Raw genomic sequence first — 72,089 nt, 5'->3', positions numbered from 1 at the left:
AACCACCACCACCTCTACCACCAAAATACCAAGATTAACAATCACTGTTCATTGATATCACTTAATACTATTGACCCAAATTCACCAATAAAAAGACACAGGCTCACAAAATGGATGATAAAACAGAATCCACCCTTCCTCTAAACACATCAAACACAGCTTCATATCAAGATAGACATTATCTTAAGGTAAATGTTTGGAAAAGATATTCCAAATAAATGGACTAGAGTATCAAGCTTGTATAGCAATTTTAATATCTAATGAAACACCTTTCAAAAAACTAATCAAAAAATGGCAAAGGACATGATGTATTCAAAAAATCCAGCAATATAACATTTCAATACTTAACATCTATGCCCCCAACCTAAGAACACCCAAGTTATAAAAGAAACCCTTCTGCAGCTTGCATCACATCCTAGCCCTCATAAACTGATAGGGGAAAACTTCAATATGTCACTCTCACCAATGGACAGGTCCTCCTGACCTAACTGAACAGATAAATGCTCCAGCTAACTAACATCAAAAAACTAAATATACCCAAATGATGTTTATAGAACATCCTCCCAAACACAAAAGATTGTTCCCTCTTCTCAGCAACTCATATATTCTTCTCCAAAATTGATGATATACTTGAACAGTGGAAGTCTCAAAAGATATAAGAAACTTGCAATAACCTCCTGCATCCTATCAGACCACTAAGGTTTAAAGCATCACATCACCAATAACAAAAACAATAGAAAGCTTACAAACTCATAGAAATTGAACAATTCTCTACTGAATAAAAAATGGATCAAAACTGAACTAAAGAAAGAAATTAAAGAATTTCTAGAAGTCAATGAAATGAATACAAAGCATATCAAAACTCATAGTACACAATAGAAGTGTTGACCAGAAGACAGTTCATAGCACTAAGTACATTCAGAAAAAAAAATCAGAAAGATCTCTTAGTAGCAACTTAACAGCACACCTAAATACTCTAGAACAAAAAGAAGTAAATATAACTAAAAGTAGTACTGAACTGTGTCTTCACTGGTAAAACCAAATGTTTCCACAGGAAAAGAAAGGTGGATCCTATCAAAATTGATAATGATTAGATTTGAATAGTAGAGATCTCCTGAATAAACAGAGGTAAGTGTTCATCAGACAACGTGGTCATTCAGTCCAAACTAACTTAATAAAGACTAAAGTTTTCTTCTTAAATAAAAAAAGGATACTTTTGTTGTTTCATATTAAAAACAGTTAAGAGTTTTAAAATATTTTAAGTAAATTCTAAGGTATAAACTTGTTTGAGTTGGAATAATTTGGAGTGAATATAACATATTTGAGCAGCATGGTGATAGGCCATGCATTTAATTCCAGCAGAGACAAGCAGTTCTCTATTACTTAGTTGTTTTCTCTATTACTTAGTTGTTACAATGACAGGGTGTTGGTGGTTCATAGCCTTAATCCCAGCATTTGGGAGGTACATGCCTTTTACATACCACCTGGGAGGCAGAGACAGGCACATAGGATTTACACTGATTCCACTTAAAAGCTACTTGTAAAAGACAGGCTGAAAATCAAAGTAAATGTCCTTTGTTATCTAGAAATAAATACAGTTGAAGGTATATTTGTAAACTTTCAAAGATTTTTTAAACTTAGATTGAGAGATTATACTTTTTCTATTTCCCAAAACCATTTTTCCCTATAAAAGATATAACTGCCTGAAAAGGAACTATCCTCACCCCAGAATTAGGTATGGGGCAGGGTTTTGATGTAATCTTTTCAGGAGAATAAAAACATCCAAATAAAGAATATGGAGTCCACTGGAAACATGGAATTTCTAAAGAAAAAGGACAGATCACCAAAAGATTATGCCCAAAGAAAAGGAGTAAACTGGCCAAGTGGTATCACCCACCTTCATGTTGTCTCCTCTGCCTTCTACAGACATAAGTGCAAATTGTCGTTATATGCTTGTTAAAGGACAACACAAAATCTCTATCTCATATCAGAAAAGCCACCTGGTAAGAAACAGAGGAAAACAGAAAAATAAGTGACAATTCTATTGCCACTAATCTCATAATCTTCTGGCATGATGTGACTTCTATACTTAGCAAAAACTTCAACAGTCAAGAATGCACAGTATTTGTGAAAGAATGAGGGGATAAGAGAAAAAGCCAAAAGCATAAGCCTAAAATATAGCCAAGTTTACATGAAAAGGCCTAAAGAAACTCTAACATGAAAAAATGTGCACTGGATCAGAGATACCTTTGATTTTTTTTAATTTAATACAAATTAAATAAACACAGATTTCACAACTCCTACAAGACAAACTCAAAGTGACACCTAAACTGCTATATTTATGACCCTCCTTCTACTACTAATCTCCTTTCCAGAGAGTCCTTTTTTCTCTGGAAGTCTCTTGGAAAATGGAGACGATAATAAAGATGGGTTATGGCTTGCAGTCCCTCATGTTCCCTTGTGGATTCAAGCATAGCCCTGCCCTCACCAACACTCACACACAAAACAATGTTGGAGAATAATTTAATATCTGTTTCTTGCTGCTTGTATTATGTCACAAGATGTGGAATCTTCCCTTCCCACTTACCTAAATCCAGGCACACCTGAAACTGACAAAATTTTGCATCTCAGAAAATCCATTTGAACCCAGGAATTGAATTTCCTTGAATCACACCATTGTGCCCGGTGGTAGTTGAAAGGTAAAAAATATTTTTTTAAAAAAGTAAGCAATTATTGCTTAATGATGACCACCACCACTTTTTTTTTTACTAGTTTCAAAACTATTTGTAAAATTTGTTACACAAAACCATCTGTGGAATATAACATGAGGCATTGAGATTTTCAGTTTTCCAATCTATCTATCTAATGCACAGCAAAAGCAATGCCTGGGTGTGCACACTAGATAGTGATACTATAAGCACCACAACATTCTACTGCCTATCCACAGGGTCCCCTCCTCCTTGGACAGTCAACACTCAAGAAGGGTCAGAGGACAAGGATCTCTGCTGAAGTCACCACATGAAGAACAACAGAAACAGAATTTGAACCACAGCCCATCTTGGTCAAAGCAGATCAGGCTGTCATAGCTCAAAAGACCTGCTCTGCCTGGCCTGGGAACAATGACCCCTCACTCACCATGGCATGGGCTCTGGTCTCATTCACAGCTCCCTACAGCTACATCAGAGGACAATCCCAGAACAAACTCATAAGCTACCTCCCTTGTTCCTGACTGCTAGGCCCATGCAGACTCCCTCATTAGCTTGGACAATACAGCTGAGTCTCAGGAGAGTAATAACTCTTCTACCAGTGGATCAAAGATTAAATAATGCAGATATCAGAGGCATTCTAGCTTTGCCCCAACCCCTATGGGCACACAGAACCCTAGTGTTGTTATAAATTAAGAATGAAAAATGTCAATTGTTCAATTTTACCAAAACAAACCCAGGAGCCATATACTTGGGTGAAAACTTGCTAGTTCAGAAAGGCAGAGAAAGCACCCAGCTGACCATCCTACTCACCTCACCGCTAAGAGGGAAAAGCCCCAAAAGCTCACCAGTTCAGATGACAGTTCAGGGGGGATAGGCCAAAACAAACAAAAAACAAACAAAAACACCCAAGGCCAAAGGCTTTCTAGCTCAAATCTCAAAAAGCCCAAAAGCTACCAAGCTAAAACTCCTTCTACTTTTACACTCTGTCATAAATACATTTCAGCTGAAAGTTCCTCTTACTCTTTAATCCATGTCAGCTGGTTTCTTGCTTTGCTTCTTGACCTAGGGTTAACATTATTAAATCCTGTGCACAGAGAGCTTTTGAATTAAAGGTATATTCTAGGACTGACAGAACTACACCATAATCACCTGTTTATGATAAACAGAAAGTTCTTGGAATTAAGGTTTGTGTTAGGGCTCAACCACACCAAACAAAGCACAGGCTTTTACAGTTCACAGTCTAAGGGATCACACTGGGATCAAATATCCTGCAACACTCTCATCTTGGAAATGTTTTAAAATACAATCTTCCATTCTCCCAGGGCACCTGTTCATCTTCCAAGATACAGGTCATTTATGTTGCACATCCCATTACAAAATCAGTGTCCAGTGCAGTCATCTCTACCTCATAGTTGGGAAGTCCTTCAGCCAACCTTCAGTCAAAGCCAAACAGTAACAACCATTAAAGAAACAAATGACCATGAATTTGAAAACAAGAAGTAGTTAATGGGAGCTAAATGAAAATGACAAATAAAACAAAAAGCATGTAGCAGGTCCTAAGTATGTTGGAGTAGAAATTTTAATACAGATGGAGGAGAGAACATAGTCAGACACAGGAACATCTGGAACAGTCTAGAGTTGACATGACCTTGGGCCATGTGATAAGAGAGGATAGAGGGAAGTGGAGATCCAGAACAAAAGGTCAGGAGGGTAAATGATAAATGAAAAAGACCAGATAACCAAAATGGTTGGAATACATAAGGAAGGACAGCTGGGAGGAGTGCAGCTCAGCTCCTGGGCTAGAGACCTGGATATGATACCCATAACTTGTTACCGGTAAGGACTGAGGGATGCTGGGAGAACCTGACAGCCATGTCTGCTTTTTGTTATGTAGGCACCTTAACCATTCATCCAGCATTTGAGATGTAAGAGTAAAGAGGAATGAAAAGGTTAAAATGATTTCATTATAACCTTAAAATTATTTTTAAAAGTTGAAAATGGCCTTATGGTCCAATATTCTTCAAAGACTTCAAATAAGTATTACTCACAAATTTTTCTCAGGTTGTGCACTTTCAAATGGGGGGAGGGAAAACATGACTGTTAGTCACTACCACAGCAATTTATCCAGAACTTCTGTGTTGTTTGAACTCGTGCAACTATAGAAATTTGCTTTCCAGAAACAAGTTCAGCAACTAATCCATATTCTTGATTCCCTTTGTGTATGACTCCCCCAAATGTTCAGTTTTCACTTTTATTGACCATCTGAAATTGATTACCTGACTCATTGCCATCTTTCCTCCTCCCCCTCCCTTTCTGTGTTGTGACTACACCAGCTTCAAAGTAGGCCAGTGAACTCAATTCTTACACAGGTCCCTCTTTATTTGTAATTGCTCACCTCCAAAAAATATCAGAGTGCTCAGTGGACATTCATTCACTGGTCTCTTTTACTTCACACTCACCAGTCAGGGTCCCCCTAAAAAGAGCTGCAGGACTATGTTCTGGGCATTGGGCAGTAGGGGCAGCATTCAGTGCTCAAAGAAATTCTCAGTTACATAACATGTGAAAGTTTGATCTACAGGAGACATTGCTTTGAACAAAAACAAATATCAAACCACTAGAGAAAAAGGAATGAAATTCTCAATGACTGCAGATTATCAGAGAATATTAACCAATAAGAGATTAGAGCATCAACAAAATAAAATTTAATAATACCAACAACTGACTTTTTAAAAACCTTATTTATTTATTTATTATGTATACAATGTTCTGTGTGCATCTACACCTGCATGCCATTAGAGGGTACCAGATCTCATTATAGATGGTTGTGCCCCACCATATGGTTGCTGGGAATTAATCTCATGACCTCTGGAAGAGCAGCCAGTGCTCTTAAACTCAGAGTTGAAAAAAAAAACAAACCAACACATAGGCATACTTACTTTGAAAACGAACAGGCCATTCTGTGGTAGAGGGAAATCCATTAATAAGATACTGTTTGACCTTTCCCCTGTTAGCTGTTGAGACCTATAACCTGACAGACAAAGATTTAGCTAATAGACTTTGTCTCAAATTTGAAGTGACATAACAGTGTCAATGAGGACTGTACAAACAGGCAGAGGACAGTCCTTTAATTAGAAATTCAATATTCACTGGATCAAGCTACCTGACCCAAATTGTACACCCACCTATGTGGTCTCTTTTCATTCACATTAATAAATTAATAAATACATATTAGGAAATTACAAATAACAAAACCTCGCCTTGCCTCAATTTGGTGCTTCTTCATAATGCTACCCCTTCCGGCTGACTGACTTAAACTTTAACTTGATCAAGGAGGGAGTGGAGGTGTGTACTTTAGTCCCAGCACTTTGGAGGCAGAAATAGGTGGACTCCATGAGTTCCAGGCAGCCTGGTCTACAAAGTGAGTCCAGGATAGCCAGGACTACACAGAGAGACCCAGTGTCAAAAATAAATACAACAAAAATCATAAAACAACACCAACAACAAAACACTCTAGTCTGTGATCTAGCTATTTCCTATCCTGTTTTCCCCTGCAATGTACATAATAACTGTTCCACTTATTCTGGTCTGAACACAGAAGCTCCACATGGAAATCCTTTTCCTGTTATGAAATGGAGAGTTCATTAAATGATCCATATGAGTAATTTTAAAACTGTAATGTGGTACAGCTCTTTAACTAAAGAATTCAGGAAGTTTAATGATGAAGAAACATGGTCAATGCCTTGGGGAGAGACAAATTGGAATCAAGGTGACCTGAGTCAGAATAGTTTGTCTCAGAAACATTTTTCTATGAGGCTGAAGATGCAGCTGTTCTAGAATTAATATGCCTTTCCAAAAAGAAATGACTGTATACACAATTAAAAGATTAATAAAGAAAATCCCCTTTAATGACAGCATACTTTCAGCTCTGGATAATGCTCAAAAGGATCCAGGTGAGAACAGACTTTACATTCCACATATCCTGTCACCCTAAGTCACTTTCAGGTTCAGGTCCCAGGTTGTGTTTTGAACAATTTAAATATGGACTGAAGACTAAGTGGTCTAGCCACTAAGACAGTTGGAAGATTTGCACAGCAAAGATATTAACCAGAATTATTTTTTAAATAAAAACATCAGGTCACTCCTCAGTGAAAAGGTCCTAAATGGAATATCTCAAAGAATGAGAAAGATAGGAAAATTAGAAGGTCAAAAAGATAAAAGCTGCAGTAGGAGGTCTGTTATTTTTTACAACATCTCAAATCATTCAATTTTACTGATGAAGACCCTGGAGCCAGAGAGTGAGGCGAAAGCCTGCTAGCTCAGAGAAGCAGATAACCATGCCCTTGACATTCCCAGGCTGAGGTCCCAGAATTAATTCATTTTTCCTAGGCCTTCTAAAATAACCTCCTCATGACTGAATTTCCTCCTACTTCCAGGGCCTCTCTGTATCCTTCCTCCCAACTCCCACTTACCCTCTATATTTTTCCTTAATAATCCTATGTTCACTTCCTGTCACCTGGATTTTTGCTCTGCAACTTGGCCTACTGTTGACTTCACTTAATACTACTTACAATATTGAAACTGAAAGCTCTTGGATTAAGGCTCCACCACACTACAACTTCCAGCAATTAACACAATCTTTGGGTTCAGAGTGTGAGAAAATATTCTGCAGTCTTTTACAAGCTATGTCCCATGCCAAGTAATCTCATTAAGAAAAACAGCATCTTGTATATTTTCAGGTGAAAAATACAACGGGGGAAAAAAAGGAATAAAATGTCTTCTATGAAGTCAACACAAACTATCACACAATGGGTTAAATTCAGGAGGCATCTAATAGAACAATCCTGTACAAAGGGAGCACAGGGCATCTCAATAAATTTATTGACCAAGCCTATAGTGGCCTTGGGACTGTCTACTATAGCTCTATGTCTTGGGAAGAATGGGGTTGCCAGGTTCTAAAGCAATGCCTTCCCAAAGGCCTTGGACCCAGACCATTACCAGTTCTCACAAGTAATACTTTCTTTAGAGAAGTACCTCTGTTTTGCTCTCTATACATTGGGGCTAATGGAAAGCTCCCAAGTCCCTAGGCTGTTACTGGCTCTATCAAGCTTGTTGTTGGGTTTGGGAAGGAGCTATGCAATTTTCCATTCATAAGAACCTGTGGGAAATTCTTGCTTGATCAGGCTAACCCTCAACAGAACAGAGTTATTTTTTTCTTTTTCAAAGAATTGTCTCCCTGTGTATTCTTGTCCATGGGGCAGAATTATGTTTTTCTCAAGTAGAAAACTGGACCTTTATGGCACACCAGGCCTTAATGTTGGTTGTGACCCTGTAATGGCCCCTTGAGCAGATTGTTAGAGGCAAATCTTTTGATATGAAGATGGACCTCATGGCTGGTTTTAAATCAGTTTCCCTTTTGCTTTAGTTTAGAGCCATGTTTCTATATAATCCTGGTGAGGAAATGTGTATCCTAGAATCTTAATCACTAACAACCCTGGTAGCATACTACTTATCTGTGAAGTGTTTTACAGGCAGTCTTCCCTCAGCTAAATTCTAACTGATGCCACTAGTTTTTCAGCAAAGGTAAATCCTTTACATCATCAGTTCTACTCATCTATATTACAGCTTAATACTGGAGTGCTCTCTGACACAGGACATACCATTTACAACCCCAACAAAATCCAAATGGATCTTTTAAAATTGAGAGAACCAGACCTGACACCCCCAAAGGTCACCAGGAACTATGCCTAAAAAGGTCACCAGTCACCTAAAGATCACAAGACTAGTGACTCCACCCCAAGGTCACCAGGAACTAGGCCATGGGTCAGCAATTCCAGAAACAAGGTCATGAGATTCCCTACCCAAGGAACAACCTGAGGATAACCACACGAATGGGAAGGTATCTTATCTCAGGGTAGGGCATTTGTGCTGAGCATCCCACTAACCTTGTAGTAGAACCATTCCATGGCACAGAAATTACCCAACATTCCTGAGGCCTATAGATAGCTCACTTCAAAGGGGTGCATCTGCAAAGGGAGTTTAGCACCCAGTTTTCTGTGATCTCTTGATCTCAGAGGGGATGAATGTGACCCTATCTGTAAAGGGTGGTAGAGAAACAATTTTTCTGTGATCTCTGGATCTTTGGATAAGTACAAGGCAGCACAGATTTCCTAATGTCCAACTTTCAGATTTTCTACTGCATAAGTGGTGGGATCTGTTGTCTGCCTCTCTTTGTTTTTCTGCTGTGCAAGCAGTGGGATATGGATGTTTGTGTATTTTTGTTTGACTGTCTTGTCTGTTGTTGCCTGTTTTTTGTTACTGGGACTGATGAAGACATGGTACAGAATCCTTCTAACCCCCAAGACTTGATTCTTTCCCATTTCAGTGAGGCTTGAGCCATGCTCCACAGGCTGTGTTGACAGTGGCAAGGAAGTGCTAAAGAATAGATACAGTATGGGGAGCCCCAGGCTTGGCACCTTTGCAACTGTTCTCTGGTCTTTGGTCTGGAATAGCTTGGCTGCTGCTCTGGCCTCTGGTCTGGTAAAGATCAACAGGTATGTTGTTGCTCCAGTCTCTGGTCTGGTGGAACGATAGGCCGCCGTTCGAATCTCTGGTGTAGTTGGGTGGAGACTGATTTTGGGGTAGGCCACCACTAATGGAACAGGATAAAGGGCCCATAGAGAGACAGGCCACTCTTCTGAGTTTTGGTATTTTCTTCTTCTTCCATTCTCTTTGTGCGCATTGTACCAAGTACATTTTTTTTCTTGTGTTGTTCTTTTGTGGTTTTATTTGCTTGTGATGGTCTCAGTGGGCTGATGACCAAACAGCTGCGGTCCATGGTGACTTTGCCTGCCCCATGCTCCCAGTGCTACAAGCTGGGGCACCTCTGGTCGGCAATAGGAGCACACATTTTCATATGGTTGGCTGCAAATGCTCAGTTGCAGAGGGGTCTGTGTGCAGAAAATCCTGCTGGGCTGGAATTCATTGCCTCCTGCTTCCTCTCTGAGGAAAGTTGGTGACCTGAGCTTAGCTCTGTCTTGGAACAATGATTGCCAAATATGCTCTTAGCTGAAATATATTGTGGTCATTACTATTATTATTTGGTTAGGGTCCCCTGTAGCCCAGCCTGGCCTGAAACTAGACAGCTATACGATGACCATGAATTTCTGATCCTTCTGCTCTACCTCTTATCAACTGAGCTACATCCCTAATCCCTCAAACTTCTTTTTGAGCCATAGGTGACTTCAACTAAGAAGTGGACTGAATCCAAAAGGAGAAGTCTTGGTTCCCCTGATCTCCTGGGCCTGTGTCAGTATACTGGCACTGTGCCAAGAATACCCATCTGAGCACCTTGGCACATGACTTAATAGCCTGGCTGCACTTATGAGATTGTTGCTTGAGAACCAAGCCAATTTTTTTAGATGAGGTCTCAGTCTGGCAACTAGAAGAATTTTGTTAGAAAATCTTAGAAAGCACATGTATGATTGTGGTTTGCATGGGTGGGGAACCTCTGTCAGTGTGCTTCCCAAAGTGCTAAAGGACATAAGCTAATGTAGGAGGGAGGGATAGATGAGGAATTCACCATGTCTAGGTGTCTACCCCTCCCCCCCAAGAGAAATCACCAGTTGAAGAAAAAAATTAGCTAGAATGAATTTTCTGTTCAAGGTCTAGAAGTGAGGCAGCAGGGGGCTTTTGGGCAAGCTTTCACAGAACTGCATCCATTCAAGTGCAATGTTTGTAAATTCCCACTGAACAAGGAAGGAAGTGAAAGGGAAGGGAAGGGGGAAAGAGAAGGAACATGTTCAAACTCTCCCTGGCAAGAAAACAGAAAGGAAAAAAATTCCTGCTTAATGATGTTCTACCTTTTGTCTGTGTGTCCAAGAATTCTTAAGTCGTGTTTAAGTGTGCATCCTTTCATCTTATTTATACACACACACACACACACACACATATATATACTCTAAAAGCTTGCTGAATAATGATGTTTCAATGTCTTCCTCACATTTCAAATGAATTATTTTTGGGCCCTAAATCTAAACCTAATTCTTATCAATATTTAGAGGTTTTGCTTATTTTGAATGTGTGGTTTTCTTTTCTTAGTTAACAGTGTGTACACAGTCCCTTACACCAGGGTCATCATGCTTGGATCTCTAGAAAAGTAATGAAAAACAACAAACAGTACTAATAATGTTAGTGACTAAAATGAAAGTTACTGAGTGCGTTGTACAATGACCTCAGATGCTCTTTTCAGACAGGACATTTTATGATGAATATTTTTTTTTCATGAGGAATAAAATACCTGTTAAGCTTAGGGCTTTTTTGCAACATTCTCTTGAAAACAAGGTTTAAGATGCATCCTGAAATCATAACATCAAGTGATGTACAGAGAGGACATAATCACCTTTGCAGATATGATCTCCTAGGGATAAGTATGGCAGGATGCAAAGCCCAGGACATTTTCTGAGGATCTGACCTGTCATAAAACCTAATGAAAACATAGATTGTTCCCAGAAAATGAACATGTGTATAAAATCAACTACGTGTAAAGCAAGTACAGAGTGAGTGTCAGAAGAGGGACCAGGTTAAAAACTAATACCAAATAAGTAGCACTATTGCTGTATCTGTAATTTCTATCTTTTTTAGAAGGCAGAGACAGGAAGACTGATATCTCCTGTATTTAAGGCAGAGCGTCTATATGAACAAAAAGCAATGCTTTGCTTCTCGTGTTCCTTTTCTTTCTCTCCCTATTCCTCTTCCTTCTTTACCTTGTATATGTGAATCAAATGTTCTATCTCTGAGCAGTATTCCTAGCTTCTGTACAACAAAGGCAGATACAGGTAGTCTTTGTATATGATAAAGCCAGATGCTAAACCTCACTAAAGCTTTAAAGAAGTAACTTGTTATAGGATAAATGAAAGAGAACACAGAGAAGGCAACAGGCATAGAAGAGGCTATCTTATTAACATCAGTAACAGAAAAATATAAAAAGACTTCAGGAGAAGTTTATTACAGGCAACACAATGGCTGGCATTAACAAATAAAATGTTATATGCTCCCATCCTCTAGGTGGGAATTCTGTATTAATGTCAGATTATGAAGACTTTGTTCAAGGCATTTACTCTTTAGAAGGATATTTGTCCTTCCCCAGATAGTTACTGTTTGTGAATTAGGTACCCAATGCTATGCTAAGTCCTGAACACACAAAAATGATTCATGCAAACATTATTCTTTCTCTATAAGTCTAGATTCTGGTGGGGTAATCCACCATAAACAAACGCATAGACCATGCATAGAAATGTATACATCGCTATAAATTACACTGTGAAGACTAAAGAAAAGCAAGAGGGACCTAACACCCCAGACAGGATAAAGAACATATGTATTCAAAGGGCCTGAATCGAGAACATTTTAATTAAATAGGGGAAATGAAAGAAGGTGAATTTGTTTGGAATATACTAGGCAAGAAAAAAGGAATAATAATAATAATTATTATTATTATAATAAAGATTAAAGAGGAAGCCAGAGGGCCTGAAAAGATGGCTTAGTGAGGAAAATATTTTTGTGGGGCTGGAGAGATGGCTCAGAGGTTAAAAGCACTAGCTGTTCTTCCATAGGTCATGAGTTCAATTCCCAACAACCACATGGTGGCTCACAACAATCTATAATGAAATCTGGTGCCCTCTTATGGTGTCCAGGTATACATGCAAACACAATATTGCATTTGTAATAAATAATAAAACTTAAAACAAAACAAAATATTCTCTGCTTTTTTTGCAGACTTCTTAGCATGTCCATGGTGGTTGACAATTTCTGTAGCTCCTGTTTCAGGGAATTTGATGCCATATGACCAACTGGGATATAAAGCAGGCACAGGTGGTACACTTATATACATGCAAGTAAAATACTCTCATCACTCATCTACAGAAAAGATAAAAATAGCCCCCTCAAAAAAAAAAAAGGTCATTGGGCATAGTGGCACACACTGGATCTCTGTGAGTTCAAGGCCATCCTGGTCTACAGACCTACTCCAGTCCAGGCAAAGCTACACAGGAAATGCTGTCTTGAAAAGCAAAACAAACAACAACAAAACAATACAAAAACAAACAAATGAAAAGGATCATAAAGCAAGTGTGGTGACACATGCCTGTAAATGGAGCATCAGGAAAGTCAGGAATGAAGGTCAACCTGGACTATAAGAAACTGTGTCTCAAAAAAAAAAAAAAAAAAAAACAGCAGCAACAGCAATAAAACTGCACAAGAATCTGAGTGTCTGGGATGCTTTGGGACATTGAAATTTTTTTATCTTAATTCTTGGCTATATAGGAAGCTATTGAGGAGTGTAGCTGTTTGAATAAAAATGACCCCTCTAGACTCATATGTTTGAAAATCTGGTCCCCAGTTGGTGGAACTATTTTGGAAAAATTAGATTAGGAAGTGTGATCTTGTTGAAGAGGTGTGTCACTGTGGGTGGGCTTTGAGGTTTTTAATCTCACACCATTCTCAGTTAGCTCTTTGCCTCTTACTATAGATCAGGATGAAAGCTGTCAGCCACTGTTCTCTCTAGTTCTCTGCCTGCCATTCCTGTCTGCCACCATGGTCCCTTTCATGTTGGTCATGGACTGACCCTCTGAAACTCTAGGTACCCAACCAAATGTTTCTTCTATAAGCAGCCTTGGTCATGATATCTTAGCACAGTGATAGAAAAGTAGCTAAGTCAAGGGGTTTGAAAACAGGAGAGAAATGCTTGGAGGTACACTTATCTCAAAGATCCTTTTGTCCTGTAAAATTAATAGTAAAATTCAGGGCTCACAGCACCCCGACCCAGAATGCAGAACCTTCTCGGGTGGGGCGGGGGAGGGGCTTTCATGAGGACCAGCGCAAGCGCAGTGCGCGCCTCCATTGTCAAGCATGATGCAAGCGCCATTGCTAGGTCTACAGACGCTGAGCTCGTCCCGGGCCTGGTGGGCGACAGCGTCGAGGGCGGCGACGGGAACCCGCTTCCCGGTCGCGGTGGCAGCGGTCATGGCAGAGCTTCATTGTGGTAGGCTGAGACCAGGAGAAGCCAGGTAAGGGTGTGGGGCTGTTGATGCCTGGGCTCCGCCTCCACCCCTGGGCTCCGCCTCCGTCCTCTCCCGGGCTCCGCCTCCGCCCCCTGGGCTCCGCCTCCCTTCTCTCCCGGGCTCCGCCTCTGCCCCCGGGCTACGACCCCCGGCTGGGCTCCTCCTCCGCCTCTGCCTCTGGGCTCCGCCTCCGCCCCCAGCAGCCATCCAGTGGGCTAGGTGGTGCTGGGGCAGGCATAGTGGCTGGGAGTTGGGGAGGGGAGAGCGTTGGCTCCCAAGGTGGAGGAGCGGCAGGTCCACGGGTGTTGGCCATCGCGGAGCGGTTGTCCCTGGCTGGCTGTGGGCGTGTGTGAGGGACCCGCAGGATGGCAGTCGCGGGGTGAGGCTAGGGCTGTGCAGTTGGAGGCTGGCGGGCTGGGCAGGTCGGAGAGCCTGCCCAGGTTCTGCCAAGAGCTTCTGTGGAGGCTGCTGGTACCTGGGACCGCGCCCTCGGGCCACAGGAGTTGGGAGGGCGGGAGCACACTGTGTGGAGTTCCTAGGGCTACACTTGTGCCCTGCATCCTGAGGAAGAGTGATACTGGGGCCAGTCGTCCCGGAAAAGAAGTGCAGGGAGTCCAGTGTTGCCTCCTGCCTGGCCTGGGGCGGTGGGGTTGGGGAGTCTGGATATCCCAGTGGAATGAACACTTGCTGCTTGGAAAGGCCACAGGATCCTTGCACCTTGAAACATCTCTAGGACTATTGTTTCAGGACTTATGTGCCGGCATTACAGAATGAAGTGACTCTTCTTAAGTAAAGACAGCCAGCCTACCACTGCAGGTGCTCTCTCTCACTTAGCTTTCAAGTGATTTGATTGTTCTCTTTATTCCATCAGAGAATTCATCTTAAGGCACAGTTTGGTATATACATTGCTGTTTATACTTTGATGGACTTGCACAACCAGGAGTATACAGGATTCATGTGGGCTTATTTTCCTATTTGTATTTCTTTAGGTTGCTATGTATAGATAATCAGCATGTAAGAACAAGGTTACTGTAGAGCTGGGAAAGCTCTTTTATTTCAAGTGTATTCCAGTTTTACACTTGCAAGGAATTTTCGCTACCAGCCCAGCTGCCCCTTGTCTCAGGAGGTGCTTAGGTTGTATTTGCATGATTTTTTTTAATTTAATTTTATTTTTTTTATCAGTTACATTTTATTAACTCTGTATCCCAGCGGTGTCCCGCTTCCTCTTTCCCTCCCAGTCCCTCCCTCCCTCCCTCATCTCCACCGTGCCCCTTTCCAAGTCCACTGATAGGGGGGGACCTCCTCCCCATTCATCTGATCCTGTTTTATCAGGTATCTTCAGGACTGGCTGCAAAGCCCTCCTCTGTGGCCTAACAGGACTGCTCCTCCCTTCGGGGGTGGGGAGGCCAAAGAGCCAGTCATTGAGTTCCTGTTAGAAATAATCCTTGTTCCCCTCACTTTGGGAAACCAATTAGTTACTGAGCTACCACAGGCTACATCTGACCTGAAGTTCTAGGTTATATCCATACATGGTCCTTGGTTGAATGTCAGTCTCAGAAAAGACCCTGTGCCCAGATATATTTGATCCTTGTGGAGCTCCTATCCTTTCCCCATCAGACTAACTCCCCTTCTGTCTTATGATTCCCTGTACTCTGCCAAGGGTTTGGTCATGAGTCTTTGCTTTGAAAACACTGCTAGTTAGAGTCTTTCAGATGCACTCAGTAGACTCCTGTCATACGCTCAATGCACATCCCATCTGTCTTTCTAAACGAGGATTGATCATCTTACCCCATGTCTGCTCAATTGATTATCTTTTTTAGGTGTATAGATTTCATTATGTTTATCATATCTTATAGGTCTATATAAGTGAGTATATCCCATGTTTGTCTTTCTCCTTCTGGGATATTTCACTCAGAATGATCTTTTCTAGATCCCACCATTTGCCTGCAAATTTCATGATTTCCTCCTTTTTGATTGCTGAGTAGTATTCCTTTTATTATTATTATTTATTTATTTTTATCAGTTACATTTTATTAACTCTGTATCCCAGCCGTGTCCCGATCCCTCATTCCCTCCCAGTCCCTCCCTCCCTCCCTCCCTCATCTCCACCGTGCCCCTTTCCATTCCATTGTGTAAAAATGCCACAATTTCTGTATCCATTCCTCTGTTGATGGACATCTGGGTTGTTTCCAGGTTCTGGCTATTACAAATAAAGCTACTATAAACATGGTTGAGCAAGTATCCCTTTTGTGTACTTGAGCAAACTTTGGGTATATACCTTGCAGTGGTATAGCTGGGTCTTGAGGAAGCACTATTCCTAATTGTCTTAGAAAGCGCCAGACAGATTTCCAGAGTGGTTGTACCAGTTTACATTCCCACCAGCAGTGGAGGAGGGTTCCTCTTTCTCCACAACCTCTCCAGCATGTGTTGTCGCTTGAGTTTTTCATCTTGGCCATTCTGATGGGTGTAAGGTGATATCTCAGGGTTGTTTTGATTTGCATTTCCCTGATGACTAATGAGGTTGAGCATGTCTTTAAGTGTTTCTCTGCCATTCGATATTCCTCTGTTGAGAATTCTCTGTTTAGCTCTGTTCCCCATTTTTTAATTGGATTACTTGATTTGCTGCTTTTCAGCTTCTTTAGTTCTTTGTATATACTGGGTATTAGTCCTCTATCAAATAAAGGGTTAGTGAAGATTCTTTCCCAATCTGTAGGCAGTTGTTTTGTTTTGATGACGGAGTCCTTTGCTTTACAGAAACTTTTCAGTTTCATGAGGTCCCATTTATTGATTGTTGCTCTTAGAGCCTGTGCTGTTGGTGTTCTGTTCAGGAAGTTGTCTCCTGTGCCAATGAGTTCTAGGTTGTTCTCCACTTTTTCTTCTAACAGGTTTAGAGTATCTGGTTTTATGTTGAGGTCTTTGATCCACTTGGACTTTAGTTTTGTGCAGGGTGATAGATATACATCTATTTTCATTTTTCTGCATGTGGACATCCAGTTGGACCAGCACCATTTGTTGAAGATGCTGTCTTTTTTCCATTGAATGGTTTTGGCTTCTTTGTCAAAAATCGAGTATTCATAGGTGTGTGGGTTTATTTCTGGGTCTTCTATGCAGTTCCATTGATCCTCCTTTCTGTTTTTATGCCAACACCATGCAGTTTTTATTACTATTGCTCTGTAGTACAACTTGAGATCGGGGATGGAGATACCTCCAGATGATCTGTTGTTGTACAGGATTGTTTTGGAGATTCTGGATTTTTTGTTTCTCCATATGAAGCTGAGAATCTTTTTTTCAAGGACTGTAAAGAATTGAGTTGGTATTTTGATGGGAATTTCATTGAATCTGTAGATTGCTTTTGGCAGTATGTCCATATTCACAATGTTAATCCTACCAATCCATGAGCACGGGAGATCTTTCCATCTTTTGATATCTTCTTCAATTTCTTTCTTCACATACTTGAAGTTTTTCTCAAACAGGTATTTCATTTGCTTAGTTAGTGTCACCCCAAGGTATTTTGTGTTATTCGTGGCTATTGTGAAGGATGTTGTTTCCCTAATTTCTTTCTCAGTTTTTTTGTCTTTGGTATACAGGAGGGCTTCTGATTTTTTAGAGTTGATTTTGTATCCTGCCACTTTGCTGAAGGTGTTTATCAGCTGGAGGAGTTCTGTAGTTGAATTTTTGGGGTCGCTCATATATACTATCATATCATCTGCGAATAGTGACACTTTGACCTCCTCTTTTCCTATTTGTATTCCCTTGATCTCCTTTAGTTGTCTTATTGCTCTGGCTAGGACTTCAAGTACTATGTTGAAGAGGTATGGAGAGAGTGGGCAGCCTTGTCTTGTCCCTGATTTCAGTGGGATTGATTTAAGTTTCTCTCCATTGATTTTGATGTTGGCTATAGCTTGCTGTATATTGCCTTTACTATGTTTAGATATGTGCCTTGTATCCCTGATCTCTCCAAGACTTTAAACATGAATGGGTGTTGGACTTTGTCAAATGCTTTTTCAGCATCTAAGGAGATGATCATGTGGTTTTTCTCCTTCAGTTTGTTTATGTGGTGTATTTCATTGATGGATTTCCATATGTTGAACCACCCTTACATGCCTGGAATGAAGCCTACTTGGTCGTGATGGATGATATCTTTGATGTGTTCTTGGATTCTGTTTGTATTTCTTTTTTGAGTATTTTTGCATCAATGTTCATAAGAGAGATAGGTCTGAAGTTCTCTTTTTTGTTTGGTCTTTGTGTGGTTTAGGTATCAGGGTGACTGTCACTTCATAGAATGAGTTTGGTAATGTACCTTTTGTTTCTATTTTGTGAAATAGTTTGAGGAGAATTGGCGTTAGCACTTCTTTGAAGGTCTGGTAGAATTCCGCGCTGAAACCATCTGGCCCAGGTTTTTTTTCTGGAGGGGAGACTGTGAATGACTGCTTCAATTTCTTTGGGGGATATAGGGCTACTCAGTCTTTCTACCTGATCTTGACTTAATGCTGGAAGATGGAATCTATCAAGAAAATTGTCCATTTCATTTAGGTTTTCAAATTAATTTTGTGGCATATAGGCTTTTGTAGTATGACTAATGATTGTTTGAATTTTCTCAGTGTCTGTAGTTATGTCACCCTTTTCATCTCTGATTTTGTTGATTTGGATAGATTCTCTCTGCTTTTTAGTTAGTTTGGCTAAGGGTTTGTCTATGTTGTTGATTTTCTCAAAGAACCAGCTTTGTGTTTCATTGATTCTTTGAATAGTTTTATTTGTTTCTAATTGATTGATTTCAGCCCTGAGTTTGATTATTTCCAGCCATCTGCTCCTCTTGGGTGTATCTGCTCCTTTTTTTTTTTCTAGGGTTTTCAGTTGGGCCATTAAGTTGTTTGTATGTGATGTTATGAATTTCTTCTTGCAGGCACTTAGTGCTATTTTCCCCTGAGCACTGCTTTCAATGTGTCCCATAAATTTGGGTATGTTGTGCCTTCATTTTCATTGAATTCTAGGAAGTCTTTAATTTCTTTCTTTATTTTTTCCTTAACCCAGCTGTCATTGAGTAACAAGTTGTTCAGTTTCCATGTGCATGTCAGCTTTTTGTTATTTCTGTTGTTGAGGTCCAGCTTTAGTCCATGGTGGTTAGATAGAATACAAGGGATTATTTCAATCTTTTTGTATCTGTTGAGGCTTGCTTTATGACCAACTCTATGGTCTATTTTGGAGAAGGTTCCATGCGGTGCTGAAAAGAAGGTGTACTCTTTTGAGTTTGGGTGAAACGGTCTGTAGACGTATATTAGGTCCATATGATTTAGGCTCTCTGTAAGTGTTTTTATTTCCCTATTTGTTTTCTGTCTAGTTGATCTGTCCCATGGTGAGAGTGGAATGTTGAAGTCTCCCACTATTAGGGTATTAGAATCAATGTGTGATTTAAGCTTTAATATTGTTTCATTTATGAATGTAGGTGCTCTTGTATTTGGGGCATAGATATTCAAAATTGTGATGTCCTCTTGGTGGATTTTTCCTTTGATGAGAATATAATGGCCCTCCTTATCTTTTTTGATTAACGGGTTGAAAGTCTATTTTATTAGATATTAGGATGGCTACTCCAGCTTGTTTTCTAGAACCATTTGCTTGAAAGACATTTTTCCAGCCCTTTACTCTAAGGTAGTGTTTGTCTTTGTTGCATCGGTATGTTTTTTGGATGCAGCAGAATGATGGATCTTGTTTCTGCAACCATTCTGTTAGTCTGTGTCTTTTTATTGGGGAGTTGAGTCCGTTGATGTTGATAGAAACTAGTGACCAACAATTGTTACTTACTTTAGATGTGGGGTTGGTGGTGTCACTGAGTTTCATTGCTTGTATTCTTTTGTTTTTGTTGTTGTTGTTGTTGTTGTGTAGTTATCTATTTTCTCTGTTTCCTTAGATGTAGTTGTTTTCTTTGGTTTGGAGTTTTCCTTCTAGTAACTTTTGTAGAGCTGGGTTACTATGAAGATATTGTTTAAATTTGGTTTTGTCTTGGAATATTTTGAATTCTCCGTCTATGTTGATTGAAAGTTTTGATGGGTATAGTAGTGTGGGTTGGAATCTGTGGTACCTTAAGGACTGTATGATTTCTGTCCAGGCCCTTCTGGCTTTCATAGTTTCTGTTGAGAAATCTGGTGTGATTCTGATAGGTCTACCTTCATATGTTACTTGGCCTTTTTCCCTTGCTGCTTTTAGAATTTTTTCTTTGTTCTGTAGGTTCAGTGTTTTGACTATGATGTGACGTGAAGAATTTCTTTTCTGGTCTAGTCTACTTGGTATTCTGTAGGCCTCTTGTATGTTTACAGCCATCTCCTTCTTTAAGTTGGGAAAGTTTTCTTCTATAATTTTCTTGAAAATATTTTCCGGACCTTTGAGCCTGATTTTTTTTTTCTCCTACTCCTATTATTCTTAGACTTTGTCTTTTCATGGTGTCCTTGATTTCTTGGATGATTTGTGTTTGGAACTTTTCTGATTTTATTTTTTCTTTGAGAGACATGTTAATTTCCACAAGTGTATCTTCAGCTCCTGAGATTCTTTCTTCCATCTCTTGTATTCTGTTGGTGATGCTTAACTTTGTAGTTCCTGATCTTTTCTCTATGTTCTCCAGCTCCTGGTTTTTCTCTATTTGTGTTTTCTTTATTGATTCTAATTCTGTTTTCATATCATGCACCATTTCCTTCATCTGTTTGAATGTAGAGTCCTGCTTTTCAATGACAACTTCTATTTTTTTGTCCGTTTCCTCTCTATGTATCACTAATTGTGGCTCTACTTCTTTGGATATAATTGCCTGTATTTCTATGAGAGCTTTGTTTATTTCTTCTTTGTTTCCTCAATTTTCGTGGTCATTCTCTGAGAGCTCTATTTGTTTCCTCTGTTCGTCTCGATTTCTTTGGCTATTTCTCTGAGGGCTTTGTTCATTTCATCTTTATGGGCCTCTAATAGCTGGAAAATCATAGTCTTGAGGTCGTTTTCTTGTATATCTAGTGAATTAAAGTGTCCATTGATTTGTGGGGTTGCTGGTGAGGTCATTATGTCCTGATTTTTGTTGGGTGTGTTCTTACGTCTGCCTCTAGCCATCTGGTTACTTATAACCCTCACTGTTTGTTCCTGAGATGTATCTAGAAATAAAAAAAAACTGAAGAAGTCTAACAAAACTCAAGTGATAAGCCTCACCAACACAGTCCAAAACATGAAAAAGACATTCTCATGACTAGATAAAATGCTATTCCTTAATTTCTCATCCATCAGATTCTCTGTTTCTTGACTTTTACTGAGCTCTTTAATCTATTTTGGTGAGTTTTGTTCAGAGTGATACATAGGGATCTTTTGAATCATTTTATGTGCATTCTTCTAGATTGACCACAAAAATGTGTTGAAGATGTTATCTTTTTTCCAGTATTTATTTCAAGATTTCTTATTTTAAAAATATCAATTGTCCATAGGTATTCTGCCTGGGTCTTCGATCTCATCATTGACCAAAGTGTTGTAACTATGCCAATACCATCCTGTTAATTACTACTATATTTTTTAGTTCAATTTAATCTTTGGATGGGTGATCCCTCTTGCAGTCATTATTTAGGATTGTTTTAGGTTTCATGGTTTGTTTGTGCTTCCATTTGAAGCTGAAAATTGTCCTTTCAACATCTAGTAAGAATTGTCTGTAATTTTGATGAGGATTGCACTGAATGTTGATGTTGATTTTTTTTTTTTTAGGATGGAGAGTATTACTCTATTAATCTTACTTATCAATGAGCAGGGGAGATCTTCCTAGCCCTTGCCCAGGCATAAAGATAAACAATCTTCAAAAATACAGCAGATAACTGAAAATCTTCTCCATAACAAAGGACTACCATCATTCTGAAAATGTAAAAGTGTACAGAAATCTAAAATACTTTCATCAATTGCACACCCAAATAAAGGCTAATATGCAAATGCATAAATAAGTCAAAAGAAAAATTAGATATAAAGAATATATAAAATACAAATAAAGCACACATGTAATTCTAAATAAAGGCTTTTTTATTACTCTTATTAATTACAGTTTATTCACTTTGTATTTCAGATGTAGCATCCTCCCCTATCGCTTCCCAACCCACCCTCACTTTTCTTCTCCTATGCCTCTCCCCCAGTCCAATGATAGGGTAGGACCTCCTCCACTTCCATCTGGCACAAGTCTATCAGGTCTCATCAGGACTGACTTTTTTTGTTTTCATATGTGGAGTGGTAAGGCTGCTATCCCCTCAGATGGAGGTGATCAAAGAGCCAGCCCATGAGTTCATGTTATGTCACTATTTGCAGATGATATATGGTAGTATATCTGAGAGACCCCAAAAATTCTACCAGGAAACTCCTACAGCTGATAAATCTATTCAGCCAAGTGGATGGATATAAAATCAATGCAAAAATACAGTAGCACTCCTGTATACAGAAGACAAAAGTGCTGAGAGAGAAATTGGGAAAACATCACCCTTCACAATAGTCACAAAGGACATAAAGTACCTTGGTGTAACTCTAACCAAGCAAGTGAAAGACTTATAAGGAAAAAACTTCAGTCTCTGAAGAAAGAAATAGAAAAAGATATCAGAAGAGAATTCTTAAAGAAATAATTCAAATGGCTGAGAAACATTTAAAGATATGTGCAAGATCGATAGTCAACAGGGAAATGGAAACCAAAAGTAGTTTGAGGTATGGTCTAAAGAGAGTCACAATGGCTAAGAATATTCAGACATTGCTATTAGGAGTACAAAAATGTTTAGCCACTAAGGACATACTTGTGGCTTTTCCTGAGCAATATGGAGAATGTTCTCCCTCAAGAACCAGCTTTACTACTCTTGGGCATATATCCAAAGAATGTTTCATCCTTCCATGGAAACATTTGTGCAAACATGTTTATGATTGCTCTAATAAATACTTCCAGAAATTGGATATAACCCAGACATCCATAGCAGAAGAATAGATAAAGAAAATGTGGACATTTACACAACAAAATAGTACTCAGTCATTTTACAAAGTAAATCATGAAATGTGAAAGTAAATGCTTATCTGCAGACAAACTAGAAAGAAGTCAGTCTGAGTATCTAGTAACACAAGTTCAAATATACTAATATGGCATGTATCTTCTTACATGTTAATATTACTTTTAAAGTGAATGATAAACCTACAGTACATAAAACCTTGTAGGATACACACAGAATAAGGGACTAGTGTTCTAGCACAAGTAACTAGATCTCCCTAGGATAGGTCAGTAAATTAGTTATTTATAGATGGAGGATGGGATAATAAAGAAGAATCGGTTGGAAGTGGGGAAGAAAGAGGACATTAAGGAAAATAATATGAAGAAAGACAGTGAAGATGAAATGTCAATTGAATGGTACTGTAGTAACCTAATAGAGCAGGAGTTTCCTAAAATATATACATACCTGAAGGTGATCCAAATGAACGAATATGAGAGTCACAACAGGATGTCACTTGTCATCAATGAAGAATGGATTATATCTACTTGAGGTGGTGGCCAAAGGAGTCTTATTGGAATGCCCAAACAATGTACACTTTGATCAATATTATAATTTGCTCTCCATAAATTCACTGCAAGTCTCTATCGCTGAATACATCACTTACACAACTCACTGAACATAGAGAAATTAAGCTGGTGCCTACATAGAAATTTCACTGTATAGGTATATTTATCTATATCTGGATTGATATAGATAGATAGATAGATAGATAGATAGATAGATAGATAGATTTGTGTGTGTAATCACTATATAGTTTTTTAAAATTCCAGTAACCAAATTTTGCAAGATTATACATGGGAGGCATCAATTAATTATTTTGTTTGTTTATATAGAAGAATTAACAGTACATCATTTTTTCACTTTCCTACCTTCAAAGCCTCTTGCAGTTTTAGCTCTTTTGAAATTTCATGGCTGCATTTTCATGAATGGATTTTAGTTAAGTTAGATATCAAATTTTGATTTGCATTATACAGTATATATCTTATTATAACAATATATATAATAAAAATACCATGAAATTATATCAGTAGTAATTATGATAAAGAGTATTACAGTAAAGTAGAAAAAGTTTAGAGGTGAAGTACTTTTCTTTTTGTTTGTTATTATGAGATAGTTGACTGAGTTCAGCCATCTCAAGACTTCTGCTGCCAGGTTCAAACCTGAGTTCATAATCACAGGTTCCAAAACTTACTCTTATCCTGATTCTTAAGGTGGTTAATGTTTGTCTTTTAATCAGGAAAGAATGTAAAGAGGAAAGTGGCTGATAATCTAGGCTAAGCATACAAGTTGTAAATGTGTTATTTGTCATGACTTAAATTGCCTATGAGCATCTTGCCCCCTCTTTTGGTGCTGTATAATTCTGAATTTGGTGCCAGATGTCCTGGAGGAGGTCTGAATGCAAAAGCTGAGTTGTGAACCCCGAACCCAGGTGTCCTGCATAAGGCTGAGTCAGTAGTGTTTACTTTCTTGGTCAAAACCTCATGTCAAAGTATGATTGAAATCTCTCCTTCTGCAGCTCCTACCCCGATGTCTCTCCCCGATGATAGGAATGTCCTCCTCTTCTACTATCTTACTGTAGCCTATCAGGTCTCATCAAAACTGTCTGGATCTATTTTTCCTGTTGTTTAGTTTAGCCACATTGACTGGTGGAAGTGATCAAAGATGTAGTAAAGTGTTCAAAAAGTGACTGCCCCTGCTCCCCTTACTAGAGGAAATCAAATCTTCAAACTATCTTTAACAACACCAGTCCAGAAACAATCAACTGTTTTTTGATGACCTACAATTCTGTCTCAGACTCTGGTGCTCTCCAAAGTCACTGTGGACCATGATGAAATCACACAGGTTGTGGAAGAAAGAAAGAACCAAACATGTTTTTCAGCCACATAGAGGAACCAGGTGCAGAGCCCCAGGGCTATGAGATTCCAAGAGTACATGGATGAGAGGAAAATAGAACAATAAAAAGACAGCAAATTCAGAGCAAGTCTGGGTACAGTGACAAAAATATCTCAGTACCATGACCCTCAGATATCTGGACTTTGCTACAATGTTTGTACTGACCTGTAATGTAAAAGTTTGGTTTTGCACAGACTGAGAGCCTGAAGCAACAGTAGGAAGCAGCTGTAGCATACAAAGTCTTTTCTGACACTGTTTAGGTCTGATCCTGCTCCAGGACCTAAGCCAATAATCTCCTTGGATATGCCTCAATGCAGGGGACTGTCTGTGTAGTGAAAAGCCTGACATGTCCCTTCCTTTGCTTTGCCTCAGCCTCCTCCTACAACCTATGTATGCATCAATGGAGATGTCTCTGATCACTTGTTATTATGGGAAGACCAACACCTACTTGGAGGCAGACTTTAACCTCGCTATATTTATCCCCATTTCCATCCCACTTGATACATCCCAATACCTCCAGAACATTTTTGACAGAGAACCAAGTCTACTATGGAAGTTCGACCTGTGAGTACTTGCTTGAATGTGCTATGGTTGTTCTGGTTAAAAGATAGTACATGACCTGCTAAACACATGTAATTCCAATGAGAATAATGAACTAGATACAGAACAATGTGAAAAACAGTTTCACATTTTTTTCTGCTTCATAGTGCCTCTGCAAACATTTCCACTTTTCTTTGTTATATTTCCAGGCAAAAACAAATCAGGGATAGAAAAAAGAACAACTTTTGTGTCTGCTCCATGGTGTGATTCCATGGTAAGACATATATTTTTAACACACTACGCTAATATGTCAAGATAAGCTTCTATTCTTCTCAGGTTTATTTGGCCATCTAAATGTCTTATGTTTGAATATCTGTTTCTTTCCAGAGAAAGTTTCTGTTTTTGGAGAGTTTCTGTTAGAGTGAACTTGAATATCCCTGTGTTCTCAGTACAAATCTTAGAATCTCCGGTTTCACGTGTTCTGGCTTTAGTATCTTTAAAGTATCTCAGAGTTTAGACACTGTGATCATACTTATAACTTATTTATTTATCACTGATGTTGTAATGGAGTGTTCTGAAATTCATGTCATTTATGCCCATATTCTGTTCTCTGATTAGTTAGCTCTGCTGGAAACCCAATGTTCTCTGATTTGATTGGTGGTTTTATGATTTTAATTTGCAACCTTTCTATCTGTCTTTCTCCTCTCTCACAATCTCAATTTTGTCTTATGATTTGTCTTTTATGCTACTCAGTCTTTCCTGTGTACAGCTGTTTATTCTATCCCTTATCCGAGTTCTCATGGAGACTCCTGATTCTTATCTCGTTGCCCAATTGAATTCATTGCTTGGTTCTGTCTTCTATTCTATTGTTCATCTCTTTACTTTCTGAAATATTCATCTGCCATGTTATCTCTCTGAGATTATTTTTGATAATGTGGAGGAATCATTAAGCTTTTTCATATTCCTGTTTTACAGTTGATGCTATAATGGTACATAAGTTAATTTGAACATCAGTTTTGGGAATAGGGTGGTCCTTGGCTGAAAACTTCAATGTATATTCCCCTCTGAGTAGGAAACAAACATACTAACCTAAGGTCCTGGTACTTGTATTGTTAGGGAGTACTTGAAGAGAAAAAAAATCAAGGATGTCTAATTTATTCCGGAAGTAAAGAACTCTTAAGAATGCTTTCACAAGATAGAGAAACCATAGGTCAGTAGCCGACTGCAGCCAGAGAGAGAAGGAGTCCCAACACAGGAGGAAGAAAAGAGCCCATCCTCAAAGATAGATAAAAGACAGAAAAGACTGAATTGTTAATTGACCAGTATTAGTCTATATTCTGTTTGACCTGTGATAGGTGGATCAAGTCTCAACTCCTTGGAGTTTAAATCATAGTTGTTTAAAGTTTACACACAAATATACAAGTTCTAAATATATTTACATGAACACAATCTATAATCTACACTGAAAATCCCACTGTAGGAAAAGCAGGTAACAAGTGTCTGTAAACAGTTGGAGTAGACTGATGCTTTACAAATAAGCTTGGGCACAAAAAAAAAGGATGGTTCTGGGAAAAAAAGGACAGCCTTTCCTCTCTCTGAATATTTAATGACAGGTAAGATTTCAGCACAATGAGAATCACTGAAGTATATCTTCAACAGGAATGAAAGGACATTAAAAAGTTTGATCCTGTAACTATGAGAAGACTAGCCAGTGCTTTCACCTGGTGGTTTTCATAGCATATCAGAACTCCACTGATTAATATTTTAAAACTCTGAAATTTTAAACTCTTTAAGTCTCATTTTCACATACTTTAAACCACTTTCTCAGACATTTACAACTTTCATTTACATACCTTATATCCCTTTCTTAGACATTCAAAATTTCCATCAACTTTAAAGTATTTGTTTCCCCCATCCATGCATTTACCAGGAGAGAGATTGACAAACAAGTTCTTCTAAATGAAAGAACCATAAAATGTAAACTGTTAGGCATTAGTAGCTTCAGTTTGAATCTCATTTAAATCTAATTTTTTGAGATTAGATTTTTCAGTGTGAAGCCAGCAAGGTAATGCCTTCTTCAGCAGGGAATCTAGATATCTGTAGAAAAGAACAAAGCCTGGCTTTCGTGCATGATATGGACTAGCCATGAAGCTGTTCAGAGGGACTGCCTAAATTTTCATAACATCTGCTAAACTTCTATAGTGACAACATGCTCTGAACATGACAAGATATCTGAGATGGGTAAATTTGAGCAGTAAGTATAATCCAAATAGCCTCTACATCAGTCAAAGTGACAGAGATTTACTGGATACCTGGGCACCCAGGCTGGGATCATCCATGGCATTCTCAAAGACTTTGTAGGGAGTAGAGGTTGACAGTCTTTGGATGCCACACAAAACAACATTGTCTTCAGCTACCACAGAAGGCATCATGACCCACAAAATGTCGGACTTGTGAGGCCTGAGATTTTTTTTTTATGGAGCAGGAACTTGGAAAAGTAACCTACCTTGGCCAGGCAGAGTAGAGCATTTAATTCAACAGTGTCCAAATGTTGGGCAGGGATTTATTGTTGGGTGAAGCATGTGGCAATTCATGGTTGAGTTGTCACCATCATCACAGTTGAAATATGATCAAAGGAAAGGCCATTTCTGCCTATCTTAGCTATCCACTCCAGATGTCTGGCATAGAAATCATTTTCATTACATTCCTTAAATCCATACTCAGCAGAATTCTCTGAGGGCTTTGAGGAAGACCATCTAACTTGTTACCATATTTTTCACTTGAATATTTTTTATTGAGTAATTCAATTTACATCTTAGTCATAGGCCCCACTCTCTTTTCCTCCCAATCCTACTCTCTCTCCCATATCCTCCTCCACTCTTCTGCTCCCTACCTACACACCCCAGCCCCTGTAGTCTTATGATGACTGAGTTGGTTTTCCTCCTATGTGGTCTGTTAGGGCAGTTCCATTATGGGAAAGTGATCAACAAACAGAAAATATAGTCCATGTCCACTCCACTAACTAGTGGGCCCACATGAAGCCTAATCAGCACATCAGCTACTTATATGTAGAGGAGCTAGGTTGAGACCATGCATTGTCCTTGGTGGGTGCATCAGACTCCTTAGGACCCTCTGGGCCTTGGTTGATTGACCCTGATGATCTTCTTGTGACATTTCTGTCACACAAATATAAGTAAATAAATATATAGATATAACCAACTGAATTGATTCTTTAGTCTTTAGTATTGCTTTCCTGTGATTGGAAAAACATTACCCATTAGCTCAAATGGAAAAAAGAAAGAATTCTATAAATTTGAGAGTCTGTGAACACAATTTAGGTTATCCCAAATGTCATGATACAATGTGGAAGCAGCTTCATTAATTTCCATAATAACAGAATAAATAAAGAAAACTATGAATCCAATACAGGAGTGGAAACCTCAGAGAGGACATTGACAGTAAAATTGGGCAAGTTATCATACAGGCCCAAGATGGCTATGTAATGTCACTCTTGTCTTTTAGATTGGCAAAATCCAGTAGTGTGCTGGGTTACTACATTCTAAAATAATTTTATTCATCCACTATAGGAGATAGATAGATGATAGATAGATAGATAGATAGATAGATAGATAGAGATAGATAGAGAGATAGAGATAGAGATAGAGATAGAGATAGAGATAGAGATAGAGATAGAGATAGAGATATCATCTTAACCACAGAGGTGTCCAAGAAATGGCTACTCAGGTTGCTGCAGGTAGCCCGGTGTATGGTAATAAGCCTCTCAAACTACAACATTGCAATCTCTCAACATCAATGACGTTTTAATAGCCAGTCTCTGCAGACACAGATCTTTCCAGGAGTTCTCACTGATACATGTATACATTCCTACAGTTCAATATTTAGTATGGAATAATCCTTAAGGAAGACAAATTCTCTTTTTCTAGGTTGTTGCTAATTGCCTGCTTTTGCCCAATAGATTCTCTCTTGACAGAACATTAAGCCACAGATCCCAGATTAATGTAGTACAGCCAAATGTAATTTCTTTCTGGTGATGGCAGGTCAAAAGGCAGAATTCTTCCTTCAGTAGAACCCAGTGGACTTCAGGTTAATAATTTCTGTTAAACTCCCTCTGTAGGAGTCACCCAGACTCTTATCTACCACAGACTTTAAAACAAGTTTCTGAGGACCTATCCCAAAACACTGAAGGCTATGTGTGACACAGTTCAACTCACCTACCTGCAACAAAGTTCCAGTTTCTCCCATTGTGAGCACTTTTGTACTGCCTTAATGTATTTGGGGGTTTTCCTCTCTTTTATATGCTATTTTAATTTGCTTTTTCCCCCTGAAAAAAGCAGGAAACTACTTATTCATTTAATCTGCAAGATTAGAGAAACACCTTTCCTTTATTACTATTTTTACTACCTTTTGAATTTTTGTAAAGATTTATTAGTTTTTAAATTATGTTTATGAGTGTCTTGCCTACATGTTTGTGTGTGTACCTTTGCCTACACTTGTGTGCAAGGTCCCTTGAGAGGCCAGTGGAGGACATGGTTCCCATAGAACTGGTGATATGCACTATTTGAACCTAAAACTGGCTACTCTGACTTGAATCAGTCTTCAACAAGAGCTGCAACTAGTCATAACATATCAATCATTTTTCAAACCCAAGAGCACTATTTTGCACATGCTTATTTATTCTTATTTCATGTACTTGAGAGCTCACCTTCTTATATATGTGTGAATACCACAGGTGTGCCTGGTGCCCAAAGATGCCAGAAAGGATCATATGAAGTGGAGCTAAACATGTTTCCAAGGCCACCCTGTGGGCACTGAGAACTGATGCTAGCTTGTATTCAAAGTGGTCTTTCTATAGATAGATGCCCAGGCATCTGTCTATACCACAAAGAGACATTTTAACACTAGGAGTGCACAAAACTTGTTAGAATTTTCATAAGTAAGTATTAAATTGAATCATTACAAAAGTTTATCAAGCTCTTACTTATATTCCTAGTGAACACCTTAATGACTCTTCCATAATCCAGTGCTTCCATGCACTGAAACATCATAAGCACCTATGTATTCAGTACTTATAAGATACAAACAAGTGACATTTTATGCACACAATGTACACCAAAAAACATTAGAAACAGTTAAACTTCTGAGAGTTTAGGAGCCATTCTATGATGTTCCTGGGTTGTCATGGGCTTATTCACACAAGATTTACATGTCACAGGAAATGTCAAAGTCTAGGACCTCTAGGTTCCTGTATTTGATAAAGACTTTTTGAGAAAAATGTACTGACAATACCCATCGTTCTGTTCCTCTGGTTTAGAGTGACTTGGAGAAACTATCAATATTTGCTTACCTTATACTTTGCAATTGAAGAGATCAATAAGGATTCAAACCTGCTTCCCAATATGACCTTGGATCCTCACATCTACAATGCCTTTAATTCTAACAAAATGACCTTAGAGGGCCCTCTGATGTGGCTGTCTGGAAGGAGTGATTATATCCCTAACTACAAGTGCAACACTCAACACAAAGCTCTAGGAATCATTTCAGGAAACAAGCCGGAATTTTCTGCTGCAATTGCAACCCTTTCAGAGCTCTACAATGTCCCACAAGTAAGTTAGAAACATATTTTTAAGCACAATCACATCTTAGACCTGAGTGAAACAAACAAACCATCAAAAGAACTATAACAAAACAAACAAAAGAAAACAGAGAAGTGGATTATGTTTAATTCAGGCAGATTTCAAATAACAGTGAACAAATTATTTTGATATAGCAATAGTTAACAGATGACAGAGTGTGGTGAATAGCACAGACAGCAAATTCTGGGAATTTCTAAGCAGATCATTTAGTAGTATCCATGATTCTATCTCCAAACAATGGATGATGTATTGTAGATACTAGTCTGCATTTGATCATAAGTCAAATTCTACAGCAAAGATTCCTACCTAGCCAATCTAGCATATAAACATCTCAAAATTCCTACGTTTGTCAATACCTGACATATGGAAAAAGAAAGTCCAGGACATGTAACTAAATTTGGAACAATGTTTAATGCCATCACTGATGAAAATCTTTCAAGGAATTAATGATCTCATTCAGGAAAGTAGATCTCAGAATAACACCCACAGAGACCAACCACTTAGCTATATTGTTGCAATTGACTCATGCCAGGCTACACTGAAGAAATGCATCTGTCAGCAGTCATCACTACAAACAGAAAATACTTGGTGAGCACAAGAGTCAACAAAATCAAGATTAAAAACCCACATGGTAACTCTCATTGTTATTACTCAGTTAAACAATTCGTAAATGTATTTTAACCTAATGTAACAAAAAATAAAACACAATAATGTACATCTATCTTAGTTTTGTCTCTATCAAATCTATTGAGAAGAATGATTCAACAAACACTGGCAATGTGCCCCCAGGACATCACAACTTGAACCATTTTAACTCAGGAAACTGAATCTCTAAAAACATTGTTAGTCTCTTTCTGTATTTGCTTTCCTAAAGATGAAGGTTCTGGGAAACATGGTGTTATGTGACTAGAAAGCACTTGTTAATGCTTTCTGCAGTCTTTCACTACATTAGATACTCTGTTGCATTGTTATTGCAACCAGAAAGATCTATCATGTCTTTCAGAGCCAGTGAACAGCTTCTTGTTTACTTATTGGCTGCTTTACTATGCTATTTGTAAAAGACTGTTTATAGTCTTTTTCTCTCACATGAATGAGAGAAAAACTAATTTCACAGAAGACAATTTTAACAACATTCAGTCCTTTAACCCTCATATTTGAATAATGAAGTCACTTCCTCACTCAGGGTAATGATTCCAAATACCTGAAAATCAGAATCACATTTTTCTTTGCTTTTTCAGGTCACATATGGACCATTTGATTCCATGCTTAGTGACAAAGATACATTCTCATCCCTTTATCAAATGTCTACTAAAGACAGAGCTCTAACCCAAGGGTTGATCTCTTTATTGCTCCAGTTTGGCTGGAAGTGGGTGGGGCTCATTGTGTCTGATGATCAGAAAGGAAGGGAGTTTCTCTCTGACCTGAAAGTAAAGATGGTATCAGAAGATATCTGTGTGGCTTTTACAGAAAAACTCCCAGATAAGTGGAATTATAGGGTAAAATATGATTATGGTTTGAGGAACTTGAACCAACATACAAGAGTAAATGTGCATTTATTTTATGGTGATATAGATGACTTGCTGTTCTTCTGTGTAGACATTCATATCTTTTTAACCAGAAAGAAGGTGTGGATCTTCGCAAAGCCACACTCGACATACTTAGAGTCTATAATAAATGAAAAGCATGCTATGATGAACCTGTTCAGTGGAAGCTTCTCCTTTTTAAAGAAGAGAACTATCCCTGGCTTCAAGCACTTTCTTGAGGCCCTTACACCATCCCATTACCCAGGAGATGTTTGCTTCTCTAAATTCTGGATTGACAATTTAAATTGTTCACCTCCTACTTCACTATGTGGAAATTGTAAACCCTGTCCAGTGAATATTTCCTTAAAGACTCAGGATAAAATAAATGATGTGATAACTACTTCTGAACCCAGCTATTCCATCTGGAGTGCAGTATATGCACTGGCCCATGTCCTACATAAAATGCTATTGAGCAAACCTGAAAAAGAATCTAAGGAAGACAGAAACACAGACTGGCTTCTACCATGGCAGGTAAGCCTCACTCATAAGCAGGAGAAGCTTAGGATCTTACATTATTAGTAAATAATTTACTTTGGTCAAGCCAATAAAACATTTTCATATTATAATTAAGAGTATAAGTTAAAATGGAAAAGGGTTTAAGTTTCCCTCCATTTAGTTTGATGTTGTCTTTACTATGTTTAGGGATGTACCTTGTATCCCTGATCTCTCCAACATGTTAAACATGAATGGGATTTTGTCGATTGCTTTTTCATCATCTAAGAAGATGATCATGAGGTTTTTCTCCTTCAGTTTCTTTATATGATTGATTACAATAATAGATTTCTGTCTATTGAACCTGAATGCCTAGGATGAAGCCTACTTGGTCATGGTGTATATCTTTTATATATTCTAGGTTTCAGTTTGCAAGTATTTTATTGAGTATTTTGGCATCAATGTTCATAAGAGAGATATGTCTGAAGTTCTCTTTTTTGGTTCTTTGTGAGATTTAGGTATCAAGGTGACAGTGGCTTCATAAAATGACTTTGGTAATGTTCATTCTGCTTATATTTTGTGGACTAGTTTGAAAAGAATTGCAGTTAGCTCTTTTTGAAGGTCTGTAAAATTCTTCCCTGAAACCCTCTGGCCCTAGGTTTTTTTGTAAGGGAGACTTTTGAGACTGCTTCTATTTCCCTGGGACATATAGGACTATTTAATCTATTTACCTGATCTTGATTTAATTTTGGTAAATGGGATCTATCAAGAAAATTTTCCATTTCATTTAGGTTTTCAAATTTTGTGGCATATAGCCTTTTGTAGTAAGACCTAATGATTGTTTGGATTTCCTCAGTATCTGTCACTATGTCCCCTTTATAGTTTCTGATTTTGCTGATTTGGATAGTTTCTCTCTGCCTTTTAGTTAGTTTGCCTAAGGGTTTGCTTATCTTTTGATTTTCTCAAAGAACCAGCTCTGGGTCTCACTGATTCCTTGAATAGTTTTCTTTGTTTCTAATTCATTGATTACAGCTCTGAGTTTGATTATTTCCAATTGTCTACTCTTGTGTGTGTCTGCTTGTTTGTTCCTAGGGATTTTAGGTGTGTCGTTAAATTGCTTGTATGAGATATCTCAAACTTCTTCCGGGCAGCACTTTGTGCTAGGAACTTCCTCTTAGCACTGCTTTCCTTTTGTCCCATAAGATTTCATTACTATTGCTCTGTAGTACAACTTCAAGTCAGGAATGAAGACACCTCCTGAAGTACTTTTATTGTATAAAAAAGTTTTAGCTATTCTCTATTTTTTTTGTTTTGTTTTGGTGTTCCATATGAAATTGAGAATTGATTTTTCAAGGTCTGTAAGGAATTGTGTTGGTATTTTGATAGTAATTGCACTGAATCTGTAGATTGCTGTTTATTAGGATGACTATTTTTACTATGTTAATTCTACCGATTCATGAGCATGGGCAATCTTTCCATCTTCTGATATCTTTTTCAGTTTCTTTTTTTAGAGACATGAAGTTCTTGTCATAGAGGTCTTTCTGTTGCTTGCGTACTTACACCAAGATATATTATATTATTTCTGACTATTGTAAAGGATGGATGTTGTTTCCCTAATTTTGTTTTCAGCCCATTTATCATTTATAGTGATGCGTACTATTAATTTTATGAGTTATTTTTATAGCAGCCAGTTTACTAAAGAGGGTTTATCAACTCTAGAAGATATCTGGAAAAATTTTGTGAGTCACTTATATATACTAGTATATCATCTGTGAATAGGGATATTTTGACTTCTTCCTTAACAATTTGGACCCCTTGATCTTTTGTAGTTGTCTTATTGCCCTAGCTAGAACTTAAAGTACTACACTGAAAAGCTATGAAAAGAGTGGAAAACCTTGTATTGTCCCTGACTTTAGTGTAATTGCTTCGAGTTTCTCCCCAATTAATTTGATTTTGGCTATCACATTGTTGTATATTACCTTTATTATGTTTATGTATGGGCCTTGTATCTTTACAGGGCTTTTATCATGAAGTGGTGCTCAATTTTATCAAAGGCATTCTTTTTCTTTTTTTGCATCTAATGAGATGAGCATGTTTATTTTTTTCTTTCAGTGAATTACAGTGATGGATTTAAATATGTTGATCCATCCCTGCATCCCTGGGATGATGCCTACTTGATCATGGTGGATAATGTATTTGATGTGGTCTTGGACTAGGTGTACCAGTGTCTTGTTGAGTATTTTTGCATCAAAGTCCATAAGGGGAATAGATTTCAACTTTCCTTTTTTTGTTGGGTCTTTGTGTGGTTTAGGTACCAGTCTGACTGTGGATCCATAGCATGAGTTTGGCAATGTTCCTTCTGTTTGATTTTTTCAATAGTTCTGAAGTATTGGTATGAGCTCTTCTTTGAAAGCCTGGTAGAATTCCATGCTAAAGCCATCTGGTTCTGGAATATTTTTTTTTTTTTTGGTTGGTAGACTTCTGATGAATGCTTCTGTTTTCTTATTTAGAGCCTTATAGGGTTATAGGACTCTTTAACGTGCTTAAATGATCATGATTTAGCTTTGGTAAGTTAAATCTATTAGGAAAATCTTCTGTTACCTTTAAATTTTTTGAAGCTTGTGGAATACAGTCTTTTGAAATAATATCTAATCATTCTTTGGAGTTATTCCCCCTTTTCATTTCTGATTTTGTTTATTTGGATACAGTCTTTCTGACTTTTTGTTAGTTTGTCTAGGTACTCTGTTGCATTGTTACTGCAACCAGAGTTGTTGCATGTTCTCAAAAAACAGCTCTTGGTTTCACTGATTCTTTGTATTGTTTCTATTTTTTCTATGATAATGATTTCATTCATGAGTTTATTTCCTCCTGTCAACTCCTCTTGGATGTGGTTACTTCTGTCTTTTCTAGAGCTTTTACGTGTGTTTTTAAATTGCTGCTATGATAATTTGTTAATTCTTTTTAGGAAGGCACTTAATGCATTGAAACTTCACCTTAGCACTGCTTTCATTGTGTCTCAGAAGTTTAGGCATTTTGTCCCTTCATTTTCATTGAATACTAGAAAATCTTTAATTTATTTCTTTCCTGACCCACTGCCCAGTGGTCACTGAGTTGTTCAGTTTTTTGTTTGTTTGTTTTGTTTTTTAGGTTTTCTATTGTTTCCATTGTAATTGAAATCTAGCTTTAATCCATGGTGGTCTGATAAGATAAAAGGATTGTTTTAACTTTCTTGTGCATGTTGAGGCTTGTTTTCTGACCAAGTCAATGAGCAATTTTGGAGAAGCTTCTGTGAGGTACTGAAAAGAAGGTATATTCTTTTTGTCTGGGTGAAAATTCTGTACATGTTCATTAAAACCATTTGATCTTGCATCTGTCAATTTAATTGTTTCTCTCTTTTCTGTCTGCATGACCTGTTCTTTGGTGAGTGTGGGGTTTTGAAGTATCCCACTATTACTGTGGACGTATTAGTGTATCATTTAAGCTTTAGTAATGTTACTTTTACAAATGTAGATGCCCTTGTGTTTGAAGCAAAATATTCAAAATTGAGACATCATCTTGGTGGATTTTTTCTATCATATGTATCCTTTTGTTATGATATGTATCCTTTCTCATCTATTATGAATAAATTCACTTAAACTATTATTTTATTAATTAGAATGGCTTCTTTCAATTTGCTTCTTGGGTCAGTTTCTTTGAAAAACCTATTTCCAGCTCTTCACCCTGAGGTAATGTCCTCCTTTGTTTTTAAGATGTGTTTTTTGTATGCATCAGATTGATGAGTCCTGTTTAAGCATCCATTCTCTTATTCTGTGTCTTTTTATTGAGGAATTGAGTCCATTGATATTGAGTGATATTAATGATTGCTCGTGCCTGTTATTTTGATTTTTATGATTGCAGTGTGTTTGTTAGTCTTCTTTTGTTTTTGTAACAGTGGTGTTATTGATTTTCTGTGTTTCTTTGGGTGTTGTTTATTTCCTTTGGTTTGGGCTTTTCCTTCAAATATCTTGTGTACAGATGTGAAGCATAGACACTGGCATTTTCTTTTTATTTATTTATTATTAATTACACTTTGTTCACTTTTTATCTCCCCATAAGCCCCTCCCTTCTCCCCTCCCGATCCCACGTTCTCTCCCCCTTCTTCACTCATGCCCCTCCCCAAGTCCACTGATAGGAGAGGTCCTCTTCTCCTTACTTCTGATCTTAGTCTATCAGATCACTCCTGATGTGATCTGACACTGGCATTTTCAATTCCACAGCATGGCCTCTCACTTGCTGTGAAGTCACAACAATCGAAGCCTTAGTAACCATGTTCACTGGGTGCCAACATTTTGGATCTTATTCAAATCTACATCTTCTAAATGGAAATATTATTTTCTGGTGCTGGAGAAAGACACATGACTTTTTCCAACTAAGGACATGCTACACACCATACTATCTTTCATCTCATAGACAATATTTCTACTTGTGTTCAGTAGCTCTTGCATTATTTCTATGAGGAATAATTTTAATCTCATTAAACATCTGGGAAGACAAATAAACAAAGTAAGCACTTTCAAAAAGAAAGCCATGTTAGAGAAAGGGAAAATGAACTTCTCTTTATAGTCAGCCAGTAATCTGTGTGGACCACTCACTCATATGATGTCTGTCTTCAGCTGCATCCATTTCTGAGGAAAATTAAATTTAAAAATGCTGCTGGAGATGAAATAAGCTTTGATGAGAATATGAATATTATGGAAATGTATGATATACAAAACTTTATTGCATATAGTTTTCGAAATGTATTACTACTTAAAGTGGGAGAGTTTGTCTTCAAGAGTGCACAAGATCAAGGCTTTTTCATCAATGAAGTTCTGATTCAATGGCCAAGCAACTTCAAACAGGTCTGGAAATTTTTCAATATTTAATATGAAGAGAATTATTTAGAAAGTATTATAAAAATTGTTTGTGGTATGATTCTTTGAACTTTTAAAATAATTGTGAATTTTTAATTTCTTAGCTCTATTGTGACTGTGAGCTTGTGTGTGGGTGTTCATGCACATAAGCACATGTGCTTCTTAAGTCCCAGTCAACTGTGGTTCTCTTCTTCAGTTGTCAACTTTATTTTTATCTCTATGAAACCTTTACTTTCTGATTTTGCTGAAATCAGTGGACAGGATTACATACCTTCTCTCTGTCTTCATGATCATAAAGTTTGGATTACAGGCCTATTTTTCTGCACCCAACATTTCTTCCATCATTTTATCATGATCAAATTCACATTTCCCTGCTTATGTGGCAAGCATGTTAAATACTAAAACATGTCTTTAGTTATGTTTGATGATTTTAAATCAGAAATGAAGCAATAGTTTAGAATTACATACATGTATATGTACATATACATATAAATGTACATACAAATGTACACATGATGTCAGATAATTCTTTAGCTAGAATTAGATGAATTGAATTTGGATGTTTGTGTTCATTCATAATGCAGTGATTGAATGACTGAGTGCTCATCGTTAGAGGCATGTATGTGTGTTTTTATATGTAAACACACACATGCACACAAACTTATGTAAATTTCCACATGTTAATTATAAAGGGTAGCTGATTGATGCTCAAGCATCATTCCATTTACACAACTCATACTCAAGCATATCAATAATTTTACAAGGTTGTGAGCTAGCATAAATAATTAATAAATTACGGATTTGGCCACAAGACATTTCTGTAAACAATGTATATGAGCTTCCCAATATGTGTGTCAGGAAATGAACTCATATTTCAGTGCAAGAGCTGTATGCACTCTTAACAGCTGATCCAGTTATCCAGAAACATATTCCTGTTAATATGTACATATTCGTGCTCGCTTCAGTAGGACATATACTAAAATTGGAACGATACAGAGAAGATTAGCATGGCCCCTGCACAAGGATGACACACAAATTCGTGAAGCGTTCCATATTTTTAAAAACCATCTTCCTGCCAAAGGGATTCTCTCCACTACAACAGTCCAGGAACAACCAGAAACTAAATTCAAACAACTAAGATAGCCCAAAGGGTAGAGGACAGCGTAAAAGTTCAACCAACAAAAGCCAGAGCATTATGGCATCTCCAGAACCCAGTTATCCAGGGGCAAATAGACACCCCAGCATAAATGAAGTTCAAGGAGACGACCTAACTTCTATGCTCAAGAAGATGATAACAGAGGAAACAAATAAAATATGAAAAGAAATAGAAGAAGCTGCAGCCAAACAGTATGTGGCCTTTAGAGAGGAAATGCTTAAATTACTGAATGAAATAAAAGAAACAGTGGATTGTTCAAACAAACAGCTGAAGGAATTGACATAAAAACATGAAAATACAGTCAGACAGGGGAAGGAAACCAACAAAATAGCTCAAGACCTGAAGATAGAATTGGAAAAATTAAAAAAAAAAAAATGGAAGAAAGTGTGGTGAGAAAGAACTTAGGGAAGAAAGCAGGAACTACAGAGGTTAGCATAACCAATACTCTACAAGAAATGGAAGAAAGAATCTCAGGTGTAGAAGATACAATGGAAGAAATAGATGTATCTGTCAAAGAAAATGTGAAATCTAAAAAATTCCTGATACAGGCCGTCCAAGAAATTCAAGACAACATAAAAAGACAAAACCCAAGAATAATAGGAATAGAGGAAAAAGAAGATTCCCTGCACCAAGACCCAGAAAATATTTTTAACAAAATCACTGAAGAAAATTTCCCCAACTTAAAGGAGAGGCCAATAAGAATACAAGAGGCCTATCGAACACCCAATAAATTAGACCAGAAAAGAAAATCCTCCCGCCACATAATAATCAAAACCGTAAGTATACAGAACAAAGAAAAAATACTAAAAGCTGCAAGAGAAAAAGGCCAAGTAACATATAATGGCAAACCCATTAGAATCACACCTGACTTTTCAACAGAGACTATGAAAGCCAGAAGGGCCTGGACAGATATCATGCAGACCCTAAGAGAACACAGATGTCAGCCCAGGCTACTATACCCTGCAAAATTCTCAGTCCTCATAGATGGAGAAAACAAGATATTCAATGACAAAAACAAATTTCAAAAATACCTACAAACAAATCCAGCATTACAGAAGACACTGGAAGGGAAAATACAACCCAAGAAAGCTAGCTACATTCAAGAAAACCCAGGAAATAAATAACCCCACTACAGTAAAACAAAAAGCAACCAAGTACACAACCGTATGACCACAGACAACATCAAATTCAAAGGATCTAATAGCCACTGGTCATTACTCTCTCTCAATATCAATGGACTTAATTCTCTAATAAAAAGATACAGACTAACAGAATGGATGCGTAAACAAAACCCAGCAATCTGTTGTATACAAGAAACACACCTAAGTCACAAATATAGACATTACCTGAGGGTAAAGGGATGGAAGACGGCTTTTCAAGCAAATGGACGCAAGAAGCAAGCAGGAATAGCCATTCTAATATCTGATAAAATAGTCTTTCAACCAAAATTAATCAAAAAAGATGGGGAAGGACACTTCATACTCATCAAGCGAAAATTCCACCAAGAAGACATCACAATCCTGAGCATCTATGCCCAAATACAAGGGCACCCACATTTGTGAAAGAAACATTGATAAAACTTAAACCACACATAGATACCAATACACTAATAGTGGGAGACTTCAACACCCCACTCTCAACAAAGGACAGATCAACAAAACAGAAACTAAACAAAGAAACAATATCTCTAACAGAGGTCATGAATCAAATAGACCTAACAGACATTTACAGAACTTTACACCCAAACACAAAAGAATTTACCTTCTTCTCAGCACCTCATGGAACCTTCTCCAAAATAGACCACATAGTTGGTCACAAAGCAAGCCTCAACAGATACAAGAAGATTGAAATAATCCCTTGTATCCTGTCTGATCACCATGGAATAAAGCTGGACCTCAGTAACAACAGAAATAGCAAAAAGCCTACACATACATGGAAACTGAACAACTTGCTACTAAAAGACAGCTGGGTCAGGGAAGAAATAAAGAAAGAAATTAAAATCTTCCTAGAACTCAATGAAAATGAAGACACAACATACCCAACCTTGTGGGACACAATGAAAGCAGTGCTAAGAGGAAAGTTCATAGCACTAAGTGCCTTCAAGAAGAAATTTGAGACAGCGCATTCAAGCAACTTAATGGCTCACTTAAAAACCCTAGACAAAGAAGAAGCAGACACACCAAGAAGGAGCAGACGGCTGGCAATAATCTAACTCAGGGCTGAAATCAATCAATTAGAAACAAATAAAACAATTCAAAGAATCAATGAAACCAAGAGCTGGTTCTTTGAGAAAATCAACAAGATAGACAAACCCTTAGCCAAGCTAACTAAAAGGCAATGAGACACCATCCAAATCAACAAAATCAGAAATGAAAAGGGGGACATAACTACAGACACTGAGGAAATCCAAGCAATCATTAGGACTTACTTCAAAAGTCTATACGCAACAAAATTTGAAAATTTAAATGAAATGGACAATTTTCTTGATTGATTCCACTTACCAAAGCTAAATGAGGACCAGGTAAATCAATTAAATAGTCCTATATCCCCCAAGGAAATAGAAGCAGTCATCGAAAGTCTCCCATCCAAAAAAAGCCCAGGACCTGATGGTTTCAGTGCAGAATTCTACCAGACATTCAAAAAAGAGCTAACTCCAGTTCTCTTCAAATTATTCCACAAAATCGAAACAGAAGCAACATTACCAAACTCATTCTATGAAGCCACAGTCACCTTGGTACCTAAACCTCACAAAGACCCAACCAAAAAAGAGAACTTCAGGCCAATCTCCCTTATGAATATTGATGTAAAAATACTCAACAAAATACTCACAAACCGAATACAAGAAGACATCAAAGATATCATCCACCATGACCAACTAGGCCTCATCCCAGGTATGCAGGGGTGGTTCAATATATGGCAATCCATCAATGTGATCCACCATATTAACAAATTGAAAGAAAAAAAAAACACATGATAATCTCCCTAGATGCTGAAAAAGCCTTTGACAAAATCCAACACCATTCATGTTTAAAGTATTGGAGAGATCAAGGATACAAGGCACATATCTAAACATAGTAAAGGCAATATACAGCAAACCTATAGCCAACATCAAACTGAACGGAGAGAAACTTAAAGCAATCCCACTGAAATCAGGGACAAGACAAGGCTGCCCACTCTCTCCATATCTCTTCAACATAGTTCTGGAAGTCCTTGCTAGAGCAATAAGACAGTTAAAGGAGATCAAGGTGATACAAATTGGAAAGGAAGATGTCAAATTATCACTATTTGCAGATGATATGATAGTATACATGAATGACCCCAAAAACTCTACCAGGGAACTCCTACAGCTGATAAACATCTTCAGCAAAGTGGCCGGATACAAAATTAACTCAAAAAAATCAGTAGCCCTCCTGTATACAAAAGACAAAAGGGCTGAGAAAGAAATTAGGGAAACAACACCCTTCACAATAGCCACAAATGACATAAGGTACCTTGGAGTAACCCTAACCAAGGAAGTCAAAGACTTGTATGTAAAAAATTTCAAATCTCTGAAGAAAGAATTAGAAGATATGAGAAGATGCAAAGATCTCCCATGCTCATGGCTTGGCAAGATTAACATAGTAAAAATGGCCATCTTACCAAAAGCAATCTACAGATTCAATGCAATGCCCATCAAATTACCAACACAATTCTTTACAGACCTGGAAAGAAAAATTCTCAACTTCATATGGAATAACAAGAAACCCAGGATTGCTAAAACAATCCTCTACAATAAAAGATCTTCCGGAGGTATCTCCATTCCTGATCTTAAGTTGTACTATAGAGCAACAGTTTTAAAAACTGCATGGTACTGGCATAGAAACAGAATGGTGGATCAATGGAACCGAACAGAGGACCCAGAAATAAACCCACACACTTATGGACACCTGATCTTTGACAAAGATGCCAAAACCATACAATGGAAAAGAGATAGCATCTTCAACAAATGGTGCTGGTCTAACTGGATGTCTACATGTAGAAAAATGAAAATAGATCCATACTTGTCACCCTGCACAAAACTGAAGTCCAAGTGGATCAAAGACCTCAACATAAAACCAGACACATTAAATCGGCTTGAAAAAAAAGTGGGAAATACCCTAGAACTCATTGGTACAGGGGAAAACTTCCTGAACAGAACACCAACAGCACAGGCTCTAAGAGCAACAGTCAATAAATGGGACCTCATGAAACTGAAAAGCTTCTGTAAAGCAAAGAACACCATCATCAAAACAAAGCGACTGCCTACAGATTTGGAAAGAATCTTCACCAACCCTTTACCTGACAGAGGACTCATATCCAGTATATATAAAGAACTAAAGAAGCTGAAAAGCAGCAAACCAAGTAATCCACTTAAAAAATGGGGAAGAGAGCTAAACAGAGAATTCTCTGTAGAGGAATACCGAATGGCAGAGAAGCACTTAAAGAAATGCTCAACCTCACTAGCCATTAGGGAAATGCAAATCAAAACAACCCTGAAATTTCACCTTACACCCATGAGAATGGCCAAGATCAAAAACGCAAGTGACAACACATGCTGGAGAGGTTGTGGAGAAAGGGGAACCCTTCTCCACTGCTGGTGGGAATGTAAACTTGTACAACCACTCTGGAAATCAATCTGGCGCTTTCTCAGACAACTAGGAATAGCGCTTCCTCAAGATCCAGCCATACCACTACTGGGCATATATCCAAAAGAGGCTCAAGTACACAAAAAGGACATTTGCTCAACCATGTTTGTAGCAGCTTTATTTGTAATAGCCAGAAGCTGGAAACAACCCAGATGCCCCTCAACTGAAGAATGGATGCAGAAATTGTGGTACATCTACACAATGGAATATTACTCAGCAATGAAAAATAAGGAAATCATGAAATTTGCAGGTAAATGGTGGGATCTGGAAAGGATAATCCTGAGTGAGTTGTCCCAGAAGCAAAAAGACACACATGGTATATACTCACTCATATAGACATACAACATAGGACAAACCCACTAAAACGTGTGCATCTAAAGAAACTAAGCAAGAGAGAGGACCCTAACTAAAATGTCCAATCCCCATCCAGAAAGGCAAAGAGGATGGACATCAGAAGAAGAAGAAAATAGGAAACAACCTAGGAACCTACCACAGAGGGCCTCTGAAAGCCTCTGCCCTTCAGACTATCAAAGCAGATGCTGAGCCTGATGGGCAACTGTTGGGCAGAGTGAATGGAATTTTAGGTAAGAATTGGGAAATAGTAAGAGCTGGAGAGGACAGGGTCTCCACAAGGAGAGCAACAGAACTAGAAAATTTGAACACAGCAAACTTCCCAGAGACTCATACTCCAACCAAGGACTATTCATGGAGATAACCCAGAAACCCTGCACAGATGTAGCCCAGGGCTACATAGTTAGCCCAGGGTTACATAGTAATGTGAAGAGGGACTGCCTCTGACATAATCTGATTGGCCTGCTCTTTGATCACCTCCGTCTGGGGGGGATCAGCCTTGCCAGGCCATAGTAGAGGACAATGCAGCCACTTTTGATGTGAACTGATGGAGTAAGATCAGAAAGGAGAGGAGAACCTCCCCTATCAGTGGATTTGGGGAGTGTCATGCATGCAGAGGGAGGAGGGAGGGTGGGATTGGGAGGGGAGGAGAGAGGGGCTTATAGGGGGATGCAGAATGAATAAAGTGTAATTGAGGAAAAATTTAAAAAAAGGAAAAAATAATTTAAGAACCTTAAATGACTTTCAAAAGTGGAGAAAAACATGGAGTTAGTCAATATACATGGAGCATGTAAATTGCCCCTGGGGGCAATGGTCTCCTGAACCTACTCAGACCTCGGACACCACCACTGCTAGTTCTAGAACTGATGCAAGATGTTCCAATGAAGGGGTTAAGGCTTCTCATAAGATTTCCTATAAGCCCACACCTGTTTGTTTATATCCCCCATTTTTATTCATTATTAGCCAGATAGAGCCAAGTAATTGTGGTGATGATACTTGCTTTTTTGCCCAATGCTGGAATGCTAGTGAATTTAGGTATGCCCTGGATACTCGCATGCCTCACTGGGTGCCTGTGCCCGTTGATGCCCCTCACGCTATGACTCTCTTCAGACAGAAAAGGGATATTGGAACTACAGCCACCATTGTTACTACCATCTCATTGGCGGCTGTTGGAGCTACCACCACGGCATTAGCCATGAGTCATACCGGGCAGACTGCTCAGACCCTGAACAATCATTTAGCCAATGTAGCTCATGCCTTAGTTGTACATAAAGGAATTAATGCTCAACTAAAAGGAGGCTTGATGGTGTTCACTCAGAGGATTGACCTCGTGCTGGGGCAAATTGATACCCTATGGCAAATCGCTCAACTTGGCTGTCAATGAAGATATGCAGGACTTTGAGTCACTAGCATATAACATGAGAATTTTTCCTGTGCTGCAAATTTGTCTAAACAATTGTTGAGCTATATTTTAGGTAATTGGACTGGAGAATTCGATACTACGATGGAGCAGCTGAGAGTGGCCATTGTCACAGTAAATTCTACCAGAGTGGACGCAGGACTAGCCACAGGATTATCAACATGGATTGCTGCAGCCATGAATCATCTGAAGGAATGGGCGGGCATGGGAGCGTTAGCAGGCCTTCTGGTGTTGGTCTCCTTGGTTTGCCTGTGGTATATATGCAAGATTAGAGTCTCACAACAGTGTAATGCAGCCATGACCATTCAGGCCTTTACAGCCATTGAAGCAGGACAGTCTCCCCAAGCATGGTTGGCTATCATAAAAAGCTAAAATGTTATGCTCAGGATGCGAGGCTAAGCACTGCACTCAGGGTCAGCCGCTTTCAACCCAGAGAAGAGCATGTCTGATTGCATGCGGGTTGATGCCCCAGGTCCTGCCTCTGAGAAAATGGTATCAGACGGGTCTGATGCTCTTTGGGTGGATGACACCTAAATGAACATCGGTACAAAGTCCCAATTTATTTCTAATATCAGAGAGTAGAGTAGAGATCAGACCTCTACTCTTGCCTTATGAGTCTAAAACAAAACGGGAGAACTGTAGAGAGCTGCGTAATGCCGCGCCTTAAAGATGGAGCTGGTTTCTGCCTTCCACCTTCCCAATGGTGAGTGCTCTCTGTCACGAACAACTCCACATTTGGCTAAGGCCGAGGATCTGGCTTGCTTCCATGTATGTGGAACTATCTGCATTGCCCACGTGGCACGCTGGGGTTGGCTACCCAGAGGCTATTTAAGCTGTGGGCTGGCTTTCCCCAGGGTCAGATGATTGTTCAAGGTTCCTGAACAAACTGCATTAAAAAATATGTACATATTCATTAGACAGAAAATGAATCCAAACCAAGGTGGAAAAGAGGTCTAAGATCGAAATATTTCCTGTCCTACAAAATTTCTAACCTGTAACAAACTAAAATTGCATTAGATTTTTATTAGTTATGTGATTAAGAATGCAACTGGTGAAAGTCCCATTTGATGATGCCACTAACGTTTGAAAAGAAAGGCACAGAACAATTCCTACCATTGGGAGTCAAGGGTAAAAGTCACAGTAACATATTACAATTCACCAATGGCCAAATCATTTTCATGAGAAAATTGAACTTCTTTTTGCAGCTGAATCAGAGTGCATGGGTGTTACTATAAGATAGGAAATATAAAGGTAGAAATAAGTGTCCTTGGCGGCAAGTATGATTGGATACTTGTCTTAAAATCCAACTGTCCCAAAATTCATACAATAAAATGAGTTCTGAATTACTGCCTCACAGAAGAGGGTATCTTGATGCCCTACACATTTCACACAGGAGAGGCAGTAGTGAGTTGTACTTTGGTCACCATAAAGGGATGTTGAACATTTAGTATTGGAAAGTGTGGTAAGTTTAAATCTCCATTCTACATTCTCACATTAAAACCTCAGAGTTCCTCATAAACAAATACAATTTCTATAGGTTACATGAATTTATCCTAAACTATTTTAAACTGATGTTGAATATCATAACCAGTTTTTCTGTGTTGTTTTCAGATTCCTCAATCTGTGTGTACACAGAGCTGTGGTCCAGGATTCTGGAAAGTTCTACAAAAAGAAAGACCGGTCTGCTGTTTTTCTTGTGCATTTTGTCCAGAGCAACACATTTCTAACCAGACAGGTAGAAAAATATACTTTTACTCAAAATGCTTGGGAATGGAGATGGGGAAAGTTAAGAAGTGACCTTGGAGTCATAATATGGTGCTGTTCCCAATGTCTCTAACACTCATCACTGAATCCATTATTAATCATTGCTGAAGCCACATAATGTGTGAAGTTTAGAGTGGCAGTTCTCGTGCTATTGTGTCATATGCACCCTACTTTTATAAACCTGCCTTTTGGTGCATGGAATGGCCATCTCAGTTCTTGCAGTGTTCCATGCTATGAGCTCCCCATTACATGTGAGCTCCAAAGTTGTCCAGGATCAATTTGTATTTCTGTGATTAACAAACCTAATGATTCTTGCCTCAAAATAACTCCAGGAAAAGTACATGTCTGATTGTTTCTGAATGCACAAGAAACTGAACTGCATTTACAACACAGTTGTCATTTTCAGTATCAACAATAGAAAAAGCAAGTCTTTGTAAATTAAAATATGGCTGCTTGTTTAGGGTTGTGGTCAAATGTGTGATAACATATATAAGTAACATCATATCGAATGAGCAGGTTGCATATTTATATACAAACACACACACAAAGACACAAATACATTTAATGAGAAAAGACCCCAACGATTTGAGAGAGAATAAATATAAGGTGGGTGTGGGAGAAGGTTTAGAGTGATCAAAAAGAAGGGCATAGTGAGGTAATTATATTATTTTTTAAATGAAAATTTTTACGAAAAAAGTCAGAAGGAAAATACATTAATATAATGATGAGAATCTACTATATATTATATTTAAAAAGACCAATCCTTAGACAACCATAATACAAACAGATTTTTATGTATTATTGCAAATTATCAAATGTTGAAAATTTAAATATTCTTTATATTCTGAGATCTAATGCTATCATACGTTAAATTCCTTGCAGAGTGACACATGACTTCAATTCCTATGTTAAAAAGATATAGAGAGAGCAGGCGTCCTTGTCTTGTCCCTGATTTCAGTGGGATCTCCCTGTTTAGGTTAATGTTGGCTATAGGGTTGCTGTATATTGACTTTACTGTGTTTAGGTATGTGCTTTGTGTCTCTGATGTCTCCAAAATTTTATACATGAACAGGTGTTGGATTTTTGGCTTCTATGAAAATGATCATGTGATTCTTTTCCTTCCCTTTGTTTATGAGGTGGATTAAAGTTATGGATTTCTATACACCTAACAACACCTTCATGCCTGGGATAAAGCCTATGTTATAGTTGTAGATGATATCTTCTATGTGTTCTTGTATTTGGTTTGTGAGTATTTTACTGAGTATATTTGTGTCAGTGTTCATGAGGGAAATTGGTCTGAAGTTCGTGTCTTCCTTGGGTCTTGACAGTGACGTGACTGTGACTTCATAGAATTAATTTGTTAATGTTCCTTCTGTTTATTTTTTGTGAGATAGTTTGAAGAGTATTGGTATTACTCTTCTTTGAAGGTCTGGTCAAATTCTGAGCTGAAACTATCTGGCCCTGGGCTTTTTTGTATAGGGACTTTTGATGACTTCCTCTGTTTCCTTAGGGCAGAAAGGACAGTTTATTTACCTGATCTTGATTTAACTTTGGTAAGTGGAATCTATCAAGACAATTGTCCAATTATGTATGTATGTATGTATTTATGTATGTATGTGTATATATATATACATATATATATATATATATATATATATATATATATATTATGTGATGTATAGACTTTTGAAGTAAGACCTAATGATTCCTTTGGTTTCCTCAGTTTCTGTCCTTATATCACCCTTTTTGTTTTTTATTTTGTTCATTTGGATACTGTCTTTCTGCCTTTTAGTTACTTTGGCTAAAAGTTTGTCTCTCTGGATTATAGTCTCAAAGAACCAGCCCTGGTTTTGTTAATTCTTTGAATCATTTTATTTCTATTATGTTGATTTCAGCACTTAATTTGATTATTTCCAGCCCTCTACTCCTTTTGGCCCTTGTCTATATCTAGTTGTTATTTTCTAGGTTTTACAGTTGTGTCATTAGGTTGCTTGTAAGTGATGTCTCAAATTCTTATATGAAGGCACTTAGTGCTATGAATTTTCCTCTTAGTACTGCTTTCATTGTGTCCCATAAGTTTGGGCATGTTGTGCCTTAATTTTCACTGAATTTTAAGAAATCTTTAATTACATTATTTATTTCTTCCATGACACCTGTTATTGAGTTGATCAGGTTTCATGTGTATGTGTAGGCATTTTGCTCTTTCTGTCATTGTTGAGGTCCAGATTTAGAACATGGTGATGTAATTGGATCCAAGGAATTGTTTCAGTCTTATTGTATATGTTAAGTGTTGCTTTGTGCCTGAATATATGTTCAATTTTGGAGAAAGTTCCTTGATTTGCAGAGAAGAAGGCATATTTGTGTCTGGGTGAAAATTTCTGAGGACTTCTATTAGGTATTTGATTCATGACCTATGTAAGTTTCATTATTTCGCTGTTTAGCTTCTGTGACAATGATCTGTCACTTGGTGAGAGTGAGGTGTTGAAGGATACTATTATTTCTGTGTTGGGACTGATACGTGATTGAAGCTTTAATAATGTTTCTTTTACAAATGCAGGTGCCCTACCATTTTGGGCATAGTTGTTCAAGATATTGTTGTCCTTGTGGATTTTTCTATAATGAGGACAAAGTATCCTTCACTTCTCTTTTGATTAATTTTGGTTGGAAGACTGTTTTATTAGGTATTAAGATGGTACTGCCACTTGCTCCTTGGGTCCATTTGATTGGAAAACCTTTTTCTATCACTTTACTCTAAGGTAGTGTCTATCTTTGGGACTGAAGTGTGTTTATTGTATGCAGCAGAATGTTTAATCTTGTTTCCATAACTATTCTGTTAGCACGTGTATTTTTATTGGATTACTGACTCAATTGATGTTGCGAGATACTAGTCATCAATGAATTTCAGTTCCTTTTATTGTGGTGTTATTGCAGATAGTGTGTTTGTGTGCTTATTTTGATTTTTTTCTGGTGTTATCTATATTGTGTGTTTTGTGGTTGTAGTTGATCTCAATGGGTTGGAGTTTTCCTTCTAGTAGCTTCTCAGTCAGTGAGAGTGCTTAGACATTGTTTTAATTTAGTTTTGTCATGGAATATCTTGTTTCCTCCATCTGTGTTGATTGTAAGTTTTGCTTAGTACAGTAGTCTGCTTTGGCATGTGTGAATTCTTTGCATTTACATGACATTCTCCCAGGCCCTTCTGGGTTTCATAAACTTTGTTGGAAAGTCTGGTGTGATTCTGATAGGTCTGCCTTTCTATGTCACTTGATCTTTTTCCTTTGCTGCTTTTGATATTTTTTCTTCATTATGTAGATTTATTGTTTTGATTATTTTATGGCAAAAGGATTTTCTTTTCTGATCTACTCTATTTGGTGTACTGTAAGCCTCTTGGATGTTTAAGGTTATCTCTTTCTTTAGGTTGGAGAAATTTTCTTCTGCTGTTATTAAAAATATATTCTGCACCTTGGAGTCTGGAATAATCTGTTTAGTCTATTCCTATTGTTTTTGGGTTTCACATTTTCATGGAGTCCTTGAACTTTTCTGATTGTTATGTTTTCTTTGAGAGATAGATCGCTTTCTTCAATTGTATCTTCAATGCCTGAGATTCTCTCCTCCATTTCTTATATTTTGTGGGTGATGCTTATCTCTGTGGTACTTGATTTCTTCTCTACGTGGTCCATCTCCAGGGTTTTCTGTGTGTTTTCTTATTTATTCAAATTCCATTTTCAAGAATTGAATGATTTTAATAATTCACTTCTCCTGTTTAACTGTGGTTTCTTGTCTATGATGGCCTCTCTGTTTGCCTTGTCTTTCCTTGTATTTCTGTGAGACATTTGTTCTTTTCCTCTTTATATGTCTTTAATAACTGCATGAACATAGATTTAATGTCCCTTTTCTGTGTTTCAGCTGTAGTAGAATATCCATTGCTCTCAGGGGTGGATTCTGGTGGAGCCATGATGTCCCAGTTTTTGTTGACTGTGTTTCTCTATTGGCCTTTAGCCATCTGGTTGTCTGTAGCCTTACCTGTTTCTTACTGGAAACTGCATCAAAGACTGGATCCTCCTGTCTTTGGAGTTTAGAGTAGTATTCAGGAAGATGTCAAATGTGCAGTGGCTCAAGAATGGGTGCATCTTAAGATACAAAGAATGACAGCATCTTGAAGGGGAAGGCACAGGGCACTGTATGGACACATAAACATGTAGGGGCTGGTGAATTGAAGGAGAGGGGTGTGCATGCACTGGAACCCTTTGTTTGCCTTGTCTTTCCCTGTATTTTTGTGAGATATTTGTTATTTTCCTCTTTATATGTCTCTAATAACTGCATAAACATAGATTTAATGTCCTTTTTCTGTGTTTCAGCTGTATTAGAATATCCATTGCTCTCAGGGGTGGGTTCTGGTGGAGCCAGGATGTCTCAGTTTTTGTTGACTGTGTTTCTATGCTGGCCTTTAGCCATCTGGTTGTCTGTAGCCTTACCTGTTTTTTTTTTCCTGGAAACTGCACCAAAGAATGGATCCTCCAGTTTTTGGAGTTTAGAGTAGTATTCAGGAAGATGACAAATGTGCAGTGGCTCAAGAATGGGTGCTGATGGTTCAGATGACAGCATCTTGAAGGGCAAGGCACAGGGCAGTGTAAATGTGTAGAGGCTGGTGAATTGAAGGACAGGGGTGTGCATGCACTGGAACCCTGAATTTTGGGGTGCAGGTACTGTTATTCATCATTATCAAGGTGCAGATGCCCCAGGTGGCATCCCTGGGATTCCTCAGAATAAAGCTGGGCTGCCACTTACAGGCCTGCCACAAACTATGTTCCCTGTACTCAGATTCCTCTGAGATCTGTCTTCTTGGATCTGGGATCTCTGAAATTCTATTGTTCACCTGCTGTCCATGGGGTGACTAGAGGAACAGTGCCTTGGTGGGTGGGATGCTCTCCCAGTAATCATGAAGCTGGCACACAGGGAGCAGGAGGGATCTGAAGTCTGGCTGCTAGAGCACAGAGTCCCTAAATATGGGGATCCAAACTCACTGGAATATGTGAAGGGGTAGGTGGTCCAAAATTTACTACTCCTGGATCCATGAGATGGCCACAGGGGGCCTAGATCAGATCAACTCCATTCCCTGGATGACCTGTCCAGATCAGAAAGCAGCAAAGTTGATGCTCTGGATCTGACCACCTGTCTATACACTGGTCCCAGATAATCTGAATCTCTGCCCCTCAAATATGGGGCACACTTGTCTCCACCATACTGAATTCTCCATTTCTTGATCTTTCATCCTTCTTTTCTTTTTTGGTGGGAGCCTTTTGTGACCTTTTGAATTTCCTCATGGTTCTGTTTAGATCTATTTGGGTTGTTGAATTTTTGTCGAATTCATCTTTGAATAATGGTTGCTTGGGCAAATCTAAAACTTTTCCATCTCATGCACATTTTTAAGCTTACTGGAATATAGTATGTTTTAAAAATATTTCCTTAGAATATTCTGAATTTTATTGGTTTCTGTAGTAATGTTTTTTCTGTAAATTCTGATTCTGTTAATTTGAGTACTCTATTTTTTTTCTTTAATTTACTTGAGCTATGGGTCTGTCAATTTTGTTTATCTTCAGAAAGAGCCAGCTCTTCCTTTGGTTAATTCTATGTATTGATTTCTTTATTTCTGTTTCATTCACTTCTATTACAATGTTATTATTTCTTTCTATTATATTATTAATTTGTTTGTGTACTATCGAGCTTCTGCTCACACCTCTCCTCCCAGACCCTCTCTCTCACCTCCCCTCCCAACCCAATGTGCCCCTCCTACCTTTCTTTAAAAAAATAGAAGTCTCCCATGGATATCAACCAGCCTTGGCATTTAAAGTTGCAATAAGATTATGCACAACTTCTGTTATTGAGGCTACACAAGGCAGCATTAGTCTTGCTGTTAGGTGTCCCCATAAAGACCAAGCTGCACAACTTGGTCTTTATGTGCAGGGAGCCCAGATCTGTCCCATGCATGCTCTATTGTTAGCAGTTCATTCTCTGAGTTTGTTCCAGGAGCCTTTCTGTGCGGCAATCCTGAGCATGGAAAGGAGAGGTGTTTGTCTACAGGGTGCTCCAGAGAGCAGATCAGGGGTCAGCGAGGAGAGGAAATTAGTCAGCTGAGGTGATTAGGGGAATCTAGAAGCTGACTACTAAAATTTAGACATTTCTTTGGCTCTGACTTATTGCTGACAAGGCTCTTGTTTGTTTATAGAAGTTTCACAGTACAAACACAGAAGAATGATTATTCAAGTGGTACAAGATAGGTGTTTGATTTTTCATTTTACAGGGATAAAAGCTCAGTTACAATTTTAAAAGTACATACAGAACATATTTGATTAACATTCTTAGCCCTATAACTCTACTTTAAGGAATCTCAAGAATGTCTCCTTCAAAGAAAACACATTTAATATATAAGAGCCTGCTTTTAGGTTGGAATTGTTTACAGTATGAGTGCAGTCCAGAGAAACAGAAAATATTTTAACTGATCTTTTTATGCATAGCAAATACAAATAAATAGCTACTTTTACTATATGTATCATCATCTATGCTACACAGTAGAAAAAAAGTTTATTTAAGTCAATCTACCTTATTTACTAAGTTTCATTCCATAAGGAGTGTACCCTCTTTGACCTTCCAACTTTGAGCTACATTTTCCAGGAGCTCTAAGCCTATAATAAAAGCATATTAAATTGATACCTGAATCTCCAGGCCTCTCAGGGATCACATATTGCCTTTGTTTACCCTGCACCAATATACTGTTTAGGGGCACATACCCCAAGAAAACTCCTGAAATAATGGCCTCATCTCTCTATATGGCTACCTCTGCTTAATAATCTCCAGGGCATAAAGAAGTTTTGCAAACAGTGGACTAATAAAGTTAAGTTTAGTATTTTCATAAGACTCAGGTATCATCAGGAATGGATCCATTGTCTTCCTCTATGGTCTGGTAAGGCTGCTCCCCACTCAGGGGAGGTGATCAAAGAGCCAGCCACTGAGTTTATGTCAGAGACAGTCCCTGTTCCCCTTACAATGCAGCCAGTTCTGATGAGACTAGGTAGGCTATGGTTGGAGGGAAGGGGAGGAGGACATCCCTAGCAGAAGACTTGGAGAGGGGCATAGGAGGAAATAAGGGTGGGAAGGTGTGGAGGGTATGAGCATGGGGGCTACAGCCAAGCTACAAAGTAAACAAAGTACAATTAATTTTAAAATGCCTAATTTTAAAAAATACTCAGACATAATTTTTCTGTAGAACAAAACAGAAATTAAATCAAATCATTGTGAAGAAAGTCCACAGTAATGCAACACATACACACACACACACACACAAAAAAAAACAGAAGTTAGATACAGAAGAACAATGATTGTAACAATCTGCACAGCTTTGGTGGAATAGCACCAAGCGACTGTGCTTCATGACTCTCAGCAATTTCAGTGAAAATGGCTGTATCATTCTCCCTTTCTGATTTAACATTTTAATAGATTTATGGTATTTATGACATGTAGGTTATTTTTTTAGTCTTCAGAATATTACTGGAAGAACAAGAGTGTAAATTAGAACAATTCCCAGAATTATTCTGGAATTAATAATGAAAGAGAAAGAGTCCTGTCCTGAGTCAAAGGATGACAAAGACTATAGAAATTTATTTGCAACTTCCACAGCTGGAATAGGTAATAATTTATAGCCGGTGTTTGTTGATGCAAGTGTTGTATATTTACCACCAAATCAGAACTGTTCCATAGTTCATGGAGATAGGACCTAACTTATCACCATATTACCTTAGAAAAATTATAGGAGTGGGATTAACAAATAACCACTGAAACAGTGAGTAAGAAGAAATATGAGAAGAATCCATGATGATGGAAACAAGGAAGTGCATTTTTATACATCGATGTCATCAAAATACAATGTACACATACTTAGAATCTCAAAGTATAATAAAAGCATTTGAAGGCTTAATTGACAGTATTATTTTATCTGAATATGAATAAAATAGATTTCACTACCCTAGAGAAACAGTGATAAGCTGTTGAGCAGAAAGCTTATTTTTAATTAAACAAGATAAACAGTAGAAATACAAATTATAGAGAGTTCATGTCCTTGGCAGTAACATGAAGCAGAATACACTACGTTACACACATCACTGGAAAGCAGTTTTATGAATCAAATGTGCAATCAATAGATACTTATATAAGGTGAAATGTTGATCCAATTTCTCCACACAGATCAGCAGGAGTGCATCCCTTGCCCAGTTCAAGAGTACCCAAACCCTGAGAGAAACAAGTGCCTGCCCAAAGCAGTGACCTTCCTTTCCTTTGAGGATCCTCTGGGCATAGCTCTGGCATGCACAACTCTTTGCTTCTCTGTCAGCACAATTGCAGTTCTGGGGATCTTTCTCAAACACCGAGAATCAGGCATGGTTAAGGCCAATAACCGGACTCTCAGCTACATACTGCTCATCTCCATCCTACTCTGCTTTCTCTGCTCCTTTCTCTTCATTGGCCACCCAAACACAGCCTCCTGCATACTTCAACAGATAACATTTGCACTTGTCTTCACCTTGGCTATTTCCACTGTTTTGTCAAAAACTATAACTGTAATTCTGGCCTTTAGGGTCATGAAACCAGGAAGAACAATGAGAAGGTTGTTTGTCTCTGGTATCTATAATGCTGTCATCCCTATCTGTGTCCTGATCCAACTCATTCTCTCTGGAGTCTGGCTGGGAACCTCGCCTCCCTATACTGACAGAGATGCATACTCTGAATATGATCATATCATCATTTTATGCAACAAGGGCTCAGTTACGGCTTTCTACTGTGTGCTGTCCTATTTAGGGACCCTGGCCCTAGGCAGCTTCACTGTGGCTTTTCTGGTGAGGAACCTGCCTGACACATTCAATGAGGCCAAGTTCCTGACATTTAGCATGCTGGTGTTTTGCAGTGTCTGGGTCACCTTCATCCCAGTCTACCTGAGCACCAAGGGCAAAGCCATGGTGGCTGTGGAGGTCTTCTCCATCTTGGCCTCCAGTGCAGGGCTACTGGGGTGCATCTTTTTCCCAAAGTGCTACATTATTCTCTTAAAACCTGATAAAAACTCATTGAGATGTTTGAAAAACAAAAAATAGAATACAAAAACTGATCATTTTCATGCATTGGTTTCTCTAATAAAACTCATTAGTATACTAAAAATAAAGTATTTCCCTACTTTTCAGAAACTTTTTTCTGAAATGTATATTTAAACAAAAATAAGAGCCCCCCACTTTGTCTCATAATCAAAGACATTTTATTTCAGAAGAAAAGCTGTGGCTAAAATTTTAGTATGTTATGCATGTTACTTATGAATTTAATTTATAAACAAAATAAATATTCCAAATGTAATTTCATGACAGTAACTGAGATAAATAGTACAAGAACTAAATATGTCTTCTCTTTGTTATTTTGGGGAGTATAACAGGGCATTGGGTGGCATTTGTGATTCTCCATATAACAGGCAAAAAAGTCAATCTCTTCAAAGGGTCAGACTTTTAAACAGGTTGAGCCATTCCAGATATTAGTATAGAGAATTTTGTAAAAGATAAAAATAAATCTACTGCATGACCCTGTTCTCTTTTCCTTTACATATGTAAAAATGACTAGATATCCCACTTAGAAATACTTGCTCAGCCATGTTCATTATTATTCTATTCATAATAGGTAAGAAATGTAAACCCATAAATATCTTTAACAAGATAAATTGATAAGAAAAATATCATGCATAAATATATGTAAGAGAAAAAGTATAATTAAGGTAACCCATATTCAGAAGACAAATATCTCCCATTCTATACTTTGGGGCATCTAGCTCCAAATATTCCGATATGAGTATTCACCACGGAATAACTGTAGAAACAAGAAAACATACAATGGCAGGGTATAATTGATCTGACTGGAATAATGTGGGGGAAGAACTCTAAATATGAAGATGGATAAATATATAAAAGAAGGAAGTCAGTGAAATAATAGTAAATATTTGTGAGTTTTAAGCAACCATTCTCTGAATTATCTACATAAAATCCCTATAATACATGTAAGTCCATTCATGAATATAAACATCATAACCTAAATATTTTTAATAATTCACACAGATAAGTAAAGTTCACAGATAATTAAAGTTTCATCAGTTCGTGACTGATGAAAGAAGCTTTTCTTTACACCAACAATCATAACTGAAAAGCACAACCAATCATAAGGCAGAATTCTGGAGAACACTCACACATATCTACAAAACAATTCCCAGATCTAAGGCTCAGAGCTCATGCAGCACAGCTGATGAAAAAAGTATATAAGGCAGAGGATCAGAGTAGGTTCTGGTAGTGTGTCTCCTAATAATACCAGAAGCCACTGCCATAAGACTTACCAATATAACAAATAAAGAAAACAAAAGACTTACCAATATACCTGCATAAACATGGACTGAAAGTTGAAAAATATAAGACATATGAATGTGCTCCAGAAAGAAACCACTGCCTCAATCATATGCAAAAATTTACAGGGAACTGATAAAGGCTGAGAGTGGGATAAATATTCTTCCCAGGAAAGAGCGAACAATCAGTTATCCAACACCAAACAATCAGCCCTGAAAACATCCATGGAAGTCACATTATTAAACTGAGCAACTAATGTTAAGAGTATAATACCAATTAATGAAAAAAAAATACGATGAATTTAAGAGAGAAGCAGGAGAGGTATGTGGGAAGGTTTGGAGGGAAGAAAAGAGAAGGCACAAAATGGTATAATTATATTATAACCTGGAAAATGAACTAAATATTACCTCTTTAGCTCATGATTTTAAAATGAATTGCTGTTGAGTAGTATAAAAATTTTGCAGGTAAAGAGATGGAACTAGAAAAAAAAATCAGGTTGTATGAGGTAATCCAAACACAGAAAGAAAAGCTTCACATATTCTCTCCTCTAAGGTTCCTAGCTCTAAACTGAGTATGTATGTACTCAGATGTGAGTCCATATCTGGCAGATATTGCAATAACAAAGAGTGAAAAAGGGAGCATTTCCAAAATGAAAATGCCTTTTTGTGGGAGCAATAGGAAGTAGAAGGGTTTTAGTGATTCGAAAGAAGAAATGGGAAAAACATTGGGGGGGGGGAATAATAATCAGGAGGTGAGACTGAGAGAAATACAAAAAAGGAGGAAGGTAAAATAACAGTAAGGATGTCTGAAAAAGTAACATGAAGTCATATTAGTGACAATCTACCTAAGATATGTATAATACATGTAAGTTGTATAAAACGAAAATTTAGTTTAAACGAAACTTTGCCCCTGTGATGACAATGGTCCCTCCATCTAACAAGAACTCCAACACCAGGCGTGAGACGTCCGCTTTTGAGTTATTGGTAAGGGTTTTCTAAGAGAATCCTCAAAAATTATATGCTATTACCTATCTGCCCTGAAAACTACATTCCATTTCCAGCCCGAAAAGATGCTGTGTGTTCAGTTTGAAATACCTGAAAATAACAGGATATAGAAAGAGGAACTAGGAAAATCAACAGGTGCTATGCTAACTCTTGAACTTTGAATTTCTACCGTCAGGTTCTTGGAACATAACCTTATAGTTTTCCTCAAGTGCCTGCTTTTTCAACAGTATATAAGACATTGAAGACATGGCATGCATACTTGTGGGTGCTCGCGTTCCACTCAACATTCACCATAGTCCTGTCTATCCCGCTCCGCGCCCCTCCCCCCCGTATCCACCCTCTTAGGAGCTATCCAGGCTCTAAACTATCTACCGCATTTCAGCCCCACATCTAGCCACTTCCGTTGTATAATAGACAACAATTATCTGTTTTATCTAGTACGACTGTGAACATCCTTACGACAGAGCACTGAACTCATGGTGAAATGTCCCAGACACGGATGTGAACCACAACCTGGAGGATTCCTAAAGCCCAGCATTTCTTAGCCAGGGAACTACAAACAATCCCAGAGTGCATTGTGCCGGCTGCGAGCATCTGTGAGGACTACAAACATGGCGGGCCTCAGAGCAAGGACTTCTGGGATTGTTTGTAGTCACATAGCCAGGTCTCACCCTGTCTTCCGCCTTACCAAGTCGCCGACGCGGAAATACATTTCCCAGAATGTTGTGCGCGCTGTTACAGCGTTCCACGCCAACTTCTGCATCCTTCCTTCGCTGGCAGGTTTGCTTGGACCCAGAAGTATACCCCGAAACCCTTTCCAGTCACCACAGCGCACACAGCGGTTTCCCTTGTCCCCGCCCTGCGCCCCTTGCTGTAATCAGGATCCCCAGCCTTTTGGACCCGATTTGTGACGTCATAGCACCGCCCCTGGTACCGGAAGTAAGAACACCCGGTAGCTGGAAGCCTCTTGTGTACAAGAAAAATGTGCACTTTGAATTGAGATCACATGCAGTCCAGCGGGTCCCGGCTTCCTGCAGAAGTGATCTGGGGGTCCCTGACTTTTTATTTTTAAAGTCATTTCGAGTCATCCAATCAAAGCAGGACTGGTCTTGGGAAGGTAGAAACGCACTCACACGGATATAAATATTTTTTAAAGATTAAAAAATAAATAAATAAGTAAATAAATAAATAAATAAAATGGAGGATGGAGAAATGGCTCAGAGGTTAACAGCACTGGCTGCTCTTCTGGTGGTCCTGAGTTCAATTGGTGGCTTACAACCAATGAGATTGGTTGTAATGAGATCTGGTGCTCTCTTCTGGTGCACAGGCAGAATGCTGTAGGATGAATGAATGAATGAAAAGAGGAAGGAAAGAAAGAGAGAGAGAAAGAAAAGAGAAAGGAAGAAAGGGAAGGAAGGAAGAAAAAGAAAGGAAGGAAGGAAGGGATGAAGGAAGGAAGGAAGGAGGAAGGAAGGAAGGAAGGAAGGAAGGAAGGAAGGAAGGAAGGAAGAAAGAGAGCGCTGGACTCAGTGGCTCATGCTTGTCATCCCAATGGTCAGGGCTCTGTGACACAGAGACTCCCTCTTACCGAGGTGCCAGGTTCCATTCCCAGGGACCACACAGTGGCGCTCAAACCATCTGCAAGGGATCTGGTGCCCTCTGGTGACGCGCATGTGTTACTTAATAACTAGCTTTATATATTTGATGTTTTAATTTAATACTACGTATTTATTTCAATTCAATAAGAACAGACAAAGGAATGTCTTGAGAGCAGGAGGAATCTGTGCTAGATCAAAGCAGGGCCTGGGGCCACCCAACCTGATGGTAAGATCCTATTACTGAGTACAACACCTCCACAAGTCATTGGACACAGGGAATTCCAGCAGGCGCCTACCTAGAACCTTCACCCCCTGTGGACTGCTGTTCATGATACTGGAACATCTACTGCGTTCCACCAGAAAAGAAAAATACCCACCAACCCAGCCATAAACCCTTCACTCTCCAAAAGATTTCCTAAAAGATTTCCTGGTGCTCTTGTGGCACAAATGTCATGGAAGTAACCAACTAATATCTGGTTGGGTTTCAGGAGGCCCACTCCATGATAAGGAAACTTGATCCAATACTGCTTGGGTGGCCAGGAACCTGAGTCTACACAGGCCAGGGATTTTAAGAGTAATTTAAATGTTTCAGTTGTGCTAAAAAAGTACAGCCATACTTACAGATCGGTGCCTTGCTTGGCCATCATTGGAAACTTCATATTGCAGCAGATGGGAACAAATAAAGATACCCACGTCCAGTCGATGCACAGAGAGTGAGAAGCCTTAGACCTAGGCATTCCACCCTAAATGAGATGTCCCCAGGTAATGCCTGCCCCTAAAGGCTCAAGGAACACTGTGTGCTGAGTGTAAGCGCCAGAGTGGATGAAGGACAGGAAGGTAACAAGACCTTGTAAACACAGGAGGAGCAACCATAACTCACAAGCTAGCTTCACTATCACTTTCCCCTATAGGGGCTACCTCTCCAGGCCACAGGGGAAGAGGATGCGCTCAGTCCTGATGCGACTTAATATCCTGGCATGGGAGGGTACAGGGGAGGGAGGATCCCCTTCTCTGAGGAGCCAGGTAAGGAGTGATAGGAGAAACAGGGAGGGTAGACCTGGGAGGAGAGGAGGGTGGAGTCTACGACAGTGATGTGAAATGAATAAATAAAAGTTTAAAAATAAAAATATAAGAAATAAGGGGGCTGGAGAGACTTCACAGAGCTTAAGAGCCCCGGCTTCCCTTCCAACAGTCCTGAGTTCTGTTCCCAGTACCCACATGGCAGCTCACAACCGTCTATAGTGAGGTCTGGTGCCCTCGTCTGGCGTGCAGGTGTACATGTAGGCAAAATACTGTAAAAATAATAAACATCTTCAAAAAGAACTACACCAGAGATCATCAATAAGGTTCCCCTCCCTACAAAAAGAACACTTACTACCTCTTTAAATAATAATAATAATAATAATAATAATAATAATAAATTTAAAAGTTAGTTTTCTCCAAGGGAGTCATATTGGGGCCACAATCAGACCTGGAGTGATGTGGAGATGTTGGTGTGTCCAGAGCCTAATAACAATTTTTCTTGGGCCATATTTAGCCCCTATTAGCCATTCCTTGCCAGCCTCTTTTTTGAACCTAGTGTCCTAGGACTGATGAATACCTGTAGGACTGTGCTAACTAGAACACAAGCGTCTGGCAGGCCCTATGTTAAGAATTTCACCTGATAGCATTGAGTCACATAGCTGAGTTTTCTATGCTTTGCCATAACCCACTTTTCTAAGGTCTAACTGAAGAGCATTTATGGCTGTTCTGATACTATAAATATTTCATGGGACTGCCTCCACATTGGAACATGTAATTTGTAGTGACCGGAATCTATGCTCTTGGGCCATGGCAATTGTCATATTCTACAAGGACACAATTCCTGCTTTCTACTCTGTCCTGGGATACCCAGTTGTCCTGTCACTGAGGTGTGTCCACTGTGACTTTTCTGGCTAGAGCTTTCCTGACTGATTTACAAAAGCCAGGCTCCTGACACCCAGTGTGCTGGTGTTCTGCAGTGTGTTGGCCAATTTCCTGACTGACCCCCATAGCAATGGGGGCAAGGTAGCTGCAGAGTTTTCATGGGAACCCAGAAATGTAGGTGACTGCCTTCTAGACTTACAGTCAATATTGTGAGAAGATTTCTACCAATATGCCACAACACCAAGGATGAGATCATGGATGCCTTTCAGAGTTCCGGGGCTACAAAATGGCTCCAAGGTTAAAAGCACTTGTCCTTGCAAAGGACCAGATGTGTTTCTCACCTGATAGCTCAACCCATCTGTAACTCCAGTTCCAGGGGATTCAGTTCCATCTTCTGGCCTCTTCAGGAACCAGGCATCCACCTGGTAAAAACAGGTACACCTGTTCACCTTGGCAAAGCACTCATATGTGTAAAAATAAACAAACAGATGAGATTTACAGTTCTTAGGAGAGGACAAAAAACAGAAGCATCCATTAGTAAGTACAGATAGTTTATTGGCCCCACAGCCACACATAAATTTACATAATCCCAGTTTAAATGTGTCCAGTTTAAATTCTCCTGCTCAGCCAGGGCCCAGCAAGTCCCTCCTCCCTAAAAAATAAATCCTGGGATCCCTGCCACACTTTCTTTTAGTGAGTGCTGACTCTCTCAGTAAAAAACAGGGCTGCTCTCAGGAAGGCAGAGACTATAAATCATTTTTTAAGATAATAAAAAAAACCAAGTGTGATGTCAGACACCTGTAACAATCAGTGGGGCAAGCAGAAGTAGGCAGGGTCTGTGTGAGTTCCAAGTCATCTGGGTTTGTAAATAATTCCAGAACATGCAAGGTCACACAGAGAAAACCTGTCTTTCAAAAACAGGGGCTTGTACCTGCTGTCAGCTCTTCACACTCACATGTCTGGAAATGTCTTAAGTCCCATAGTATGACTTCAACCAGGCTATAAGAAAGTCCTTCCAAGCATTGTGGTGCAAACATTTAATCCTAGCACTGGAGAGGCAGAGGCAGGAAGATCTCTGTGAGTTTGAGGCAAGCCTGGCCTACAGAACAAGTCCAAGACAGCCAGAGCTACACAGAGAAACCCAGTCTCAAAAAATCCAAAATGATGATGATGATGATGATGATGATGATGATGATGATGATAATCCAAACATCAAAGCCATGCCTGCTGGCACTTTGCCAGGTTCCTTTCACAAGGAAGGCACACAGTAGAGTTTACAGAAAACAATAGCAGACGGAAGAAAGATTTAAATCTTCATTTATTTCAATATTTAAATCTCCATTACTGGAAATTCTTAATGTGTTGAAAACAAAAAAGCAAAGAAGGCAGGAGAAACTACAGAAGTCCCATGGAATTGCAGGGAGACACAGCGTTCTATTTTTGTTTTGTATAGGGAACATATGAACACCTTCTACTGAAGAAGAATGGTATGAAACACTTGCAGAAATATTCAGTGAGTCAAGGCGACATTATCACGGTGCTTCTCAGCTGCATCTCTTCAAAATATGCTTTCTGGTTGTGATGCCGATTGCACACTTATTTTTTAAAAGACACACATGTTCGTGTGTGTGTGAGTGTGTATGTGTTTCCGTGGAGGATAGAAGAGGACAGTGGATTCCCTGAAGTTGGAATTACAGTTGGTTAGGGGTTGAATGAAATGGCAGAGGGATACATTTTAATAATTATTAAATGTGTGAGATACATTAACCATATCAAGTTTGGAAATCTCAAAAGGTGATAACCCTTGCAAACAGATAAATGTACCATCTGCTTCAGTAATCTCACCTTAGCGGCCCAAGCTTTGAACCCCAGCATTCAGAAGGCTGACACAGGAGGATCACAAGTTCAAGGCTGGCCTCCCCACCTCCCCATGAAAAGGTGCAATTTACTCATCCATCCAGTTAGCTCAGCTAAGGCAGCATACAGCCTCCCAGTGGTCATGAGTAAGAAACATCATCCTGAAAACACAATGATAAATTTAATTCACCATATGGTGACATTTGAGATGAACTTGACAGTATTCATTCAAACTTATGTGTGACCATAGGAAAGAATCATTAAGACATTTGTTAATCATCTTTTCATTTTCTTCCTTGGAAAACAATGCCTCTTTCTACAGATGTTCATAACACATTCATTTATGTTTTAGAAAATTTAAGCAACATGAAGAAGAGTGGGACCAGGCCTAGAGAGGTTGCTCAGATGTTAATAGCATTGGCTGCTCTTGGTCCTGAGTTCAATTCCCAGCAACCACATGGTGGCTCACAACCATCTATAGTGAGATCTCATGCCCTCGTATGGCTTGCAGTGGTACATGCAGCAGAACAATGTAAAATAAATAAATAAATAAATAAATAAACCAACAAATCGGAAGAAAGAAAGGACCACAAACAAATTAATACCTTAAGTTCCTCCTTAATGTTCTTGGATGAGGCTGAAGAGGTGGCTCAGAGTTTAAGGGCACTACTTGCTATCCTTCCAAAGGTCATGAGTTCAATTTCCAGCAACCACATGGTAGCTCACAACCATCTATACTGAGATCTAATGTGCAGGCAGAATGTTGTATAAATAATAAATAATTCCTTAAAAAGTTTTGGAAACATGATCCTCCTGCCTCTGCCTCCTGAGTGCTTATCCTGCAGGTGTATTCCCCACACCTAGCTTTATCAGGCCACAGAGGAAGACAATGTAGCCAATCCTGATGAATCCTTATAGACTAGGATCAAAGGGAAGGGGAGAGGGACCTCCTTTATCAGTGGATTGGGGGAGGGGTATTGGTAGGGGAAGAGGGAGGGTGGAATTGGGAGGGGAAGTGAGAGGGAGCTACAAGGGGGATACAAAGTGAATAAACTGTAATTAATAAAAATAAATTTAAAAAAAACATGTAGCCTTGTAAGATGAATGCTAATTAACAGATATAAAGAGGGGGAGACAAGTAAACAGAGCAACTGTGCTTAGCCCACCTCATAGAAATTGTATGAACAGTTTCTAAGTATAAAATCAATGGGCAAGCTGGGTGTATTTTATCATGTCTTTAATTCCAACAACCCTCAGGAGGCAGAGGCAGGTATATCTCATAGAGCTGGATGGTAGCCTGATCTATGCAATGAGTTCCAGAATACTCAGGGGCACAGAATACTCTGCCAAAATTAATCAAACAAACAATAGATAGAAAGAACTGACAGCCCTTTGCTCAAGTTTCTACACGAGCTATTCATTCCCTCTAGTTATGTACATATCTTCTAGAAACTTGAAATGCCTCACTTTAAATTGTAAGATTGATATGATCTTCCTAAAATGAAGTCTATGTTTAAACAGTTACAAAAAAACAAAACAAAACAAAACAGATGAGAGCATCAGCAAAGTAAATGTTTATCAAAAATAGGCAACATAGGGTGTGAGAGTTGGCTCAATAGTAAAGAGGTTTTGCTGGTCTTGCAAATAACTAGTCCTGCTTGCCAGTATTTACATAAATATGGGAATCAGGAACAATGAGGAACTGGAGTGAATGGCAACAGAGCCCATGCAGAATCCTGGGAATAAAACAACAGAGACAAGACTAAAAGGGGCAGATCTAACTTCATTTTCCATTGTAACAGCCTGTAAATGACTGAAAGCCCAATCAGAACATCCCATACTATCCTCAAGTACCAGCAACAATCAATGCAGTTGGTTCAGCTATAAGGAAAAGTGAGAGTTGAGTGGGGAGGCAAGGTCATGTTAGGAGACAATTTGGGAAAGAATCTTCACCAACCCTTTTTCTAACAGAGGGCTAATATCCAGTATATATAAAGAAATAAAGAAGCTGAAAAACAGCAAACCAAGTAATCCAATTAAAAAATGGGGAACAGAGTTAAACAGAGAATTCTCTGTAGAGGAATATCGAATGGCAGAGAAACACTTAAAGAAATGTTCAACGTCATTAGCCATTAAGGAAATGCAAATCAAAACCACGCTGAGATTTCACCTTACACCCATCAGAATGGCAAAGATGAAAAACTCAAGTGACAACACATGCTGGAGAGATTGTGGAGAAAGAGGAACCCTCCTCCACTGCTGGTGGGAATGTAAACTTGTACAACCACTCTGCAAATCCAGCTGGCGCTTCCTCAAGATCCAGCCATACTACCCCTAGAGATATATCCAAAAGAGGCTCAAGTACACAATAAGGACATTTACTCAACCATGTTTGTAGCAGCTTTATTTGTAATAGCCAGAAGCTGGAAACAGCCCAGATGCCCCTCAACTGAAGAATGGATGCAGAAATTGTGGTACATCTACACAATGGAGTATTACTCTACAATGAAAAATAAGGAAATCATGAAATTTGCAGGTAAATGGTAGGAATTGGAAAGGATCATCCTGAGTGAGCTGTCCCAGAGGCAGAAAGACACACACGGTATATACTCACTCATATATACATACAACATAGGATAAACCCACTAAAATCGGTACATCTAAAGATACTAATTAAGAGATGACCCTGACTAAAATGCTCAATCCCCATCACAAAAGACAAAGAGGCTGTACATCAGAAGAAGAAGAAAACAGGAAACAACCTAGAAACCTGCCACAGAGGGCCTCTGAAAGGCTCTGCCCTGCAGACTACCAAAGCAGACGCTGAGACTTATGGCCAACTGTTGGGCAGAGTGCATGGAATCTTATGTAAGAAGTGGGAAATACTAAGATCTGGAGAGGACAGGAACCCCACAAAAAGAGCAACAGAACCAGAAAATTTAAACACAGTGGTCTCTCCAGAGACTCATACTCCAACCAAGGACTATTCATGGAGATAACCTAGAACCCCTGCAAAGATGTGGCCCTTGGCAGTTCAGTGTCCAAGTGGGTTACATAGTAATGGGAAGAGGGACTGCCTCTGACACGAACTGATTTGCCTGCTCTTTAATCACCTCCTGCTGAGGGAAGATCAGCCTTACCAGATCACAGAAAATGTCAATGCAGCCCCTCCTAATGTGATCTGACAGACTAAGATCAAAAGGAAGGAGAGGAGGACCTCCCTTTTCAGTAGACTTGGGGAAGGGCATGTGTGAAGAAAGAGGAGGGAGAGTGGGATCGGGAGGGGAGGAAGGAGGGGCTTATCGGGGGATACAAAGTGAATAAAGTGTAAAAAAAATAAAATAAAAATAAAAATAAAAACGAAAAAAATGGGAGGCCACAGGAAGGAGGAAGACTTTAAAGTCTCCTCCTTATCTATACATTGCATATAAGTAGATCATCTGTACATTCAACCACAAAGTTCTTCAATAACTGCTTCTCTCAATGATGCCCTCAATTGGTTACACATGACACTGAAAAACATTCCTTCACTATCTGTGTCCCTGGATCCTGATAACCCATCCTGTCACCTTGTACCTGTTTTGACAGCATGAAACTGAAAACTCAGATTTACAGTGCTTTAAACATATAATGTTATTATATGTTAAAATAAAGAAAATGAAGAATAAAAATAAAGAAAAACAAATCACAGAACAGCTATCTAGATCTGCTATGGCAACCCTACTGTCAGTCATTAGTCATCTAGGATCCTTCCAGCTCTTTTCTCTGTTACTCCTATCCAAGATGGCTGCTGCATCTCCAGTCCTTTGCTTGCTTGCTTGCTTGCTTGTTTGGATTGGGTTTCTCTGGGTATGTTTCATGGCTTTTCTGGAACTAGATCTATAGACCAGGCTGGCCTTTAATGCAGAGATCCAAATGCCTCTGCCTTACCTCCCAAATTCTGGGATTAAAGGTGAGCCACCACCTCCCAGCCAATCTCCAGTCTCAGCTAAAGAAAGGCTGGGAATACACACCATTACCTCCTTACAACCCTTTTGAAACATTCATCATTCTATTTATATTCAACTAATATAGACATAGTCACATGATTAATTAATTAATTTAGTCACATTAAATTTTTAATCTGTTAAAAATTTAAAGAGTGCTGGAGATGACTCAGTGATTAAGAGTACTGACTGCTAACAAAGTGGTGCAAGACTTTAATCACAGGGCTTGGGAGGCAAAGGCACATGGATCTCTGTGAGTCTGAGGAAGAGTTCCAGAACAGCCTGGACTACACACCCAGAGATACCATGTCTTGATGACTCCTTCCCTCCCCCACAAAAAAGAAGGAAAAAAGAAATCTAACAACTTTGTTTTAATTTGAAAACAATCTCTTCTGTACAACCATGTAACTAGACAAAAATTATGGCTCATATCACCTACAAGAAAAATAATATGTATTAGGGAGAGCTGAATATCTCTTCCAAGTTCACAAAATTCATTTGCTGCTCCTCTTCTTTCATCTCCTAAGTAATGGTGTACCCCAAAGCCTGGGCCTTCGTCATTTATTCATATCTTTGCTATGCTTGTAGAGAGGAGACCAGCATAACTGTCATCTGAGAAGCTTCATCCAGGAAATAATGGAAACAGTTGCACAGACCCACAGTCAAACAAACATTAGGCAGAACTCTGGGAATCTTGTGGAAGAGTTAGAGGAAGGATTGAGGGAGCTGGAGAGGTAGGACACCACAAGAAGACCTACATAGCCAGCTCACCTGGGACCATGGGGTCTCATAGAAACTGGACCACCAACAAAAGAACATGCCTGGACTAGCCCTAGGCCTCTTTCACATATAAAACTGATGGGCTGCTTGTCCTTAAGTCAGTTCCCTAGCAACTAGAGCAGGAGCTGTCTCTGACTTGGACTCTGTTGCCTCCCTTTGGATCCCATTTTCCTAGTAGGGCTGCCTTGTCTTGCCGAAGTGAAAGAGGAGGCAATTAATCCTGATGTAACTTGATGTGCCTGGGTGGGCTGGTTGAGGGAGGGACAGGGAAAGTGTTTGGGAGGTTGGGACTGGCAAGAGATGAGGGAGTAGGGTTGTAAGTGGGCTGTAAAATGAACAAATAAATAAATTAATGAAGAAAAAAATATAACTGACCCATAGTCATCAAAGTGACAAGATCATGAAAAGATGAGGGAACTGTTCCATATTGAAAGAGACTAAAGAGATAAAGGACAATGCAACACTTAAATGTACCAGCTTCTTTTGACATTTATGTGAGTAATAACATAGTCAATAAAACCCACATTAAATGGAATACTATGCCAGCGTGAATTTCCTATTTTGATAACTGTACTGTCATTATGTAGGACCACATTCTTGTTTGCATAAAATTGACACTAAACCACTCAGAGTGACAGGGCATAAAGTCAGCAGCTTCCTCTCAAAATGTCCAAAGTAAAACAGCAATTAACTGTGTGCCATACTTGGAACTTTTTTCAAGTTTGTTATTGTTTCAAAATTGTTGTGGGGAAGTTGTGCGTGGTCTTTAACTCCAGCACTAGGGAGGCAGAGGAAGGCAGATCTCTGTAGGTTCAAGGCCAGGCTGTTCTACATAGGCAAACCCAGGACAGCCAGGGTTCTGTAGAGAGAGTTTGTCTCAAAAAAAAACCTAAATAAAATTGTTGTAGGGGGAAGAACAATGTAACTGAAAACTGAACAAAATTAAATACAAAACTGATTCTCCACACTAGCAGTCTGGGTAAGACTAAGTCTTTAAGAGACTGACAAAGACATTTTGAAGCAGCAAAAATATTCTCTAAATACAGCACAATGTCTTCTTTTTTTAGTGTGTGTGTATGTGTGTGTGTGTGTTCATGATGCCGGTGAAGCATGCATACTAGGGAACACATAGGAAGGTTAGAAGACAATTCTGTGCAATCACTTCTTGCCTTCCACCTTTTCATAAATTCAGGGATCGAACTCAGGTCTCCAGGCTTGCCCAGCAAGAGCCTTTATCTGCTGAGCCATCTCACCGACTTGCAAGCGATTCTCTTAAGTGACTTCAATTAGGCAGTAGTGAGAAAAAATGTGAACGATTCCTTCTCTTAAACAAATTCGTAGGAATAAATAAACAATAAAGAGATGAGTAGAACAGCAGTACTCTAATGCTACAAATGAATAACAATCATCCAAACACAACCTAAGCACCTCCTGAGACAAAGGGCTGCAGGGCTGGTAGCTAAAATTCCTTGCAAGTGTGAAACTGGAATTACCCTGGCATAAAAGCTTTCCAGGCTCTACAGTAAACTTGTAATTACATCCTGTTTATCTATACATAACAACACAAAGAGATAAAAATAGCAAAATAAGCCTGCCTGAACCCTGTATACTCCTGATTGTGCAAATCCATCAAAGTATAAACAGCAATTTAACTGCCAAACTGTTCCTTCTGAACAATTCTTTGACAAATAAAGATAACAATCAAATCACGTGAAAGCTAAGTGAAAAAGAGCACCTGCAGTGGTTGGCTGGCTGTCTTAGGAAGAGTCATTTCATTCTGGAATGCCTGCACATAGGCCCTGAAAAAATGTTCCTAGGAATCTGCACGTATCCTGTGGCCTTTCCAATTACCCCGCCTTAGTTCGACCGGAATATCCAAGCTCCCCCACACAGCCTCCCCCAAGGCACGCAGGAGGTAGCACAGGACTCTGCACTTCCTTTCCAGGAGGCCTGGCCACAGCATCACTCTTCCTCAGGATGCAGGGCACAAGTGTATCCCTAGGAAATCCTCAAAGTGTGCTCCTGCCTTCCCAACCCCTGCGGCCCAAGGGCGTGGTCCCGGGTACCAACAGCCTCCACAGAAGCTCTTGGCAGAACCTGGGCAGGCTCTCCTGACCCGCCCAGCCCGCCAGCCCCCAAGTGCACAGTCCCGGCCTTGCCTCGCGACCGCGGGTCCCTAGACCGCGGGTCTAGCGGGTCCCTCACACACGCCCACAGCCAGCCAGGCTCGGCTGCTCCGCGATGGCCAACAACCGTGGACCCACCGCTCCTCCACCTTGGGGCCCAACCCTCTTTCCTCCACGACTCCCAGCCGCGATGCCAGGCCCAGCACTGCCTAGGACACTGGATGGCTGCTGGGGGCGAAGGCGGAGCCCAGAGGCGGAGGCGGGGGAGGAGCCCGCGGGTGGGGGCGGAGAGGAGGAGCCCTGGAGCAGAGGCGGAGCCTACTGGGGGCAGAGCCCTCAGGCGGAGAGAGGAGCCCGGGGGCTGGGGTGGAGCCAGGGTTGGGTCGGAGGCGGAGCCCGGGTCAGGCGGAGGCGGAGCCCGGGGGCGGCAGGAGGCGGAGCCCGGGTTGGCGGAGGCAGAGCCCAGGCTGCGCCTGCCCCACACCCTTACCTGGCTTCTCCCGGTCTCTGCCTTCCACGATGAAGTAGTCCGCTAACCAAGCCAAGACCGCTGCCACTGCGCCCGGGAAGCGGATTCCCGTCGCCGCCCTCGAGGCCGCCGCTGCCCACCTCAGCGGTTTCCCTTTGGCGGCTGTAGCCATAGCAATGGCGCTGCTGTCACGATAGACAATGGAGGCGCGCACTGTGCCTGCGCTGCGCCTCGCGAAAGCTCCTCCCCCGCCCCACCCGAGAGGGCTCAGCCTTTGGGTTCCTCCGAGGACGCTTGGACACGCTGTTTGGGAAGTGGGCGGCCCGACGCATTCTTGCCACGGAGGCCGAGCCCTTAGAGGCCAGGCCTCTGCTTCAACCCCCACCCCCCATTCTTTATTCTCCTGGAGCTGGGTCTTTCCTTCCTCCTCTCTCCCTTTTGCAGTGTGGGGAGAAAGGCGTGGAGGGGCGCGGGATCAGTTGGAAAGTTTGCTCTTCTCTGCTGCCTGCTTGCCACTGGCAGCACGGAGGAGATTCCCCCGCCCTCGGCTGGAAGCTTGGAATTTGCACCGCTGAGGCGTTTAGCTGCCCGTTCCCTGTTTATGTTATGCTGATGGGAATTTTAGAAACATGCCACCGAGCTGGCGGGGGGAGGAAAAGACTTGTGTAATCTTTAGAGGCGCCTATGGTTTCTGGGATTCCTGGGTTGGGGGCGCTCACCTTGGGCTATCCTCTGAGTGCCCAAGAGAGTTGGGTTCCTCCTAGGAGCAGGGCATCAGGGCATCCCAGGGATCCTCCTGAAATGGTCCTGTCTTTCCT

At 39.3% G+C, this 72,089-nt stretch overlaps 1 protein-coding gene and 1 non-coding gene across 2 annotated transcripts; both read left to right on the top strand.

Annotated features, from left to right (window-relative positions):
* The first annotated feature begins 13,613 nt into the window (after positions 1-13,613).
* Positions 13,614-56,268, top strand: LOC132651212 (vomeronasal type-2 receptor 116-like). Its single transcript, XM_060376462.1, has 6 exons — positions 13,614-13,771; positions 30,563-30,846; positions 32,085-32,926; positions 37,540-37,767; positions 46,982-47,105; positions 55,370-56,268. The coding sequence occupies exons 1-6, from the start codon at positions 13,614-13,616 to the stop codon at positions 56,266-56,268; spliced, it is 2,535 nt and encodes an 844-aa protein (XP_060232445.1).
* On the top strand, positions 38,732-38,838 carry LOC132651252 (U6 spliceosomal RNA). The gene has a single exon (XR_009589041.1). It is a non-coding gene; the product is annotated as a U6 spliceosomal RNA (small nuclear RNA).
* Positions 56,269-72,089: the final 15,821 nt, after the last annotated feature.

The sequence above is a fragment of the Meriones unguiculatus genome (assembly GCF_030254825.1).
Source record: "Meriones unguiculatus strain TT.TT164.6M chromosome 13 unlocalized genomic scaffold, Bangor_MerUng_6.1 Chr13_unordered_Scaffold_41, whole genome shotgun sequence".
NCBI classification, from domain to species: domain Eukaryota; kingdom Metazoa; phylum Chordata; class Mammalia; order Rodentia; family Muridae; genus Meriones; species Meriones unguiculatus.
This window is presented reverse-complemented; position numbering and strand designations above follow the sequence as displayed.

Excerpts from the sequence above, each read along its gene's own strand:
- LOC132651212 (XM_060376462.1), top strand. The coding sequence starts at position 13,614 with ATGATGCAAGCGCCATTGCTAGGTCTACAGACGCTGAGCTCGTCCCGG. Across the intron at positions 30,847-32,084 it reads CTACAATGTCCCACAAGTAA|AATCACATTTTTCTTTGCTT; the intron begins GTTAGAAACATA and ends CCTGAAAATCAG. Across the intron at positions 32,927-37,539 it reads ACTGGCTTCTACCATGGCAG|CTGCATCCATTTCTGAGGAA; the intron begins GTAAGCCTCACT and ends GTCTGTCTTCAG.